At 51.1% G+C, this 60,948-nt stretch overlaps 2 protein-coding genes across 10 annotated transcripts; both read left to right on the forward strand.

Annotated features, from left to right (window-relative positions):
- Positions 1 to 6,931: 6,931 nt before the first annotated feature.
- On the forward strand, positions 6,932 to 12,018 carry Thy1 (Thy-1 cell surface antigen). 2 transcript variants are annotated; one of them, XM_015986374.3, is made up of 4 exons: positions 6,932 to 7,074; positions 9,608 to 9,669; positions 10,069 to 10,404; positions 10,779 to 12,018. In XM_015986374.3, exons 2-4 carry the CDS (start codon positions 9,633 to 9,635, stop codon positions 10,889 to 10,891), a joined length of 486 nt encoding a protein of 161 aa, XP_015841860.3. In that variant the 5' UTR covers positions 6,932 to 7,074; positions 9,608 to 9,632; the 3' UTR covers positions 10,892 to 12,018. The 2 variants fall into 2 exon arrangements, with proteins under 2 accessions (XP_015841860.3, XP_015841861.3); XM_015986375.3 differs by having other exon boundaries at positions 7,057 to 7,578.
- A 20,240-nt stretch (positions 12,019 to 32,258) lies between these two features.
- Positions 32,259 to 60,638, forward strand: Usp2 (ubiquitin specific peptidase 2). 8 transcript variants are annotated; one of them, XM_042280736.2, is made up of 14 exons: positions 32,269 to 32,516; positions 40,538 to 41,391; positions 45,663 to 45,851; positions 54,127 to 54,177; positions 55,014 to 55,137; positions 55,849 to 55,960; positions 56,061 to 56,171; positions 56,702 to 56,766; positions 56,948 to 57,051; positions 57,186 to 57,266; positions 57,382 to 57,460; positions 57,653 to 57,760; positions 58,116 to 58,236; positions 58,794 to 60,638. In XM_042280736.2, the coding sequence occupies exons 2-14, from the start codon at positions 40,579 to 40,581 to the stop codon at positions 58,879 to 58,881; spliced, it is 2,046 nt and encodes a 681-aa protein (XP_042136670.2). In that variant the 5' UTR covers positions 32,269 to 32,516; positions 40,538 to 40,578; the 3' UTR covers positions 58,882 to 60,638. The 8 variants fall into 8 exon arrangements, with proteins under 8 accessions (XP_006992817.2, XP_042136670.2, XP_076432191.1 ...); XM_076576076.1 differs by lacking the exon at positions 45,663 to 45,851 and adding an exon at positions 36,929 to 37,042 and having other exon boundaries at positions 32,280 to 32,512; XM_076576075.1 differs by lacking the exon at positions 32,269 to 32,516 and adding an exon at positions 36,917 to 37,042.
- The last annotated feature ends 310 nt before the right edge of the window (positions 60,639 to 60,948 follow it).

Here is a 60,948-nt window from a genome sequence, read left to right on the forward strand (position 1 = left end):
CCTCAAAGCCCATTCCCAGTGACACACTTTCTCCAACAAGGCCACACCTCCTAATCCTTCTCAAGTCACGCCACTCCCTGATGACTAAGCATTCAAATACATGAGCCTGTGGGGGCCATTCTTATCCAAAACACCACATACTTAAACACAAGGTTTTCTTGTTTCGTCTTGTGTTTTGTTTTAGCAAAAAGGAAGAACTAGAAGAGAGATACGTTTACCTCTCAGAGTTGGAATATGAAGCCCCAGGTTGTGGACCCATCTGGTCAGCATCTGGAAAGAGCCTTCCTTCCAGCTGCTTCTGGGGAGTTTGTGGAGGGATCACAGTAGAAGAGAGAGCACACAGAGGGAGAGAAAGCAAGAGTGAGATGCGGTTAGGGTGGAGCCCCTGTGGCCTGTTTACCTTCCACCAGGCTCCACCCCTTAAAGGAACCACCGGTTTCATACCGTTACACTGGGGACCATGCTCCCGGCGTGAGTGTGGGGGCTGACACATCTGAACCACAGCAGGTGTGTCTCCTGCCCTCGCAGTCACCACACCCCACGCTTTTGCCAGCTGTGCAACCACTGCGCGGCACAAGCACACTCTTGTCGCCGCTGCAATGTAAGCTCCTTAGAAACAAAGCCTGGGGTCGTGCAGGGCAGCTACAAGACAGGCCGATCTCCCCTGCGGGGCACCGGGAGAGAACGGAGAGAACGTTCCAGCCAGCCAGGGAGAAGCTACAAGGCTTCCTAATATTCATGTGCAGAGATCGCCCAGCATCGCTTCTGCACGTCCTGTTGACGGAAGCGTCGTCGTCGGAAGGCCGTGGAGAGTCCAGATGAGGAGGCAGAGGGCTGTGGTGGCGCACAGCTGCAACCCGGCACTTGGGAGGGAGGGGCGGGAGGGGCAGGATTTCAAGGTCGTCCTCAGCTATAGGGCAGGTTTGAGGCAAAGAGAGATCCGCCTGCCCTGAACACCCCCATTCTTTTTTTTTCTTTCTTTCTTTTTTTAAATGTTTTTTTGAGAGAGGGTTTCTTTGTGCAGCCCTGCCTATCCTAGAACTCACTCTGTAGACCAGGCTGGCCTTGAACTCAGAGATCTGCCTGCCTCTGCCTCCAGACTGCTGGGATTAAAGGCGTGCGCCACCACCGCCGCCTGGCTGTCTTTTTTAAACAGGGCCTCACTATGCACAGACTTCATTTCTTAATGAAAAAATACATAAGAATTTGTACCTAGGTTTTAGAATCAACATGGGCCTATCTGGGGTAATTTGTTGTTTTGAGAGATTCATTCATTCATTCCTTCGTTCATTCATTCATTCATATTTTGAAACAGGGTCTCATGTATTCCAGGCTGGCCTCAAACTCTCTATGTAGGCAAAGATGGCCTTGAACTTCTGATCCTCCTGCCTCCAACTGCTGAGTGCTGGGATTACAGACACGTACCTGGTTTATGGATGCTGGATATTAACCCCTGGGTTTCATGCACGTTGGGCAAATATTTCACCCACTAGGCTACATCCCCAGCCTCCATTATTGTATGTTGAATCACTTGAAGTCGCACATGCTTTTGTGGTCATACATGCACAAATGTCATCAGGGAGCTGTCTGAGCTAGGTGGTCCCAAGTGGTGACTCATGTTCAGTTCTCCACATGGCTAGCTCAAACTTCTTCACCCGGGAACTAATTTCCAAGAAAGCAAATACCAACACAAGAGCAGTGCCTAGGCATCCGTTTTCATCAAACCTGCTAATAGCCAATTGGCCAAAGCTTGTCACATGACCACTCCCAGAAATGGCATAGATGCTGGAGGCTTGATTCATTGGGGGCCACTAACGTGGCTATCTATCACCCATGAGCAACTCTGGTTCATCTTTGAAGACTCAGTGCGCATCTCCTGCTCTGACCTATCCAGGAGGAAGGGTATGGTTGACTCCAAGAAAACAGTGTTCTCCAAACACAGCAGGACTGAAGCACATTTAAATTCAGAGAGGCTATGGCAGGATGCGCAGGTTCAAGACAGACAGGGTCCTAGAGCTGGGATCAGGAAGTTGACATGGATGGGCTCCACCCCTAACCAAGAAGCTATCTGCAATTGACAGTGCTTAAAAAAGGAAACATTAGTCTTTTCCAATGGAGTCTCAGTAGGCATATTAACCACATCCAGGGTAGCCCATGCCCAGCAGTAGATGGTCAACACAAAAAACTTTCAATGGTATTTTTATAGATTCACATTGCTTTGGACATTTTTTGTCTTACTGGTCTTTTGCTTGTATATTTTGGTTTCTGTTTTTGTAGGGAGCTGTGGGTGGGTGGATGGGTGTATGAGATTCTTGATCCTTTTCTTTACATTTATTTGTTTTGTTTGCTTGATTTTTTTTAAGAGAGAGAGCATGGAGTTGGGTGGGTGGGGAGGTGAGGAAGATCTGGGAGGAGAAAAGCATGATTGGAATATATTTTTATGAAAAAAAAATTCAAAAGAAAAATTTGTTAGCTGGGTTCAATGGCACACAGCTCTAATCCCAGCACTCAAGAGACTAAGGAAAGAAGATCCTGAGTTCTAGGCCAGCCTAAGTACTTTCTCCCCTTAACTTCTGATTTGTCTCCTAAAAGATAATCTTTTTTTTGGGGGGGGGGGGTTGGTCATACTCTCTAAGCAAGCATGTGGTTCCTTAGGAAACCAACCCAACCTGAAATTAGGAAAGACAACAGAGTACACATTGATTCCAGGATTCTTTGAATTTCATAGATAATTATGTTTCTAAACAAATTTAAAAATAAGCAATGAACTGAGTGTGGAGGTGCACGTCTTTAATCCCAGCACTCGGGAGGCAGAGTCAGATGGATCTCTGTGAGTTCAAGGCCAGCCTGGTCTACAGCATGAGTTCCAGGACAGCCAGGGCTACACAGAGAAACCCTGTCTTGAAAACAAAACAAAATAAACAAAAACAGAATAGACCAGAACTCCCGCAAAGGTAGAAGGCAAGAAATGAACCACAGAGTTGTCAACTGACCTAAACATGCATGCCATGGCACATGCAATCGCTCCCATGTACACACACACACACACACACACACACACACACACACACACACACACACTAATAATAATAATAATAAATAAATAAATTTTTATTGAATGTTTAAAAATCAACAGAAAAGGGCTGTTTTTCTTTTACCATATAAGGACATTAAAAACACACAGGAAATCCACCATCAGCACTTAAACAAAAAAAATGGGAAGATAGACTCTGAAGACAGAAGAATAGAAAAGGCAGGTGTGTGGCCTCCACTGACCCAAACTTAGAGCTGGGTGTTACGTGCTGCCTTGGCATCTGATGAAATCTGCAGGGTTTCAAGTGTCTCCCATCTTGTTGAATCAGAAGGGTGCTCCTACTCCGGCTCCAGCTGACAATGTCCTCCGCCAGACAACCCTCCTTATGAGACCAGGTTCAGGTCTTGCTTCTCCCTGGGCAAATGCTTCTGTTCTCTGGAAACCTGCAAAGATGCCAGTCTGCCAGTCTGCCATCCTGCAGGAAACCCGCATCACACCCTTCTGACCCCGCCAAGGCCTGCCTCGCACAGATCCAGGCTGTTTAGTGTCTGGATGCAAGCCCCTTTTGGCAATTCTGTGGATACAGTGTGGTTCTCTGGAATGTGAGTATATGAGGTCCATAAACTGCTTTTGACCCTACCAACTCAACGCTAAGTGTTCAGCCATCCATCCCATTAGCCCTGGGATAGGAACCTTTCCCACATCAACTAAGTGAAAAGGAGAGAGTCCAAACATGGTAGTGATGGCCAAATACCCCCATACCATCTCCCATATGGGACAGTGAAATCGTTCTAGAAAAACCTTGACTGCCCAGGCTAGAAGCACCAGAGCACTGTGGAGTCAGTCTGGAGACCGAAGAACTCCTCCATCCCAGACCCCTCCAGAGTACCTGACAGACTTTTGATAAATCAGTTCCTTCCTTGGTCTTTGGGTTCAGGCTGTAAAGTGATGAGAAGTTCTGTGACCCCAACACTCTGATAACATCTAAAACATCATCCTATATGATTATATTTATATGACTATAAAGGCTGAATGCCCCTAGGGTAGTCTGATCTTGAGGATTTTCTCCCCACATGTCTCAAGCTGGAGCTAAAGGAGACAAAGAGAGGAGAGGGTCCAGGTGGCCAACAAAAGACCATCTTACCTTGACTCAGTTCTTCCAGCTTTCGGCTTCCGACTGGTCCACCAGTAAATGGGAGCTTTTCAGGCTCCTCCCCTTCCTCATCCATGATCCCTCCCCAGATCCTGGGTTGTCTTATTCCAGCCTTTGATTCTATCCAACTGGAGATGCTGCTCAGACAGACACCGAGCTGCAAGCTCTCAACAGGCCATGCTCCCCTCCCCCTTCCTGAAGGCCGAGTGCCTGGGGACCCAGAAGTAGGCCAGGCCCTGGAAACCTTGGCAAAGTGGCACAGATAGGCCTGGGGTGGGCTTGCAGAGAAGCCTCCAGGGCCTCAGCAGCCTGAGCCCTGACCCTTGCCGCTGTCAGCCCTCTGAGTAGCCCATGTCCTGTCCCAGAACCAAGCAGCTCCAGGCCCAAGCTCCGAGAGGAGGAAGTCCCAAACTAAAGCAATTGAACTCTGATGGGAAAGATCCCCGGGGGCTGACTCAAAACCCACTAAGCCAAAAGGAACACACTGCAGTCCAGGGACAGAATCGAGCCCGTGTGAAATGAGACAGGAAGGAAGCTGAAAGAATGAGAAAGAATGGCAATGGGTGAGTAGCTGAGGTCAGGGCATCCGGATCCTGAGAAATTCCCCTATGAGCAGTAAAGGTGGGTGGTTCATCCGTGAAGAGGGTTGGTCCTTGGGGACCACTGTTCCTTAGCCCCCAAGCCCTGGGGAGCTTTACCAAAAGCACCCCAGGAGTTCAGTGGCTTACTGAACAGCCCCCACTCCTGTCAGAATGTCCTGTCATCGGAGGGAGGAGACGGAAACTGTATCCGCAGGCCCAGGGATGGCTTCTAACAGTGCCATTACTGTATTGAAAACAGCAGCCAAGGTGCCAGGGCTGACTTCTATGAAGAAACAGGAGAATGAGCAGGCCAATGGCTGAGAGGGAGGGCTAGCCCACAAGACTTCCCTACCAACCTTCAGAGACCAGGAGGTTCGAATCAGACTAGCCTTCTAAAAATATACAGGGACCAGCAAGAAGGTTCGGTGGGTACCGGGGCTTGCCAAAAAGTCTGACAACCAGAGTTCAATCCCTATGAACTGTGTGGTAGAAGGAGGAACTGACTCTGGAAATCTGTCCTCTGGCCTCCAAATGTGTGCATACACACACACACACACACACACACACACACACACACACACACACATATATGCTGGGGCTGTCTTTCTGTATGCTGTGAATGTTTGTTGCTCTGATTTGGTTGATAAATAAAATGCTAATTGGCCAGTACCCAAGCAGGAAATATAGTATAGGCGAGATAAGCAGAGAGGAGAATTTCTGGGAAGAGGAAGGTTGAGTCAGGAGTCACCAGCCAGACACAGAGGAAGCAAGGTGTGAAGGCAGAACTGAGAAAAGGTACCAAGCCACGTGGCTGAACATAGATAAGAATTATGGGTTAATTTAAGTGTAAGAGCTAGTCAATAGTTAGCCTGAGCTAATGGCCAAGCAGTTTTAAATAATACAAGCCTCTGTGTGTTTACTTGGGTCCAAGCAGCCGCAGGGCCTCGGGAGCCAGGCAGGATCAAAAAAACTTCAACTACGTGTGTGTGTGTGTGTGTGTGTGTGTGTGTGTGTGTGTAAACAATTTTAAGTTTCATTTAAAATAATAATAAATATAAAGAAATAAATCCCCAGCACTCGGGAGGCAGAGCCAGGCGGATCTCTGTGAGTTCGAGGCCAGCCTGGGCTACCAAGTGAGCTCCAGGAAAGGCGCAAAGCTACGCAGAGAAACCCTGTCTCGAAAAACCAAAAAAAAAAAAAAAAAAGAAATAAATCATTAGCACTAGGTGTTTAAAAGGGTCTCTTGGTGACATCAAGTTGATGGGGGAAAAGGGGTATCCCTGAGGATGAAGAACCGGGGCTCAACCTTCAGGTAGTCATCTAGCCCCATTCTGAGAGTTCTCTCTTTCTCTTCCGCCAGCTGAAGGATGCAGAGTGGCTTGGCATGGAGGGCTTGGGATCCAAATCCTGCAGTTGGCCAGCTGGGCTACTTCCCAACCGTGAAGGAACCAGGAGTGGGACAGGAGGAGTCTGTTGTGATGGCTGTGGGGACCAATGTGACCATGGTGGTAATGAGCCCAGCACAACGCTTGTTAGAAGGCCGCACTCCTTCCCTGGTCTGAAGACCACATGGGACCATCTTGTGCTCATGGAAGTGAGAACCTTCTAGCTAGGAAGTGCCAGCTCAAGATCAGAGTCAGAAGCAGAAAGCACTGTTCCCCCCTCCCCCCCCCCCCCCCCCGCAGAGCCAAGTGCTCTGAGTAACTGGAGGTGGGCAGGCCTGGGCAGAAGAGAGGGGGCCAGGCTGGTGTATCCCTTGCCTTGCTTTCCAAAGGCTCCTCTAGCATGGGAAAAAAAAAAAAATCCAATTTCCTTGGCAGAAAGACTGGGCCCTAAAGCCGAAACTCATCACTGGAGGCTCCAGCCTAGAGGGAAAAGAGGGGGTAAGCTAGCAGGCAGGCCTCCCACAAGCACTCTTGACCCTTCCGGTGTCCAGACTTCTGAAGGCTCTAGCTGAGAAAGGGTTACACAGCCTTCAAAAGAGAGCCAGCGTCTCGGGGTGTGAGAAGGAGGCTGCAGCATCCTGATTCCAGAGCTCTCAAACTTTTCCTTGAGCAGGCCAGCCAGCCATAGCACAGAGGGTACCCCTTCAGCAGCAGCAAACCACCTTCCCACACCCAGGCGCGCCCTCGCCCGCCTCCCCACCCCCTCCATCCTTTTCGCTTAGCCTCTGATTGGCTGAACCCCGAGGCCCTCCCCGCTCCCCCTCTCCCCCCACCCCTGGTGAAAACTGCGGGCTTCAGCGCTGGGTGCTGCAACTGGAGGCGGTGGTGCATCGGGAGGAGGCTGCAGCTACCCGAGTCCAGGTGAGAGCCGGAGCCAGGAGGAACCGGCACACGCGGGGGGAGCCACAGGGTGAGGGTGCAAGCCCTCCCCAGCGGCAGCTTTGGGAAGGGATGTGAGGGCGCTCCTCGATGGGGGCGCGGGACCTGCATCTCAGGCTGAGCGGGAGTGAGAGGGAGAGCCACAGGGTGAGGGTGCAAGCCCTCCCCAGCGGCAGCTTTGGGAAAGGATGTGAGGGCGCTCCTCGATGGGGGCGCGGGACCTGCATCTCAGGCTGAGCCGGAGTGAGAGGCTGTGCAGGGTCTCAGGCTTTTGCTGGCGGGCGTTGTCAGAGACTGGGTGCCAGAGGGGAACCGTGAGGAAGGACACTGAGGACAACCTTTGGTTCTGCCCTCCACCCAGAGGTCCCCAAGCTCAGATCCCTAGGGTAGGGGGGTAGTGCAGATAAGAGGAGGCAGGTAGCAAGCTGGAGGGAGTCTCCGCTGGTGACCTCGCAGCTCGCTGGGTGCGGGTGCGGGGAATCTCAGGTAAGGAAACCGCAGTGCTGCGGAAGGGGACTGGGTGATGGGAGCGGGGGAGGGGAGAGCTAGGAAGGATGCCAACGGGGGAGAAGGGGAACCTCAACTGATAGAGGAGGGCTGAAATCCGGAAATGGCATCAGGGTGGGGTCAGCCAGGCAGGGCCTGGGGAGAGGCCGCAGAGTTTGGCTGGGTATGGGCTTCTGAGACTGGGACACCAGAACACAAACTGCCTCTGCCAGCGCACTCTACCCCTCCATCTAGTTCTGCCAGGCTTCTCCGGTCCCAGCCTCATCTCTGTCCGCTAGGGTTCCCTCTTCCTCCCCTGGATCCCAAGCCCACGCTCCCTCCTCCATAACAGTGTTCTCAGATCCAAGCCCTATGCGGGCTTGGGCGTGGTGGGCTAGCCTGTAATCTCAGCCCTCAGGAGATGGAAGCAGCCGGAGCGTGAGTTCAAGACCAATTTGGTCTTACATCTTAAGTTCCCAACTCACTAGGGCTACTTAAGGAAACCTTGTCTCTAAAACAAATAAATGCTCCCCGCCCCCGCGCCACTTCGCCACAGAGCCCTGGGATCCAGCTCCCCAAGCTGAGATGACATTCACTGTCGCCAGCCCATCCCCGAGACCCTAGTCTTTTCCCCCATGGACCTTGGACTTCGAAAGTGGCGGAGTGGTGCGCCCTGCGCAGGGGCTGTGTGGCCTAGGTGGAGCCCGAGAACACTCTCTTGGGCAAGGACCGCCTAGAATATCTGCTCAGTGTTGCCAATGTGTTGAGCAGGGAGCTCCTGGGTGCGGGGCGGCGGGGGTGGGGAGAAAACCTATGTCGGGGAGCTATGAGCACTGGACTAGAAAACTGCGGCCCCTTGAGAGCTGGCCATTTGCAAGCGCCTCTGGCTTATGTATAATCCGAGCACTATGGCTTCTCACTCACATCCTGTGCCCTGTACAGGCCTCTGTGGCACCTTAGCTAGATGCGTGCCTGACCTCATCCCTACCCATTAAGTTATCTGGATCACTTACTGTGGGGCATAGTACCTGATGCTTACATTTTCTCATTTTCTTAAACCCCATCACAAATCCTATTCTTTTTTTCTTTTTCTTTTTCTCCCTGAGACAAGGTTTCTCTGTGTAGCAGCCCTGGCTATCCTGGAACACGCTCTATAAATCAGGCTGGCCAACTCGAACTCAGATCCTCCTGCCTCTGCCTGGGATTAAAGGCGTGTGCCACCATGCCTGGCCACAATCCTATTCTTATATAAGGTTTGGAGAGCCTCATTTATTCGTAAATATCTTTTATCCAGCTTTCAGGGAGCTGAGGCAAGGCAGAGTTTGAGGACATCCTGAGCTACGTTGGGAGATATAGTCTCAATAAAATAATAATAGTAGGTCAGGTGCATACCTGTACTCCCAGCACTCAGGAAACTGGGGCAGTTTGGTGAGTTTGAGGCCAGCCCAAGCTACATAGTGAGACCGTATAAAATAATAATAAATAAATAAGTATTTGAGTATCCATTATATGCTAGGGCTGGCTGATCTGGACATTAGGGATCTTCTTCTGAACTGGTCCCCGAGGAGGGAGCATTTTTGTTTAATGGCTCCGAAAGCATTCATTTGGAAAGACTGAATGAGTTCTGGAGACCGGCTGCACAGCGACGTGACCGAGCCTAACCCTCCTGAAGCATGCACTCAGACTCTGATTAAGACAGCAAAAGTCATGTGCAGTTTACCAAATCAAAATTTTAAATGTAGGCAATCCTTGCCTCAGAGGTCTTAAATCCCAGAGAAAAAAGTGGCTGAAGTTGCCGAGCAGGGAAGTACTCCAGGGACGGCACAGACACACGGCACCCAGGACACGTGCTCGCTCCCTCTGCTTTCTCTGAGTGGCAAAGAGTCTCAGGCAATGTCACCTTCAAAGGGAAGGGGGTGAAGAGAGGGGCTTAGGTGTCCACCATGCCCTCCGTGGGCCGTACGCCCTGACAGTAAACGTGGACTACTTGTCTCACTTCTTGGCTGATACCCAGCTTTCCCTACCCCAGAATCCAGGACAGAACCCTTGGCACCATGAACCCAGTCGTCAGCATCGCTCTCCTGCTTTCAGGTACTGGGCAAGGGGCAGGGCTGGCATTCCAGGGCGTCTGGCTCCCTTCCCTTGGGGAAGTAGCCTCTTTGTCATAGACTCTGAGGCACAGGGGGCTGAGAGGGCTTCGCTTCACTGTGTCGGTCGGTGGTGGTCTTTGCCAAACTGGAAACTCCATACAGGAACTAAGAGCTCCCTTTAATCTCCAGTTCTTGGAACATAGATGGGCTCTAGAGGTTGAGTAGACTAGAGATGGAAGTTGGGGCCTGGGGGGAGGGGTTGTTATGATATCCCACCAGTACCCCGGGGGTGAGTGCAAACCCCACATCCTCCCCAGCCAGGCCCCAGTCTACTCTTCCTGCAGGTGGGAGGCCCCTGCTCTGTATCTCCCCCAATTCAGAGAAGACACTGCTGTGCCAGTCTTGCAGATGTCCCGAGGGCAGAAGGTGACCAGCCTGACCGCCTGCCTAGTGGACCAGAACCTTCGTCTGGACTGTCGCCATGAGAATAACACCAACTTGCCCATCCAGCACGAGTTCAGCCTGACCCGAGACAAAAAGAAGCACGTGCTCGCAGGCACTCTTGGAATACCCGAGCACACATACCGCTCCCGGACCACCTTCACCAGCCACAACAACATCAAGGTCCTCACCTTAGCCAACTTTACCAGCAAGGATGAGGGCGTCTACACATGTGAGCTGCGGCCCTCTGGCCAGCCTTCTAACGGCTTCTCTCAAACCGTGCATGTGCTTAGAGGTGAGACTGGTCCCCAGAAAGATGAAATGGCCAGGTTAGCCATGCTGGGGCTAACCAATCTGCCTATGGGGGGGGGGGGCGGGAGGAGGTGTGTGAGGGGGGACCAACCAGCAGCTCCATTAGCTGGGCTGGAGGGGAGAGGGGCCCTATAGCCTCCCCTAACTGCTGCCCTCTGTGTGTGTGGGGAAAGATCAGGGGCCAGATAGGCAGAGCTTGTAGTGGAGGCTGTATATTTCAAGAGCTGAGGAATCGACCAGTTACACCACCCTCAGCTTGAGCCCGTTAAGACATCAAGACGCCAGCCCCCTTAAAGGGGTAACACCTGGTGCTGTCGCGGCTGCCCCTCCCCCTCTGACCTCCTTCTCTCTCCACAGACAAGCTGGTGAAGTGTGATGGCATAAGCCTGCTGATTCAGAACACCTCATGGCTGCTGCTGCTGCTGCTTTCCCTCTCTCTCCTCCAAGCCACGGATTTCATTTCTCTGTGACTGGCTGGGTCCACAGAGAAACAGGAAACCTGCAGGGCCCAGTACAGAGGTCCTGCTTCTCTGGGTCAGCTGACTCCCTTCCCCAGTCCCTCAGATGCCTTGGGGAGAAATCAGGACCCCGTCCCTCATGAGGAACCCCAGTGCTGCATGCCATCGCCCACCCCCCTCTGACACCTCACCCTCTCCGCACACCACTGGCTGCCATTTTATACTCCGTTCCAGGGCTGCTTCTGTCTGTTTATTTTGAGTTTCTCCTTTCTTTTCTCTGGGAGTTTGTGAGCGAGGGAGGCCAGGATTGGGGACCTAATGGATGGATGACAGGATACCAGTCCCTGGGGGGAGTTCCTCCTTGCCAACCAGGCCAGATGCCTGAAAGAAACATGGATGAGGGAGTTGGAGTGTTGTCTGTGCCTGGTACAGTCATACTCTTGATGAAACTATCGCCCAGCGGGCCGGGAGGGGGGGCCTTAAGACCTCAAGATATCAGGGTGCTGCTCAGCCTTTGTGGCCCGTCCAATGGGGATGAGAACTGAGATTCCACAAGGTCATTCTCAGCCACCACATACAAGCCCCCTCACACCACTGAAGAAGCACCCCCGGAGCCCTTGAGCCAGGGCTCATTCAGTCAAGATGCAGGTTCAGGCAGAGAACGTCGTCGTCGTTGGGAAACTGGAGGGGCAGGCGGGGAGGTAACACTGCCCCTCCTGTCTCTGCCACTGCCTGTAGTGAGAAGTGTGGCAGAGGAAGGCAAGCCCCTCATCTGCTCGCAAGGAGCCAGAACTCTGACTTGCAGGATCTAAGTCGGTGCAGGAAGGAGGTCCTAGAGCCATCCAGGTGGCCCCAGCTTGCTGAGGGAGATTCTTTCTTCTTCTTTCCCTTGCCAGCCCCTCTAGCTGCCCCTGATCCCCCAGACCACCAGAGTCTTGCAACCTGCCTCCTCTGGGACCTCCTAGGGTGGGAAGCAAGTGGTGGAGTGAGACCCAGTGCGGCCACTTCTTGGAAAATAGCTTTCCCAACACTCACTTCCCTATGACAGCCTGTCCTATGTGTAAACGCCACCACAGCTTACCGCATCTCACTGAGGGGGAAAAAAAAACTGCACAATAAAACCAAGCCTCTGGAGTCTGCCCTGGTGTCTGTCTCCTTCGCTTCGCCATGGTCCCCGACCGGGATGGCTTGGCTGGGTGTTTCTATGTGCAGAAGGTCCAACAGGACTCTGGGATACCCCAGCCCTTCCTGTCCCCTCGCCTCCTCTCTCTCCCCCTTTCTGCAGCCCCCTCCCACAGGGACACGACACTGGGCTTCTCTTGAGAGCAACCCTTCTGTGAGATCTTCACTCAAATCGATACGTGTTCTCTCTGCTGACTCATCTGGCAGCGGCAATGAGTTCACCCGCCAACACATGGGCCCCACCAGGCAGCCCTGGCTCTGGAAGTGCCCGTGATTTTGTTCTGACGGGTGCACCCCGCCCTTTGGAAGCCAGCCCTAGTTCTACACAAATGCACCGTTAAGTCCAGTCTGCTGAGATGACATGCATGCCCTAGAGCCCTGCAGCAGGGTCAGTGGGAGGGCCAGGCATCAGGCCTTCGTAGGGAAGTGATCACCTGGGAAAGGGCTCAGGTAGGCTTCCCTCTGGAGTGGAAATGTGGGCCCCCATCTCTGCGTCCCTCCTCAAAAAGTGATAAGTAAAATGTGAACAGGCACCACAGACCGTGCTGGGTTTAGGGCCAGCTGGAGACCACAGGGGGGCAATGGGTTCCATTTGCAGGGATCTATGGAGACAGCCCACCCTGCTTTGACAGGCAATGTGGGGGAGGAGACTGAATCACTTGGTATTTAGCCTGGATAGAATAATTACCTGAACATTTTTCTTAAATGTCCCAAGCTAAATTGATACCACTCGTTCCCAGTCTGCCTGTCCTTGCTCTGGCCTCCCTTCTGACCACGCCGGAAGAAGGCAGGACAAACCACACATTGCAAGCCATAGGCCAGTTGGCAGGTGCAGCCAAGCCTGAGCCGTCCAGGGAAGGGATAGTCCCAAGACCCAGGCTCCCTGCTCAGCACTTCCATGGAGCTACAAGTGCCATGCCAGAGAAGTCTGTAAGAAAACCTTTGCCTGGTGAGTCAAACACCAGGCAAGTTTGGGAAGCTCTGCCCTCGGAGCAATGGGAGGTCAAGTTCAAAGTCTTTTTCTGGGAGGTCAGGCAGGTCAGGTAGGAAGCCCACATGAGAAGCCAGTGTGAGACCCTGGCACCTGGGTGATGCTCCTGGTGTGGCCTGTGTCATACTTGGCACTCTCTCCCTGGAGAGCTTTATGGCCACATCTGTTGTTAGGGAGGTGGAGCTGCCCTTTGAAGTTATCTCCAAGTTGCAGACTCCGAGGCCTGGAGTGGATAGACTCAGCCTAAGAAGCCACAGAGGACCATGGGGCAGGAGGGATGAAGAGGACAAGGGCCGAAAGACCGAAAGGGCCTTGCAATCTAAACCAACCCAAGACAATCCTAACACGGACAGGAATGCTAACGGTTCTCGGCAGCTGGCCATGATACCCATTGGTCCCTCTGATTGAGTCAGCACATCTTGTAGAGGCTGTAAGATGTCCTTAGTATCTGGGTACTTAGGAAAGCCTGAGGCTCCTGCCCATACACCCCAGGCCTCCTGTCCACATCCTCACTGCTCCGACTGCTCTCCACCTTCAGCTACTTAGTTCTCCACCTTAAGGCCTAGAATTCTAGCTCAAAGGTATCAAATGCCAGTGTCTTGGGTCTGGTGAGATGGCTCAGTGGATAAAACCACTTGCCATCAAGTTTTGATGGCCTGATTTCAATCCCTGGAACCTGTACTGGTAGAAAGAGAGAACCAACTGCTAAAAGCTGTCCTGACTTATACCGTGGCACACTTGTGCGCATGCCTATGTGTGCTTATATACACATACACGCACTAAATTGTTTTTCAAAAGGTTTATTTAGCCGGGCAGTGGTGGGGCACGCCTTTAATCCCAGCACTCGGGAGGCAGAGGCAGGCGGATCTCTGTGAGTTCAAGGCCAGCCTGGTCTCCAAAGTGAGTTCTAGGAAAGGCACAAAACTACACAGAAAAACCCTGTCTCAAAAAACCAAAAAAAAAAAAAAAAAAAAAGAAAAGAAAAAGAAAAAGAAAAGAAAAGGAAAAAGAAAAAAAGAAACAAAAGGTTTATTTAAAATGTTTTTTTTAATGCCTTTCTTTGTACCCTACATCTGCATGGAGTTACCCACGGAGACAAACTACAAAGTCATCATCGTAGCAGTCTCTCTGACTTCTAGAACTCCCTTGAAAAGGCCAAGGGGATTACCATGAGATGTGGGGATTTTCACTGGCCGACAGGAAAGTCATCACGGCCTCGGGGACCTGTGACATGCAACTTCCTGCCTTCTTGCACAAAGTCCAACTCCTGCCTGAGCTTGTAGCTTTGGTGTTGGGGGGCGCAGAGCAGGTACATCTTCCCATGTGCACTCATGATAGAACACTAGGCTGAGTTCCTTCTGAGCTCTAGCATGGGCTAGAGAGTCACCACCCCACCTTCTGCTCAAGCCAAGGGTGCTCGAGGTAAAGGTAGGACCCAGTGCTCTTGGTCTCCAGAGATTATGTGGCCCAGAATCTTCCCCCACCTTTGGAGAGAAAGCATCTCTTGCCTGGCCAATGGAAGACCCCAGGTCAGAGAAGATGGTTTAAGATCAAGAGCAGAAGCCTATGGAGGGCAAGTCTGGCTCACCACTCTGTAGGATGGTGATGATTGGAGGATCTTTCTATATAGCCCTGGCTAGCCTAACTGTACATAGGCCAGGCTGGCCTTGAAGTCACAGAGATCTGCCTGCTTCAGCCCCCCAAATTCTGGGATTTTGATTCTGGGATATGGAAGTTTATGATTTAGTATTGGGCCACATTCATAACTCTCATGGGATGCACAGGCCTCTGGTTGGATGCATCGGGATCCGATCTGAGCCTGTGCTTAGCTCTTTCTTGCTGCTCTGTGGAGAGAGATTAGAGAACAGTAATTGAAATACTAAGTAGGGAAACCCAAGTGTAGAAGCTCCTATCTACAGTCCTGGTACTTGGGGGGCTGAAGCAAGCGGGATGCCATGATCAGGGCCAGAATGGGCTACATGGTAAGCCTAGCCTGGGCTATGGAGTGGGACACTGTCTTGGGGAGGAGGGAATTACTGCCGTCATCCAAAGAGAGGATGACGGCTTGGACAGAAGTTATAGAGGTGAAAATAAAGAGAAGTGGTGTCTTGGAGAGACATTTAGAGTGTGAAATCTAAAGGAAGCCTGTGAACCTGGCCAATATCAACATCCCAGCTTTGCTATTGTCCTGGTTATACAAGCTGCTACCACTAGGGGAAACCAAATCACAGTATATGAGACCTCTAACCTCCCACCTCAAGAGTACAGCCAGCCTACAAGATTCGGATCCCCCTGGAACTGGAGTTCCAGATGGATGTTTGTGAGCTGCCATTGGTGCTGGGCATTGAACCCAGGTCCTCCAGCCGTGCTCTTAACCACTGAGCCATCTCTCCAGCCCCTCTTGTACTCTTTTTATCTTTTCAGGATTGGAATAATCTCTTCCTGTTTTAAGTTACTACACAGACTTAACGAAAGAACACACACACACTGCTGAGCACGGTGGCTGAAGCACGTGAAAAGTGCTCTTCTGTCACTTGCACGTCAGCCACGCTGTCTGTGGCGTTACAGCAGAGAGAATGGACTAAGACAGCACTGAGTATGGCCTTAGCCAAAAACCACAGCCCAGCTCTCAGGGAAAGATGAGAACGAGAGTACGGGCCAGGCGTAACGGGTACAGCCTGAATCCAGCACACCGGAGGCAGAGGCAGGCAGGTCTCTGTGAGTTCTAGGCCAGCCAGAGCTATTCAGTAAATCCTTGTCTCAAGAATAAGAAGGTGGAGGAGGAGGAAGCGGGAGAAGAAGGAAGGAGGAGAAGGAGAGGTGGCTCAGTGGGTAAGAGCACTTGCTGTGAAAGCAAGAGGACCCGAGTTCAAATCCCCAGCAGCCATGTAGAAACAAAGTATGCCCCCGTGCCTGTAACTCCGATGTTGGGGAGCAGAGACAGGCAGCTCCTGGGACCTTGTTAGTCAGCCAGCCTAGCCAAAATGGCTAGACACAGGTTTGGTAAGAAACCTTGTCTAAAAATAAATAAATTAGTAAGTAAATAAGTAAATTCATACAGAGAAGACCAATAGACAAAGACACTGAACGTCCTCCCCTGCCTTACACACACACACACACACACACATGCACACACACACACACACACACACACTTACTTATTGTTATAAATAAATATTTTTAAAAGAATAAGTAAATGGGCTAAGTATAATCTTAGTAGGAAAATCAGGAAGTCAACATCATCCTCAGCCATGTAGTGAGTTAAGGCTAGCCTGGCCTACATGACACTCCTTATTTAAAAAAAAAAAAAAAGGTAAATGTATTTGGTTGGGCAAGAAGTGAGTCTATGAAAGACCTTAAATTGAGACTAAAAGATGACTCAGCAGGAAAAGATGCTTGGCACACACCATGGCAACCAGAGTCCAATCTCCAGAAGCTCTCACTCTCACACACATATAATGAATAAATAAATAATGATAAATAAATAAGCTTAAAGCAATAGATAGCATAACATCAAAATTTTTAAATGTTTATACAATATGAGAAATTTTTAAATATACAACTATCATGGTTAGTTTTAATGTCAACTTGCCACAAATTAGTCATCTGAATAGGGAGCCTCACCCAAAGAACTGTCCTGATCCCCTCAATTGATGTGGGAAGACCCACTGGGATGGTGGGCGGCACCTTCTGTCAGCAGCCTGGATAAAAAGGGTATTGCAGAAGGAAGCCTCTTTCTGGCTTGATTTGCTATGATGATGATGATGATGATGATGATGATGATGATGATGATGATGGATGATGGTGATGGTGATAGTAATAATGATGGTGATGATGATGGATGATAATGATGTGGTGATGATGGTGATGGTGATGGTGGTGGTGGTGATGGTGATGATTTATTTCCAAGCTTTCATCAAGAACTAGAGAACAGCTGCTCTCAGGAAACTTTCAAGCTTCTGGTACCAGATAGGGACCACTGAAGCACCCTGCCTTGTGGACTGAGTAACTATTGGTTATCACCCTCCTGCAGTGAGAAACAGCTATTCTGGCACTACTCTGACTGCCAAGGCTTCAGCCTCAAGGAACAAGTAACCACCAGGGTCTCAGCTCTCAGGTCTGCCCCCTACTGTTGTTATCTAAAAGCTGGCTTATTAAATTCTGATATATAATTATTAAATTATATATTTTTATTAAATATATAATAATTGTATATTTATTTAATATATTTGTATATAGTTTATGTATTTATTAAATATATATATCAAGCAAATAGAAGAAAGAACTAAATAGTTAAGAGTGGTTAATTTGAGGAATGAGAATATAGGACAGAGTAATAGACTGCTTTTATATTATAAACCTAATAACTTTTGTCTCTCTAAAAAAAATACCATCCTTAAAGAATTCTATTAATGCCCTACCAGAAAACAGTTCTCTTTGCTCTTTGGGGGTTTGCCTCTTAGTGGTCATTTTCATGTTGGGGAGGGATTGACAGGAAATGAGAGTCTCAACCTTAAACAATGACATCACATTAGTTAAGATGGAAAAAGCCAAGGAAGTGTTGAGGTAAAGAACCAGACACAGGCCATTAGTCATGTCATTAGACATTCACATGGGAGTATGGAGAGGACAGTATGGAGAGGACTGGATATGGATGTGGTTTGACTGATAAGAGTGCTTGCCTAGCATGCATGACGTCCTGGGTTTGTCCCCAGTGCCACATAAATTGATCAGGCATGGTGGCACAGCTTATAATCCCAGCACTTGGGAGATGGAGCCAGTGGATCAGTCTAAAGTCATTTTCAACTACATGACAAGTTTAAAGAAAGGAAGGAAGGCAGAGAGGAAGGGAGGGAGGGAGGGAGGGAGGGAGGGAGGGAGGGAGGGAGGGAGGGAGGGAGGGAGGGAGGAAGGAAGGAAGGAAGGAAGGAAGGAAGGAAGGAAAGAAAAGGCCAGGCATAGTGATGCATGCCTTTAATTCTAATCCTAGGAAGGCAGAGGCAGGTGATCTCTGTTTCAGACCAGCCTGGGCTACATAGTAAGACCTTTACTCAAAATAATAATAATAATAATAATAATAATAATAATAATAATAGTAATTAAGTAATATGAGAAGCAGATTGTTGGTGACTAGGTAGCAATTCTTCAAAAATATCTCCTAAATCACCTTGGCCTGTGTGTAAACCCTTGAGCTGCATCTAGCATGGTCTGGTGTCTCACCTACAGTCTCTAGAGTCATGCTGCATACCTTCCAAAGCTGGATCACCAGATGCCTGCGACTTCTAGCTGGTTCTCCTGGAATGCTAGCTCCAGGGACACTCCCTCTTGGGACCCAGTTTCCATTCTGAGAAGCCCAATCACACAGACGTGTGGATACTCTGCTCATCAGCACCAGCTAATTTGAGTTCTAGCCAGGAGCCACCATCACCTGCCAGCCATTCCTGGGAGCCACCTGGACGGACATCTGGCTCATGAGCCATGAGATGCCTGAGGGCCCCGCTTCCAACAAACTTACAATTTGACAAGAGCCACCTTGGGAGCTATGGTAGTAGCATCCGGCTTGAAGTGGATGAGCAAAAGTGAATTGGAGACTGCCCACTCGTTTTTCAGGGAGTGTTGCCATGACCGGAGTCAGAGGTGGAGTCTGGAGGTTTGGCGTGTTTTAAAGAGAGGCAGCATGGGGCTGGAGAGATGGTTAAGTGGTTAGAGCAGTTGTTGCTATTGGAGAAAAAAAACACATGGTGGCTCATAACTATCTGTAACTCCAGTTCCAGGCAATCAAATGTCCTCTTCTGGCCTCTGCAAGCACCAAGTACACACATGGTACACTTACAGATAGGCAGCTAAAACACACATAAAATAAAATAAATCTAATCTTTAAAAAAAAAAAAAAAGGTAATACTGCCAGGTGATGGTCATATACGCCTTTAATCCCAGCTTGGGAGGCAAAGGCAGGTAGATCGCTATGAATTGGAGGCCAGCCTTGTCTACAGAGAGAGTTCTAGAACAGCCAGGGCTACACACAGAGAAACTCTGTCTCAAAAATACAAAAAAAAAAAAAAAAAGTCAATACTACATCATGGTTGTCTATTGATATTCTTGTTCCTGAAGACAAGAAAAGACTGAAGAAGAGAAAGTGGGGGTGGGGAATATTGAGCTTCAGGAAGGCAAGAGAGACCTAGAGGTACAACTAGAGACAGGGAAGACAGGTGTGGAATGGTGTGGGCTGCACACAATCCTGTAGATGTAACCAACCGTCTTATTAAATAAGAAACACAGAAACAATGTAAAAGAGAAAGCCGAGAAGTCAGAGCTCAGAGCTAAAATCTCACCCTTCCTCCTGCTGTCCCAGCTTCGCGAAAAGAGACCTACTTCCTGTCGGTTCGTTTTTTTAAAGTATGTTGTTCTGCCTTCTCATTGGTTGTAAACCCAAACACATGACTGCCTCGTCACTGTCTGAATGTACAGCCCCCTAGGTCTTAAAGGCATATGTCTCCAATGCTGGCTGTATCCCTGAACACACAGAGATCTTATGGGATTAAAGGCGTGTGCCACCACCGCCACACTCTTGCTATGGCTCTAATAGCTCTGACCCTGAACACACAGATATCTATGGGATTAAAGGCGTGTGCCACCACCGCCACACTCTTGCTATGGCTCTAATAGCTCTGACTCCCAGACAACTTTATTTATTAACATACAATCAAAATAATAATTCAGTACAATTAGATTATCACCACACAATCCCAACATTAGAAAGACCAAGAATTCAGGGGTCTCCTGGAGCCGTAGCTAGTTTGGGGACAGCCTGGGCTACATGAGCCCCCGTTACACACACACACACACACACACACACACACACACACACACACACGCATAGAAAAGAAGATGCATAGCATAAGTTTGTAAATTTAGATACCTGCCATAACTCAATGATTTGAAAGTGTCCTCTAAAAGTTCATATATTAGAAACGTAATCTCCTAATTCATAAAATAATGGTATTTGGAGGTGAAGCCTGTAATGATTAGTTTTAATTATCAGCTTGTCACAGTCTAGAATCACCTAGGAAGAGAGTCTCAGTGAGGGACTGTCTAGATTAGGCTGGTCTGTAAGCACGTCCATATGGGATTATCTTCATTACATTAATTGAGGTGGGAAGACATACCCATTATGGGCAACACCATTCCCTCGGCTTGGGGCCCTGGATAAAAAGCAGAAAGCCAGCTGAGCACTAAGCACGCATTCCTTCACTCTTCCTCTGCTGTGGGCTGTGGATGTGACCCCCTGATTCAAGTTCTTGCTGCCTTGATTTCCCCAAGTGATGGGCTATAATCTGGAATTGTGAGTTCAAATAAAGCTTTCCTCCCCTCAGCCACTTTTGTCAAGGTATTTTGTACCTAAAACTATAACAAAACTAAGACAGGGCTCTGTGAGTTACTTAAGGTTAGAGAAGGTCGTGGGGATGTAGCTCCCATGGCGGCACTGATGCCTTTATAAGAAGAGAAGAGATAGGGTATGGATCACCAGATCAGAAAGTTGGAGAAATACCAGAATTCTAAAGGCAGCTTTCAATACACCCCCAGTCCCTGAAACTCATGAATGAGTTCCAACCACCACAGGCCTGGACAATGTCATGTGGCATAATTGATCTTTTTTGTTGTTTTTTGTTTTTTTTTTTTTTTTTTTTTTTTTGGTTTTTTTTGAGACAGGTTTTCTCTTGTGTAGCTTTGCGCCTTTCCTGGAACTCACTTGGTAGCCCCGGCTGGCCTCGAACTCACAGAGATCCGCCTGGCTCTGCCTCCCGAGTGCTGGGATTAAAGGCGTTCGCCGCCACCACCACCCGGCTGTTGTTGTTTTTTTAAGACAGGGTCTTGTTGCTTATCCTAGGCCTGCCTTAAGCTCATCATGATCCTTCTTCCTCAGAGCTCCAAAGGCTGGGATTACAGCTGTGAACCACCATGCCTGGTTTGTGGCATGGTTGATCATTTTGTTTGGTTGGGGATTTGTGTTCATTTGTTTGTGGAGACAGGGTCTCTGATGATAGCTCAGGCTTGGCTCAAACCCCTGGGATCTCCCTGCCTTAGACTACTGAGTGCTAGAATTACAGGCCCTGCTCATAATTGATCTTAATGGGAGTAGGCTATCCAGGTAGACCTCACTGTATCACAAGAGCCCTTAAAGGCATAGAAATTTCTCTGGCCAGAGGTCTACAGGGAAGACAGAGAAATGGAAGAACCAAAGTATTACCGTGGCTATACCTGGTCATAGCAAGAAGAAGGACAGTCTCTAGGAGCAGAGGGCAGACCCAGAAGGGACTAGGGACCTCACATCAGCATCCTGAGAAGCTAAATTCTGCCAACAACCTGGCCAAGCATGAAGGTGAGTTCTGTCTCTGAACATCCTGGCTGGAGCCCTACCCAGCACTATTCCTGATTTTGGCCTGGTGAGACCCTGGCATTGTAAAAACCTGACCTATCCTTTAGACTGTGCAGTGATGAAGGGCGCTGCTCTAAGCCACTGTGTTTCTGGGTGTGTGTCGTGCAGCAGTAGAAAACTAACTCAATAGGAAAGGAATCAAAGCAAGAAACGTGGGGGATATGCCGGGCAGCACCAAGACGTGTGGTCATGAATTTGGAAGTGCACCTATTGGTTCTTCTTTCTCCCACCCCTTTTATTCTCAGGAAGCCGTGTTTGAGGAGGTGGGGGAGACAGCTCAGCAAGGGTCAGGTGTTTCCAGACAGGAGCGACAGAGGAGAGGACGGAAGAATCAAGGAAGTTGGCAAGAAGAGTCTAGCAAGACGTCAGAGACCAAACTGGGCATGGATGTGAAGAAGCCTGTGGGTGGGCAGATGACGCATAGTGAGACAGTGGGGGTCAAGAGGCCTGCAGGCTGACAGGGAGGCGGATATTAGCAAGAATGATGGAGAGTGTGGAGTGGAAGACCGTGGCCAGGAGCTAGCTGTGGATAAGACACCCAGCATCCTGGGGCCAACAGCTGAGACCAACAAAAATGGGTAGCAGAGCGTAACCACAGGTTCCACAGAGGGGGGGGGGGCTTAATGAAGGGGAGCAGCAGGACTTACCCTGCCTGGGTGGGTTAAATTGTATCCCCTGAAAAGATGCATTCCAGTCCTGATCCACACTCCCTGTCAATGTGGTCTTCCTTAAAAATATGCTCTTAGCAAATGCAGCCAAGTCAGGACAAGGTCATCTAGAGGAGGTTGGACCCCCAAGCCTCATAAAACCAGGGGAGTCGGGACAAAGGAAAACGGAAGACAGAGGGGAAAGCCAGCACGGGAAATGGGCAGAGACTGTGGAGCAATGGCAACTGGGGCCGCCAGAAGCTGGGACGAGTGAGGAAGGCCCCTCTCACGCTTCGGAAACAACACAAGGATGCTCACACTTCGCTTAGGACTTACACAATGTCTATCATGTTAAGCCCCTCCCCTCAGGCCTCAGAGGACAGCAAGTTTCACTTACGACAAGGAAAGCCAGAGAGGTTTGGGGAAAGCGCTGAGGCCATGGGGGGGGCGGCGGTTAGCTCAGATGAGGAGACGCACCTGGGAATGATGATGGCTCACCTGGACTCTTCAGACTTGAGACAGACAAAACAGACACAGCCATATCAGTTCAGACATCACTGAGGAGATGGGTAATGAATGGGTAATGAGGTTACAGTACAGGCCCAACATTGGCCACCCCGGTGATCTGGGGATCGCTGTGCCCTTCCATGCCACCCTCAGGCAGCTGATCTCTGTCACGTCGGGAAATTGTGCTTTCCTGCTGTGGGACCTCCTGGTGTGATTCTTAGAGCACCCATGTCCCCAGTGACAACAGCCAGTTCACAGCTCTGACTGGGTGTATCAGTTATCTCTGTGTGCTGTGATCAAATACTTGACATAAACAACTAAAAGAAGGACTTGTTTTAGTTCCCCATTTCAGAGAGTCCGGTTCATCCCTGCCTGGCCCCATGTGCTTGGGCAGAACAGCATGGCAATGGCCGTGTGTGTGGTGAGCGACATTCATGCACACAGTGGTAGACCAGGAAGCAAAGACCACGACGATGGGAACCAGGAGCTAGGTATAACCTTCAAAGGCACGCTTGCTTCCTCCAGCCCAGTCCTCTCCCCTAAAGGTTTAGGGTGTCCCAAAAATAGCACTCCCTCTGGAAAGCAAGAGTTCAAAATGAGCTGGTGGGGGGCATTTCAGACCTTAGCGTTCAACCCAGAACACCGAGCTCTGAAGCCTGGCTGTTTGCCGCTGTTCTACCAGCTGCACATCTGTAGACCCCAGCTACACAGGATGGCAGCTGCTGGCCACAGGCTGTTACTTAAATGTGCACTCAACTGAACTTAGAGAAGTCCAAAGCCAGCTGGCCAGATGACTTAGCAGTTAAGAGCATGGACCGCTCTTGCACAAGATTCCAGTTCAGTTACCATCATCCACATCAGATGCCTCACAACTAACCATAACTCCAATTCCAGGAGCTCCCACAGGCTCTTCTGGCTTGAGGGCACCCACATTCACATGACACACAAACACAGAGAGACAGACAGACAGAGTCACAGATACAAATAAAAAAAATTTAAAGAAGTTAAAGCCAGCTGGGTGGTAGTGGTGCATGCTTTTAATCCCAGCACTCAGGAAGCAGAGGCAGTCAGATCTCTGTAAGTTCAAGGTCAGCCTGGTCTACAGGACAGCTAAGGCTATACAGAGAAACTGTCTCAAAACACCAAAAAACAAGGAGGAGGAGGAGGAGGAGGAAGAGAAGTTAAAGCCAAGCCTGGCAGTTCACGTCTTTAATTCCAGCACTTGATGTGCAGACGCAGGCCTGTCTCTGGGAATTTGAGCCTGGTCTACATAGCTGGTTCTAGGCCGGACAGGCTCCACTGTGAGATCTTGTCAGAAGGAGAGAAGAGGAGGAAGAAAAGAAGTGGGGTTGTGGGGTGAGGGAGTTGTTAAAAGTTCAGTTGCGGGGCTGGAGAGATGGCTCGGCGGTTAAGAGCACTGGCTGCTCTTCCAGAGGACCAGGGTTCAATTCCCAGCACCCACATGGTAGCTCACAACTGTCCAACTGTCTGTAACTCCAGTTCTAGGAGCTCTGATGCCAATGTACAAAAAATAAAGTAAATAAATTATATTTTAAAAAACAGGCAGGGAAATTAAAAAAAAAAAAGTTCAGTTGCTCAGTCAGAATAAAAAGAGAGAGAGAAATGAACATAGGAGTAAACCCTGACTGTGAACTTTGTGGGACTGTGATATGCCAAAGCAGATTAGTGTAACAAATGTACCATGGTGGGATCACCAATAATGGGGGAGTTAAACATGCATGAGACAAGGGACAGATTTTACCTTCAACTTTTCTGTGAACCTAAAACTACTCTTTTAAAAGCTGGCATTTTTTTTTAATAGGGAAGAAAGAAAACAATTTGAATGAGACATTTCTCCAAAGGAGATACACAGTGAGCAAGCTCATGGCAGGGTACTCAGCATCCTTAGCCATTGTAGAACTGTCAATCAAAACCACAATGAGAGCCGGGCAGTGGTGGCACACCTTTAATCCCAGCACTCGGGAGGCAGAGCTGTAGCTAGAGCTTTCCTGTTTTGCCCACAGTCAGGACAAATCTCTATCTCCTGCCAGTCCCACAGCCACTCAGACCCAACCAAGTAAACACAGAGACTTATATTGCTTACAAAGTGTATGGCTGTGGCAGACTTCTTGTTAACTGTTCTTATAGCTTAAATTAATCCATTTCCATAAATCTATGCCTTGCCACGTGGCTCGTGGCTTACCGGCGTCTTCACATGCTGCTGGTCATGGCGGCAGCTGGCAGTGTCTCCTTCCACCTTCCTGTTCTTTCTTTTCTCCTCTCTGTTAGTCCCGCCTATAACTTCCTGCCTAGCCACTGGCCAATCAGTGTTTTATTTATTGACCAATCAGAGCAATTTGACATACAGACCATCCCACAGCACAGAGCCATGTAGATCTCTGTGAGTTCGAGGCCAGCCTGCACTACAGAGTGAGTTTCAGGAAAGGCTCCAAAGCTACACAGAAAAACCCTGTCTCCATAATGAGGTGAGACTTCACATCCTATAGGATGATTATAATCAAAAAGGTAATGTTGACTGGCAAGCAAAGAAGTTGGAGCCCTCAGAACTGTTGATGGGATTGAAAGTAGTTCAGCTACTTTGTAGAGTACTTTAGCAGCTATTTTTTTTTTTTTAAATGTATACAGTGTTCTTCCTGCATATATGTCTGCAGGCCAGAAGAGGGCTCCAGATCTCATTACAGGTGGTTGTGAGCCACCATGTGGTTGTTGGGAATTGAACTCAGGACCTCTGGAAGAACAGACAGTGCTCTTAACCACTGAGCCATCTCTCCAGCCCCTAGCAGTTCTTAAAACACAAGCTGGTCACGGTAGCTGTAGTACTAAATGGTAGAGACAAAGATCTCTGAAAATTCAAGGACAGACAGCCTCAGCAACACACCAGTGGGTGGGGGTCAGGCCAGCTAGGTTTACACGGGAAGATCCCACCTCAAAACACAAAAATCCAGAAAGGTTAAGCAGAATAGTCACACAACAAATTAATCATAGGATAGGTCCACCCTAAGCCGTATAATTAAGAGAAGCAGGGAAATTAGTATAGTTTGAATGTGAAAGATCCTTCACAGGTTCATGAACTGGGGGCTTGGTTCTAGGCTGATGGGTGTTAGGGAAATAAGAAAAAGAAAAAGAAAAAGAAAAGCATTCCTTTCATGTCAATGGTAGGTACCAGCCCTGTACTTAGTACAAGCTAAATAATAAAAAGCCCATGCAGAAACCTTCCAAAGCACAGAATCAGTATCCCCAAAGAGAATGGAAGTCTCCCTTTCTAGACACAGATCTTTGCAGCCTTTTTTTAATGGTTTTTATTTTTATTTTATTTTATGTGTGTGAGTGCTTTGCCTGCATGTTATGTATGTGTACCACACATGTACAGTGCCCACACAGTCCAGGAACTGGAGTTACAGATGGTTGTAAGTCACCATATGGGTTCTCAGAACTGAACTTGGGTCATCTGGAAGAGCAGTGAGTGTTCTTAACCTCTGAATCATCTCTCCAGCCCCTATTTGCTACTTTTTTTTTTTTTTTGGTTTTTCAAGACATGGTTTCTCTGTGTAGCTTTGAGCCTTTCCTGGAACTCACTCTGTAGACCAGGCTGGCCTCGAACTCACTGAGATCCGCCTGGCTCTGCCTCCTGAGTGCTGGGACTAAAGGCATGCACCACCACCACCTGGAGCTTTTTTGTTTTTGTTTGTTTGTTTGTTTGGTTTTGGTTTTTGGTTTTGGTTTTGGTTTGTTTTGTTTTGTTTTGTTTTGCCTATTTGCCACTTTCAAGTGATCGTTTTTTCTGCTTCCCTTACCAAAATGTCAAGATCTGCAGGATGAAGCCAGGTTCCTTAAAGCCCAGGTCAAGGGCCATGGTGGAGCTAGTTGCAAGTAATAGCAAATAGAAACTCTAAAGTCAGGAAGTCAGGCTGGGGATTTGACTTGGTGGTAGAACAGTTACCTAGAATACACAAGGCCCTGGATTCAATCCCCAGTACATCTACAGAATGGGGTAGGGGCCTAACCCCAAGGGAGCATGAAGCTATAATATACATCAAAACAAGCCAGATTCATTGGGCAGGAGAGATAGAGAAGTAGATGAGAATGGGCCAAGCAACCTAAAGACCTGAGTTCAATCCCCAGAACCTTCTGTGGAAGGAGAACTGACTTCTGTATGTTGTCCTTCAATTTCCACCTTGTAGAAGACATTCATCTCTGGGAAACTGCCCTCTAACATGCACCTCTGTCACACACACACACACACACACACACACACACACACACACACACACACACACATCATGCTCACACACAACAAAAATGTTTGCAAAGATGCAGGACTCCAAATCTGCATAGTAAGTGAGAACGTGAATCAGAGACACCTTGGAGTCATAACCCTGATGCCTTCTGCTGTTCACAATGTCTTTTCATACCCTACTCCCTGTCCCAGGACAGCCCCAAATTTCTCAGCCATCCCCAGGCCAGCAGGTGCTGCAGTTGCCACAAATTCATTGAAAATGCAAACGCTCAAGGCCATCTTAGACCTCCTGAGTCAGAGAGGGTTCTAGTTCAACATGGAGAACACTGAGACCTGAATTTTTCTTTCTTTCTTTCTTTCTTTCTTTTTTTTTTTTTTTCGGTTTTTCAAGACAGGGTTTCTCTGTGTAGTTTTGGTGCCTGTCCTGGATCTCTGTAGACCAGGATCTCTGTAGACCAGGCTGGCCTCGAACTCACAGAGATCTGCCTGGCTCTGCCTCCCAAGTGCTGGGATCAAAGGCGTCTGCCGCCACCACCTGGCCTGTTTTTTGTTTTTAAATGGGGTTTGAACCCAGGGCCTCAAACAAGCACTCTACCATGAGGTGTATAACTAGCACTGTTGATAGGCACTTTATATTCTTGAGACAGTGTCTCACTAGGTTGCCCAATCTGACCTTGATCTTACTCTGTAGCCCAGAGAAGACTTGAACTTGCAATCCTCTAGCCTTTGCAATGTTCTAGCCTCGGCCTCCTGAATAGCTGAAATTACAGGCCTACACCACCACTTCCAACTTAACTGTTTCCTTCTAACTTCTCGTAATCCAGCAAATGCCTGCCTTTCCTCAGCCAACCTCACTAGCTGGCCTCACTTTCTAATTCACGGAAAGATGAGGCAGTGCAGACTCCCCACCACATCCATCCACCTCCCATACCTGTCCCAGGGCTCTCTGCCTCTCCCCTCACTTTAGGTGATTCACACCCCTAATCAAAGCCGGTCCTTCCGCTACCAAATTCAACCTCATACCCTCATATCATTGGGACAGTGCTCTGGACACTCTACATAGTGAAGTCAAGGCTACATAGTAAGACCTTGTCTCAAAAAAACAAACAAACAAACAAACAAAACCAGGAAGAGCCAAAGAGATGCACCAGTGTGTAAACACACTTGCTGCAAAAACCTGACAACCAGAGTCCACATCCCTGGAACCAAGTCAGAAGGGAAGGCCATGGTGCACATTTGTGATCACAGTGTTTCAACAGCAAGATGGGAGTCAGAAACTGGGCCAGTTAGCCCTGAGCATTCAGTGAAGCAGCAGAAACAAGAGGTTCTGCCTCAAAACAAGGTGAAAAGGGATAATTAATTTTCAAAAATAGTCCTCTGACACCTGCATATGCACCATGGCACGTGTGGACTCATGTTCTTGTTCATATAACACACACACACACATCTTGAAAGGGAGCGATATTTCCATCCCTTGCCTCCCATTCTTTACTGAACTCATCCAAACTCAGATTTTCACCTGATTGCTCTACCAGACTCCACCAAATATGTTCTGGTCAAGGTCATCAACCTTCTAAATCAATTCTAAAACTCATCTCACTTAATCTATTGACATTTGACACTTTTGCTCTTTCCCTTCTTTTGGGAGCCCAACTGGGCTACCATATTTTACCTCAGGGTACTCTTGAGGAGAGGTGACATGAGAAATATTTAGATAGAAGGATAGAGGGGAGAGAAACAGAAACACAGGATAGTCTCGGGAGGGCCTGGGTCCTTATCCACCAGCCACTTCTATCTCTTCTAAAGGGCTATTTATAGGAATGCCAAGGGGTGGAGCAAAAGACCTCCCCCTAGCTCAACCAAGTGTAGACACTTCCAGTCACCTAGTAACCATGCACATGGTCAAGCCATCCACTAATGCAGCTCTGCTGGATAAAGCTAGCTCAAATCTTACTAGGAAATCTTTCAGGGCCTCCACACCTCCTCCCTTAGCATCCCACACACTGACCACTCCAGTCTCCGATGGCTTCAACCATCTCTGAAGCTACTTAATGTTGGAAAACCCCAGAATTCAGGCCTTACACTCTTCTCTGTCGACATTTGCCAATCTCTATATACCATGGTTTTAAACAACCTGAGGACCCTCAATGTTATAACTTCCCCAGCCCAGATCACAGCAGACTTCAACATCTGCTTTTTTTTTTTATATCATCAAATGCATGATATAATACCAGGCTAACATACCTGCTCCTCTCCACCAAAACCTGCTCCTTCTACAGCTTCCTTCTCTCGTGTTCAAAACACAATCCCTCCCTTTCTCTCTTGCTACCTAACCCATCACAAAACTCTGTTCACGCGGCAGTCAAAGCACATCCAGGTTACAACCACCATCAATTCCCTTGCTTCCCCCAAAACCAGTGAGAGTGACTATCATTTCTCCCCAGGTGAATTCACTAACCTCGTCCTGTTCTGGCTCTCTTCGGATCTGTTCTCCATTCAGAAATAAGATCCATGTTGCTCTGCCCAAAACCTTCCTGGACTTCCATCTCAGCGTACAAAAAACCAGCAGAAGGTGGTCCTGAGCAGCAGCAAGATCAGGTGGATCCCCACAATTTGAGCCAAAAAGAGGGGCATATTATTATTATTAGGACACAGGCTAGAATATTCCTGATTTACCTAAAGGTAATAGCATAGGGAGGCGCATCCCCAGCTAGAGCCAGGATCTGACTATAAAGCCCCATATATGACTCTAATGGTTTTACCTTTTCATGGATTTATGGGTGTCTTAGTTAAGATTAGCACAGCTGTGATGAAACACCATTACCTAAAGCAACTTGGGAAGGAAAGGGTTTATTTGGCTTGGACTTCCACATCATAGTTCATCACTGAAGGAAGTCAGGTCAGGAACTCAAGGGCAGGAACCTGGAGGCAGGAGCTGAAGCAGAGGCCATGGGGGCTTACTGACTTGCTCCTCGTGGTTTGATCAACCTGTTTCTTATAGAACCCAGGACCACTAGCCCTGGGGTGGTACCATCCACAGTGGCCTGGGCCCTCCCACATCAATCACTAATTAAGAAAATGCCCTTCAGACGAATCTTATAGAGGCATTGTCTCAACTGAGGTTCCCTCCTTTCAGGTAATTCCAGCTTGTGTCAAGTTGAGAAAATTAGCCAGCACACCAAGAGAGTATGTAGGAAAAAAAATCAGCGAGATAATTCAGGAAATCGTGGTGGTTATGACCCAAGACAGCTATGGGCATGGCAAGCTGTATCCACACACCACTCCAGCCACACCCACCTAGTTTTCCTCAAAAGTAGCATATGGCTCCCACCTCAGGACCTTTGCACTTACTGCTCCTGCTGCCTGGAACATTCTGTCCCTACGCATCCACACGGCTCACGTCTTGCCACTTGGAGGTCACTCATGTGTTACCTTCTCATTGGGTCACCTCAGATCACAACCTACACACTCCTTATCACCCCGGGGTCTAACTGGCTTCCACCGCTCCAGCGCCACCTCACATATTATATTTTGTACCTTTTGATTATTGTCCTTCCATTCCTCCTAAAATGTGAGCCCCTTAAAGAGAGATTGCACCTGTTTCATTCACTGCCCTACATAGCTCCAGTATCTAGAATAATGTCTGATATATCCCATGCCTACCTCTTAAATGGTGGGGTGAGGGTTGGTGGAAATGTAAGTATCCCCCTTCTGGTTGCATCTAAGTTCTTTGGGGAATTAAGGAAAGGAGGAACTTGAGAGTAGAGACCCATCATGATAACAGTGTGGAAAATGGGAGGAGAAGCTAAGGGCACCTGGAAGAATTAACAATCCAGGCAAAGCTGAAGTCTTGGATGTACCATGGCACCACCCTATTTGGTTGGGCGGTTTTCCTCATCAGTGTGGAAAAAGTGGACGAGGGTAATAAGAATCAAGAAGGGAAAAATTCAAGATTTGCGTCAGTCTTTTCTTTTTTCTTTAAGAGGAAGCCCAGCAGGGTTAGCATTTCGTTTTTATTTTGTTTTTACATTTGTTTGCTTGTTTGTTTGTGTGTTTTGTGTGCATGCACATGTAGAGGTCAGAGGACAAACCCACGTGAGTTGGTTTCCTCCTTCCAACTCTGGAATTCTGGGGATCAGACTGAGGCTGGCTGGTTAGGTGGCAAGGCCCTTTATCCACTAGCCACCCTTATAGCCAGCCTCTGCTTTTTCTTAAGAGTTCAGAGAATTCTTCCCACTGACTTGATTACCCACTCCAGCAGCCAGTCCTCATTTACCACTAGCCATAAGGAAGTCAAAGGGGCAGGGTGCCTTTAAGAGTGACTCTGATTTGTTAACAATAAACAAACAACTTTTAGAAGTCAAGTTTGCTTAAAATTAAAATACAAATTGCCTCTCTTCTTTTTAATTCTAATGCTAATAGCTTAGATAGAATACCTATCCTTTCTTGAGGTGAATCACCTAAATGAGCCACCATACTGTGTTGGCAGGAATGCGATGGGCCCTTGTCATTTACTACCTCGTGACACCCTGACACCGGACCTACCTACACACTGTCTTCTAGGCCTCAGCTACACCGTGCAATAAATGGCTAGAGTAGTGGTTCTCATTTTACAGAGCCATTAAAAAGATTAAATGAGAAGACTAATACATGCAAAGTACTTATCACAGTGTCTAATAAAGTAATGCACTTAGTAAGTAGCCCATAGGATGAGTCGTTTGAATAGTAATGTGATAGTATCATGTTGAAAAGACATAATCTTCTTTATCTGCTTGATTGATGGGGCTCTGTAAATATTGCTCTGAGATGTACTTGGTTGTCCGTTTAAAGGAATGCATTTTTAAAATATAAATAAATGAAATAAAAGGGTAGGCAGAAGCCGGGCAGTGGTGGCGCATGCCTTTAATCCCAGCACTCGGGAGGCAGAGCCAGGCGGATCTCTGTGAGTTCGAGGCCAGCCTAGGCTACCAAGTGAGTTCCAGGAAAGGCGCAAAGCTACACAGAGAAACCCTGTCTCAGAAAAAAAAAAAAAAAAAAAAGGGTAGGCAGAAAGAGAAGAGACTGGGGAATAGATCATTTCCAGCCTGGTAGGAAAGCGTGGAGGAACATTAAGCCTTCCCTAAAATCTGAAAGCTGGTATGACGCCTTCTCCCGTGACGTGGCCCCTCTGTCTCAGTCCTTCCAAGCTGCCAGGACCTGTCACATTCCAGTCCACTTCTTCCCTTGCGCCATCGGCTCCAAACAGGCGTGCTTTTGCTCCACGTGGTTCTCTGTATATACTGGTTGCCTGGGAGACCCGCGCTGGGCGGGGCTCTATTGACGCCATAATAAGAACAAGCCAATAGCCGTGACGTATACCAGTGACGCGAACGCGGGGTGTGGCTTTCCCAGCCGGGCGCGATGAGGCGGCTGCCCGCTGGGTGGCGCCGATTTCCCGGGGAGGTCCTTTCTGGGCCCCCGGCGGAGGTGGGGGAGAGGCGGGCAGGCACCGAGCGAGGCCAGGGAGCCCTCTGCGTCAGCCACTGCTCGCTGCACCGCGCCAGTACCAGCCAGGACTCATCCGCAGCTCCATGCTTGTGCCGGGTTCGACTCGTCCATCCTCCGAAAAGAGGCAGGTACGTGCCACCTGTCGCAGATCGGGGAAGGGGAAAGAGGGGGTCGGTGCCAGCTCGGAGGCTCGGAAAGTAGGGTGTCAACGACAGCCTGGGCAGTCCGGACATGAGAAATGTAGGGCGAGGGCCAGCTGTGCGGGGGAACTCCAGCTGTGGGTGCCAGTGTGTGAGAGGGGCTGCCAGCTGCCAGCTCAGGGTGCCAGGAAGAGCCATCTGTGTGCTGATCAATGTGTTCTGAGGAAAGACTGCTACCGCGGGTACAGGTCTCCGCGCCCCGTGTGGTGTGTGGCCTGAGGATGACGCCTGGACCCTGGCACCCCCTCTCCCCACGTGTGCATGCTGCTACCTCCCTCCCTCCCTGTTGTCAGACCTCCTGGAACTGTCTCTGGTCAGTTTTCCAAAGCGGGGGAAGGGGGTTTAGGGGAAAGCCAGCAGTTAAGCGGAAGGGAAAAATTTTCCACCAATCCCAAAGCAGAAAGAGGCAACTTTAAAATTCTCACCAATCCCAAAGCAAACGCAGCCATGCCGTGTTCCCTGACAAGCAGTGTGCCAAGCCGGAGTCGTGGCCAACCAACCCCGTCTGGCTCTTCTGAGGAAGGAGAACTCCTAGCTCTTGACCCCAGTGCTTTTGAGAATGAGGTTGAGTTGAAGATCCCCCCCAAGGGGCTGCTTGTCTCTGCAAACATAGGCATAAGCACACACACCCCAATCAACCCACAAAACCAGGGGCATGGAGAGCTGGTAGATGGGCTAGGGTGGGGGTGTCCCCGACTTTGATGCTGTAGATGCATGCCACTCTGGAATGAGGATTGGAATGAGGGCGTCCTCTGAAGTACATCATCAGGACCCAGTCTGAGTCAGTACCCTGTGCTGAGACAGGGTGGAGGCACCAGCCCCAGGGCCTTCCAGTCTTCTGGGAAGAGCCATCAAGAAACAGAAGAATCACCTTGGGAGCAGACAGGTGCACCAAGGCCAGAGAGGCCCTCCTCTAGTAATCCTGTCCAGCCTGCCTTTGCCGCCCGGGAACCCTGAGCTCTCCAACAGGTAGACTGGAACCGCCCCTCTGGGGCTAGGCAGTTTCCCGGCAGCCCGGGGAAGCCACACTTGCTATTATTATTTTATTTATTTAATTATTTATTTTCTGAACAAAGGGGAGAGGAGCCCAAGTGGGCTTGGCCTGTTGCCTTGGGAAGGTGGCAAGATTTGTCTGCTTTTTCCATTTTGGGGATGTAGACCAGTTCAGAAAACCACAGGGCTGGTCTCTGGTATCAGAGCAATCCCCTGAGGGGTGGCCTGAGGCCTTTTTCTTCTAGGAAAGGTCACCTTCTAGGAAAGGTTGCCTGCTACTACTAACATTAGTAGTAATTAGATAAGAAGTGGAAATAGTCAATAAGATTGCCATTTATTAAACTCTTGCTATGTTCAAGGAAGCTTAAAACTATTATTTTTTCCTCATCATTGTGAGGCATACCATAATCACTACTGTTGTTATTATTCATGGTTTGTTTGTTTGTTTGTTTGTTTGTTTGGGGTTTTTTTGGTTTTTCGAGACAGTGTTTTCTGGGTAGCCCTGGCTGTCTGCTTTGTAGACCAGGCTGGCCTTTAACTTGGAGATCCTCCTGCCTCTGCCTCCTGCTGGGATTAAAGGCATGTGTGCCACCACCCCGGGCTCAAGTATTCGTGTTTTACAAATTACATAGCTAAGATTCAGAGAGTTTAAGTGCTCTTGCAAGCGATCTTAGATCCATTAAGGGGAAGAATGGGAATTCAGGTCTAGACCAGAAGTCCACCATTAAAAAAAAAAAAAAAAAAAAAAAAGTAGTGGACTGACACCTGAGTACTGGCCCTGAGCACCTCTCTCTGCCCATGTGTCCTGGAGCTAGGTCCTCCCCATCTCAGAGTTCCCCAGGCTGGACCAGCAGTTTAGCCTGTTCCTGTTCGCTCTGTCCGTGACTGACAGCTCTAGAGAATCCGCCTTCCCCATGTCTGGGACTCCAGTTCAGCCCCAGCCCTCTGCTCTACTCCCCCTTGGTCCTTCCTGTGTTACTTCCAAATAGCCCCTCCCAGGATTCTAGCTAGCTCTCCTCGGCTATCACCCGGCCCCTGGGCATCCGGTGGAAGGTGGGCATGTCACTGCCCCTTTAATTCTCCTGGGGCTTGGAATGCAAGTGAGTTGCCATCTCTGCGAGGTCAGATAAGATACTATATATATCTAGCTAGCGTAACCTGAGCTCCGGATTACCCAGCTCCAGTTAGACTCCTGCTTCTGGACTCTACACTGCAGTCCCTTCCCTGCTGGGAAAGAAGGCCCCAGCTCTCCCATCCAGCACCCCTGGACACAGGTCAGTAGCTCTCCCTTTGGTCTCTGAGCTTCAAGGGCAGCCGAGTGACCCAAGTAAGCCCTGAGTGAGTTTGGAGGAGCATGATAGACGCCACCCACTGGCCTGGTGTGTGCTGTAACCAAGCCCAAATGCTCCTTAAGATATGGGAACGGAAGACAGCTGAAACCCTAATGGGAGCGAGATGGGATTCTCTCCAGAGAAGGGCGCACTGGGAAGGTACCTGGGCACAGGGGGGTGGGAAAGAGGATTGAAAGCTAACTCTGCTTCCAGGAAGCCTGTTTCTTTGCCTTTTCTGGACTTACAGAGATATCCACCCCAAATTATATATTATATATCCTATAGCAATGCCTCCTGGGCCTACCCACTTCCTCTCCACGAGTCAGGATGGTTCTTGTAATCTCTTCCATCTCTGATCTTTGTCTTACCTCCTCATCTCCCCTCCACTCCCCAAGTTTTAAGGCACCTTCTAAAGCCAAGAGAAATAGAGACACAAATTCCTTTGCATCACCCCCCCCCCTCCAAAGCCGAGAGGATCCCATGATAAGTGGGTGGGCTGCTGAGAACCAGCCTTGAATAGAGAGAGAGGTGCTAGCAACAGGTCAGAGGTCAGAGGTCAGGCTGGGGCTCCAGGGGCCTGAGAGGACAGAGGGTATGACACATAGCATATGCCACCCCTGTCCTCTTGTCCTTTTCTCCACACCTGCCAGGGTGGACACTTGTGGCCCGGAAGAGTAGCAAGGGATCCAAGCTGCCAGGAAGAAAGGTCACCGGCTATGACAGGGTCCCCTCTCACCTGTCTTACCCCTCCGGTCAGCACATTCTGATGCAGTTAGCAAGCAGCTTTGGGAAGCTCTGAGGTCACCACAGTGGAGGTTCCCAAGCACCTAGTGAGACTGACTGGGACTCCCCACTGACCTGAACATCTGGGTGGGAGGAAAGGAACTTAGTGCTGTTTGGGTGTGCCCATGAAGTTTGTCTTGGGGGGAACGGGAGGCCTCTGTCAGGTAGTCGCAAAGCCACAGATGTGGATATGCTTTCGCCTCAGGAAGGCGAGTCCATGTGAACAGAAAGGGGCATGGAGTCTGTTGAGATGTGGGGCACCATCACCCATCCCCTGCCTCCAGGGCCAGGAGTGCCTGGGATTCTTGAGGTTTAAGCCCCTCCCCTAGCTGGGCAGGTTAGGGAGCCATTCACGTGAGCGACAGGAAATGACAGTGACTGATGACAGTGACTTGATGCCAGGAGGTTGGCTGCCTCCAGGGAATAGGGTTCGTTTCAACCCCTGACTCACCTAATGTGGGTACCCAGGGAGTGGGCTAAGAGGCAGCCAGGGGAAAAGGCTCAGGGATCTGTCCACAGCCAGGTTGGGGCCCAGGAGCCTGTGCTGGGGTAGATGCCAGTGCCAGGGGACACACAGAGCTTGGCACGGCCGGTGAAATGGAGGCCTCTCTCACCATCTTGCGGCTGATCGGCATTGCGCTGTGGCTCAGGTTGCCACCAGGCTTCGCTTTCATTCACCTACAGTGGAAAATCCAGGGGCTGCTCCTGCAGGAAGGAGTCTCTCCTAGATGGATGGACGGCTGCATCCTGGAGGGGTCCTCTCTCGACTCCACGGGCCCACAGTCCTGCTCCAGGGACAGGGGATCGCTTCATAGCTACTGGAGAGGACAGAGAGCAGGTCCCATTCAGCTCTAGTACTACAGTAGCTCTGGGAGATGGTCCACATTCCTTGCAGAAAGAATTCTTTCCTTATCTGCAAGCAGACATATTGTTAGCATCCGCTGCTGAGAGCTGCCGGTGGACTGAGTTAATACACTACAGCCCAAGTCCGTGCAGTTTTAAATGTTAAAACCTTCAGAAAGACGAACGATAAAAACTTCATTTGAAAGTTTCACTATTAGGTAGGTGTGGTGGCTCGTACTGATAATCCCAGCACTTGGGACATGAGACAAGATAGAAAGTTTGAGGCCAGCCTAGACTACAAAGTAAGATCTGTCCCCCAAATCCACTATTTAAATTTTGTGCCCATTTAGAATGATGGCTATCCTTTCCATTTTAATTTAATGTTAACAGTGTAACCTTCGCAATTACGTTTATAAGCCGGAGTATCTATACATCTGAAAAAGGTCGAGCTTGCGTCTACACTAAGACTTCTAGGACTCTACATCCGAGCACACTGCCAAGAAGGTAGGGAGGGACCATATGCATATGGTATGAGGCTGCCCGGCAGATAAAACCGGAAGCTCCATACGAGCTCCTCAGTGAGCTTGGTGCCTGGGCTATAGGTGTGGGGGGACCAGCTGGCTGGGGAGCCACAGCTGCATGACTCCGGGGTCCCCACAGGAAGCTGAATGCACCTATGCCAGACAATGCCAGCATGCCAGTTTCTGGGGAAAACGTTGCAAAATGATGGGCAAATCTCTGAAGGGAGGCGACAACCCCTCTGTAAGGATGCCATGAACAAGGAGCATGGGTTGGGGCTCCCTGCTGTGGTCCAAGGTGGCAGGCACCTGGGGAGGCACAGCCAGGAGCCACATGCCTGAACTTGCTAGTTGTGGATAAACAATGAAAGGAGCCAGGCAGCAGAGGCCCCACACTGGACAGGGAGGAGTATGGGGGATCCCAGCCAATAGGCTGGCCTCCCACTGCCCTATGAAAGAGCCATTCAGTCCAGGCCGTTCCTGTGGCAACAGGGAGACTCGAAGCCATGTGAGTGCTGCCCTTCCTGTCCCTGTCTTGCTCGGCAAGGCCACAACCAGATCCCCAACTGAAGCTCCCGCCCGCCCGCCCGTGGTGCATTCTGTAGCCCCCAGGGAGAGCAGTACCAGGTAATGCCAAGAGATACCAACTTAAACGGTCTCTCACCTTTTCTCCATTAAGAGTAGGGTTTGGGGGTGGGGGGGAGATGTGCAAGGGAACCCTCTCCTGCCCCTGAGAACTGTGAGGCAGGCATCGGAGCTGAGTGGCAGTTTCCCTGAGGCTGTGACGGACGGGGTAACTGGTGGAACCGGCGGGGGAGGGGAGAGGAGAGGCTTGGCCATAGCCTGCCACACTGGAGCAGACAAGAGAGCTGGGATTAGGGAGCCCTCCCCAGGGTCCTGTGAGCTAGAAGATGTGGCTCCAGGTTCAGGCCTGAACAGTGCCAACGCTGTCTGTCCCTGTTGCTGTATCTTGTTTGGCCTGGGCACTTGTGCGTCATCCTCAGGGCTAGGAGAGGTCACAGGCTTGGGGCACTGCCCGCAGAATACCAATTTCCTAGGAGCCTGGGTCTGGGAGAAGGGAGGGAGAGCCGTGAGGAGGAGCCATGAGCTCATACCCTGGGGGTGGGGGCCAATCTGATTGGCTGCTGTAGGTCCCAGAGCCCAGCTCCCGAGACCTGGAGTCTCTTTGACTTTGCATTATTGATGGAGTTCTCCAAAGTGAAACAGAGCAGGACCGGGTGTCCTGCCCCCATCCCTAAGCCTCTTCCTGCACCCCCCCCCACACACACACACCCGTGGTTTCCCTCTATCCCTGCTTCAAATCCTCCCCAGTTACTATTTCCCAGAGCAAAGTGGAAGTTGTGTGGTAGAGACAGACAGACAGCCTTTCTGATGCCAGCCGGGCCTGGACATTGCTGGCCGTCTCTGGCACAGTTGAGGGACACTGCTCTGTGACCACCGGCTCACCTCCCACCTCTACCTTGAGTAGTTTGGGTTTCTGTCACCTTCTGCCAAGCGCTCAGCATTTGGGGCTTGGCACACACTCCTCCCTGCCCTCGTAAGCTGGGCTGCTGGCCTAGGCAAGCTGCGGGCTGCTTGCGCCCGTGTCTGCTGAGTGACTAGATGTCTGCCCACTGCCCGCTTAGCTCCCTGGGGGTGGCAGAGGGAAACCTGGCGCCCAAGCTGAGGTTGGAGCCAGCCAAGCCAGGAGATGGCCAGCCCTGCCATTATTATAGACTACAAAGGGAGGAGCCGGGCTGCCTGGCTGGGGCTCCGGGAGGAGGTAATAACCAGTGGTTGTTAAATGCTTTCACGTGTTATCATCTCGCTTGTTCCTCACGACAACGAGATAGGAATCCCGATAACGATTATACTCATTTACACGTGAGGAAATTGGGGCTCAAAGAGGTTAAAGAACGAGTGTAATTTTGCTCAGCTAGCCTGTCATGGGGGGGGGGGAGTCAAAGCCAACCCTGGGGGCCAGTGAGATGTCTCAGCAAGTAAAATAGCACTTGCCGCCAAACCTGACGACCCACATTTGAACCCCCAAACCTGCATAATGGAGAACTGACTCCCATAAGTTGTCCTCTGACCTTCATATATGTGACATGCACACACACACACACACACACACACACACACACACACACACACGGGGGGGGGGGGGAGGGATTTTTAAAAATCATATGCTCTGAGAGTCCTGGATAGGTCTCCACCCTAAGCCCCTGACTCAAGAGTCCCTGAAGAAAGGAGCCTAATTAATGCTCCTTGGCTCCTTGCTCCTTTTCTCCAAAGCGCCTTCTCCACTCCTGCCCCATGGTGGAGGGATTCTAGGCATCTCCGGACCAGCTTAACTCTGATGAGGAATGGTAACAGCAAGGCTGAGGGGAAAGGGTGCTGGGCCACGACCTGGGTTCCAATCCTGACTCTAGATAGCCTGTGAATTTGGGCGAACAAGCACCACTGTCCCTATCCGCACGATAGAGAAGTTAAAAAAATGCATGGCCTTCAGTGGTTCAGTGGTTAATCTTCCAAAAACCTTCCATCTGGGAACGTCTTCTGCAGTACAGGATCTGGACTCTAGGGGGCGCCTCTTGCACAAGTCAAGGAACTCCAGGAGCCGTTTGGCACCTGCATAGATAAGGAAACCTCCTAGGAGGCCATGGGTTCCTAAACTCCAGTTAGACTAGGCCAAATTCAGGGAAGAAAATAGTGTTCCCCTCACTGTGTGACCAACCAAGCAGCAGGTGCCTGTGTCCAAGAGAGAGTACTGAGGTAGGTCTGGAGACCAGGGTCCAGCCCCCTGCCAGACATCCCCTCACCACCTCCCTGGCTCACTTCCTCTCCTGAGACCCCTTTTTCCTCATGAGGAATCTGACTTGTGGTCGTTGGGACATTTCCAGGGGGCAGTCTACCCCTGAAGGAGCCCTGCTTGCCAACGGTAGGGAAGTAATTATAAATCAAAATGCTTGTCCTCAGTCCACGCAATGAGGGTAGGGTGGAGCCCTCCCAGGCCCCCACCAGCTCTGAAAGTCCCTGCCAAGACTTACAAGAAGACCCGGGTAGGATTTGGCTAGAGATTCCCTGTGATGTAGAGGGTTGGGGAACTGGAAAGGCGAGGCCTCTTGCATGCATGTTTGGGTCTTAGAAGACTCAAGTGACCTCAACAGGCTGATACTGATTTGTGTGTGTTCATGGAAACACACAAGCCCATGTACATACCTGTTTGCATGTGTGTTTCTCTGTTTGTTTGTTTTGTTGTTGTTGTTGTTGTTGTTTGAGATGGGGTTTCTCTGTGTAGCTTTGCGCCTTTCCTGGAACTCACTTTGTAGACCAGGCTGGCCTCGAACTCACAGAGATCCGCCTGAAGCTAGGCAGCCTCTTGTGGACAGGCCCTGTTGGGCCCACGTGGTACAGAGAGCGCGCATGGAGTGAACCTCACCTTGCAGGACCCTTTGACAACTCTTTCTTTGTCTTTCAGCCCATGAGGCTCCCAGTACCCAGTGAGTGCCACCCTGAAGGATGTCCCAGCTCTCCTCCACCCTGAAGCGCTATACAGAATCTTCCCGCTACACAGATGCCCCTTATGCCAAATCGGGCTATGGCACCTACACCCCCTCTTCCTATGGGGCCAACCTGGCCGCCTCCTTCCTGGAGAAGGAAAAACTTGGTTTCAAGCCGGTCTCCCCCACCACCTTCCTCCCACGGCCCCGAACCTACGGCCCCTCCTCCATCCTGGACTATGACAGGGGCCGCCCCCTGCTGAGACCTGACATCATCGGGGGTTGTAAGCGGTCTGAGAGCCAGACCCGGGGCAACGAAAGGGCTTCAGGCATCGGACTCAATGGAGGCAGTGGATTCCCGTATGGCGTGTCCAGCAACTCCCTCAGCTACCTGCCCATGAATGCCCGAGACCCGGGGGCGACCCTGAGCCAGAAGAAATCGAACAGCCAATCAGATCTGGCTCGGGATTTTTCCAGCCTCCGGACCTCAGATAGCTACCGGACTTCAGATAGCTACCGGTCCTCAGATGGCTACCGGATAGACCCCGGGAACCTGGGCCGCAGCCCCATGCTGGCCCGCACGCGGAAGGAGCTCTGCGCCCTGCAGGGCCTCTACCAAGCAGCCAGCCGCTCTGAGTACCTAACGGACTACCTGGAGAACTGTGGTCGCAAGGGCAGTGCACCCCAGGTGCTCACGCAAGCCCCTCCCTCCCGAGTCCCCGAAGTCCTCAGTCCCACCTACCGACCAAGTGGCCGCTACACACTGTGGGAGAAGGGCAAGGGCCAGGCCTCCGGGCCCAGCCGCTCCAGTTCCCCGGGGCGAGACACCATGGTGAGTTTACTCTTGGGGGTCCCGTGATGGGCTGGGGAGACAGCCAGCGTTATAAAGGGCCAGGCTAGGAACAGGACTCCCAACCTGACTGATGATTGTGGGCAGCACTAGTGGAGACGAGCAAGAGAGGTCCAGCCAGCGTGACCGGTGGCCCCATGGCCCGGAGCCGGGGAGAAGGGCTGACCCATGCTCCAAAGACCTTCTTCACACTTGGGAACGGTCCAAAGATGCTCTAGAACGTTCAGACACCCCTGCCTGCCCTGCCCTTCCCACCCTGTGCTTTCCCATCCAGAATGTCAGGGTCCCAGGTAGGTCCTGGTCCATCCGGGGCTGGATGCCAGAGCGGAGGTGACCGCAATGCTCTCTGTGTGAAGAGAGCCATCCTCCCACCCCATCCCTGCTCTGGATGTCTCTCCTGGTGTCCAGGCATGAGATATCAAGAGTAGGAGGACACTTCCTCTGCCGCCGGCATTCAGATCCAGGGTATCCAGATAGTCGGATCTGGGTCTTTGGAGAAAATGGTGCAGGGTTTTTTGTCTGGGGATAGGGATGATCTCATACCTCAGTACTCCAGCCCTGACTGGGCTGGAATGAGGGAGATTGACCACGGGCTGGCATGGTCTCCCTCACATCTAATCCCTGAACACACCTCCCCTGGGGCAGTGACTACATTCCACCTCTCCTGTAGTGAGTGCTGTGTCCATTAGGTGGCGAGTGCTCAGAGATCTAAAATGATCATATCTCTACCTCCCTCCCCGCGTGCCTCTGGCAACTCGGAGCTCAGCTGACCTGCTGATTGCATGGATGGATGGATGAGTGACTAGACTGGGGGGGGGGGGGGAGCTGGGGGAAGGGAGGGGTGTGTGGGTGGATGGATTAATGGGTAGAACACATACGTAGGCAAGCATGTGAGCAAGAGGGGGGGGGTGCTGTGTTCTCTGTTTTCCTTGTGTACCCCTCCTCATAGAACATACGTCCTCTGTAAAAGAAAGCTACCCCAGGAATGGCGCTTTGGAGGGTTTGTTCGGATAAACAGAGGAGACATTCAGGACTTGGGGCCATAGTTGGGTCACAAACTGTAAAATATGTCATGACGAAAGGTCTTGGGACAACTTTGGTAATAGTGTTTAAAGTGTTTCGGCCCTGCTAGGCCTTCTGGGGAGTATCATGGTAGATCCAAGAGCTGTGTCTCCCAGGACATTCCGACCCTAACAGTTAGGGTTGGCTACGAGATGAGTCGGGTGGATCCACTTGGAACACGTCCAGCATTGTTCACAGAGGTGAGGGGCAATGAAAGTGCTCCTCTCAGTGGAGGGAGCCTCTGCTGGCTCTTCCTCTGCTCAGAAGAAAGGAACTCTTCTCATATATGCGTGCTTCTCCATAGGGTCTGCAGGCATTAACAATTAGCAATCGGTTAACAATTCACCAGGCCCTCTGGAGTAAACGCTCTCAGGACAGTGCCTCAAAATCTGCCCTGTCACAAGCTTCTCAGTCATTTCTGTTCTCCAAAGATGGCTTCTTTCTAAAACAACACATTTTTTCTCGGCTCTCTGCTTTCTGGCTCTGCACTCTGCACCTAGCACTGGGTACTCTGTACCTGGAACACCAAGTACTCTGCACCTAGCAGCGGATACTCTGCACCTGGAACACTGAGTACTCTGCACCTAGCACCGGATACTCTGCACCTGGAACACCGAGTACTCTGTATCTAGCACTGAGTACTCTGTACCTAGCATGAGTACTCTGCACCTAGCACCTGGCTTTCTCAGGCAGCTTTCATAGCTTCAAAGCTTGTTTGCTCTTCTGCAAAACGAAAGTGCTCACAGTTGCCCTTACATAAATTACAGTCAGAGAGCCTGACACACGGCTGGTGCTCAGAAAAGGTCAGTCGCTTTGCACCTGGCCAGGTGTTTTAGGAGACAGTGAGAGCCAGTCCCCGCCTCCGGTTCCCTTCAGGAAGTCCAGTCTTACCTGATTCCAACAGGAGGCAGGCTAGAGTGTTGGTGTCATGGGCGGTAGAGAAAGAAGAGGTCATCTGAGGATAAGCCAGGCTGTCCGTGACCCCTGAAGGACACAGTCTGCCCCTTTCACCTTGGGTACCTACCTGTCTGCCCAGTTGTGTTCCCTCCTCTATGAAAGTGAATGACCACACCTACCTTGCCCACCTCCTAGGGATGCCACAAGGCTCAGAGCAAACAGTCTGAGTGTGGAGGCATCTCAAGCCACTAAAACAGCCTTAACTTGGGGCTTCACAGGTTCCACTGGGCGTGAGTAAAGAACCAGTGTGGAGGAATGGAGGCATCACTAACATGCCGGCGAGTTAGGGTGCAGCTCAGCCTGGGGCTGTGAGGCTCCATTTTCACTAAAAATGCAGAATGATGAGCCAGGAGCCACCAAGGTGTGAGGAATAAACCCACTCTCTCAGTCAGGACTGCGAGCCAACCCAGGTGCCTCAGCCCTGCAGAGTCTAGAGCCAGAGAGCACCAACCCAGTCAGCCCCCCCCCTCCGCCCCACCTCTTCTGTTCCCTTCCCGGGGCCTATGGAAGGACAGGCTGTTCCCACTGATCACTGCCAGGCCTGTGCTTTAACCCTACAATCCTTTCTAATCCTCCTATGATCCACCCCCCCAGCTGCTCCCTGGCCAGCCCTGGCACCCTGCCTGCTGGCCTCGGGCCTGGCACTTGCCCCGCCCAGGCCTCACCTCCTCTCCCCGAGAAGAGCCAGGGGTTGGCCCAGGGCCCTTCGAACCAAGCATAGTCAGCAGGCTGGGTACCTGCCTCCTCCACACAGAACCAGGGACCTAGGGGCCCAGGTCTGGCCTAGAATGTCCTCTGATACACACACAGTCTCTCTCTGCTGGGGGACCTGTTTCTAGAAGTGATGGAATTCGAGTCTCTTGGTCCTGTTTGCCACTGGGGCTGCTGACTCATCTTCTGAAGCCTTGGGTTCCAGCTGTTCAGTGACAGGGAGATTATATAAGCCAGGGTCATGTGATCCACCTCTCGGGTGGGACTCTGGACTTGAATGGTGCCCCGCAGCGAGATCAAGTGGAGGATGGCAGTGAGTGCCCAAGAACCCCAGGACAAAAAGTGGACCTTCCTCTCCTGTCTCTGCCTTCTCTCTCTGTTGACTCAGCCACACTGCACTGTGTACCTCTGCCCCCTTGGTTGTCCAGCGTGGCAGCCTGAGACCCTGAGGCCTGTCCTTACCTGGCCCACCCCAGCCAGGCTCAGCCACTCTGAGGAGGCCAGACTCCCTGAGGGTTTCAGTCTTGGGCCGAGAAGGTCATTCAGAGGAGACATTAAGCGAGAGTCCCCATTGGCTGGGGCAAGTCCTAGCTACTTAGGAGGGAAGGGCAGCAGGTTTGGGATTGACCACTAGAGTCAGTGCAGTGCTAATATCCCCATCCTGTGAAGAGTCGCCGTGGGCTGTGACCTGGTCCACTCTTGCTTTATCCAGCTCCATTTTTCCACTGGTGTCCAGAACCCTCCATCCATCCTGTCTCCCGTCAACACCTCCCCCTCCCCCACACACATACATCACACACACACACACACACACACACACTCCAGGATGTCGCCATAAGTTAATACAGAGCTAGGGTGGGGCAAAGCAACACAGATTAATCCAAGCCCAGCAAAATGTTCCCTGCCCCTGGGGGACCCGCTCCACTGACCATGGGCCTCAGAAACAAACATCGTGTTCAGAGCTCAGAGCTGCACACGTGCTCCCTCGGCCCCTCTTACCTCAGTGGAGACATAAAACTGGCACCGGAGACAGCTATAAGCAAGAGAAGGAAGTGTGTGGGCTTCTAGAATTTGGCTGGTTCAGTCCAGATTTCCTGGGGCTTGCAGGAGCACAGAACATTTGACCTGTGGGGGTCTAATTCGTACAAGGAAGTAGAGATGCCTGCAGCTGATGGGAAGGGTAAACTGACCCTGGCTCCTCAAGGTACACTCTGGGCTGGAAGCCCAACCCCTCCCCCAAACTCAGAGCCCCCGCTTTTCCTCAATCAAGCCAGCCGTCTGTTTCTGTGACAACGACACACACAGGATCAGGGCCACCAGCCTTGAAACATCTTCCCGAGCCTAAGCAGCGTCACCTGGACAGAGCTGCCCACTGGGATCTGAAAGCAGCAGCAGATTGTTTCAGTCCCTGTCCTTGTAGAGCTAGCCCTGGTCGAGGTAAAGACACTGGCCTGCCCTACACCAGAGGGATGGGGGCCGTGGGGCTGCAGGACCAGCCCACATCACTCTGTCTGTAATTTCAGCCTCAAGAGTCATGGAGCCTCAGCCCGATTCAGACCCCAAAGGACTATCTCCTTTTCACCCAGCCCACTTCAGAAAGTGGCTCTGACAGAAAGGGGTCTCGCAGAAAGTTGGCTCCTTGCGAAATAAGCTATAGATCTTTGTTGGCTGCATTTTGCAGCAGCCAGACCTGCCGGACAAGACTGGACACTGTGAGTCTGTTTCCCTCACCCTAGATTTCTCAAAATACTCCCATGCAACAGCTTTCCCATCTGTCCCTCCCTGCTCCCAGAAACGCCCACACCTCCCCTGCAACCTCCTGCATCCCAGGAAAGAGCAAGAGTGTGCTGGCCCAAGGCCAAGATGGGAGTGCACATGTAATTACGTCCCAGTCCTGGGGACAGAGGCCGAATGCTAGAGTGGGTGAGCATCTCTTGCCCGGCACCCCCACCCACAGCATACTGGCTTGGCATGCAAAGCCAGACACATCCCTTCCCCTTGAGGAAAACTGTAACTTGCAGGATTCCCAGCAGAGCTTGGTCTGGCCCTCTTCGTTAAGACTTCATTAAGGAACCTCCAACCCTGCCCTAGATGAGGTTTCCAGGATGCTGGAGCAACCAAAAGGGCCACACGCCATCTGAGACCGTTTGCAACTTTTACAGTTATAAAACAAAGATAAACATATTCAGATAAATTAACAGCATGCACATTGAGGGGATGAAGTAATGGGTATTTAGAACTGGGTGGAATTAATTAGGGAAGGCTTTATAGAAGGCCTTCAAGGTTGCTATTTTGTTTGTTGTAGTTCTGGAGATCAAGCTCAAGGCCTAACTCTACCACTGAACTGTATACCCCAAACCCAAGCAGTTGATTTGGTCTGGTTTTTATGGTCCAAGGGATCAAACCCCGATGCTTCCATCTGATCAGAGAACTGATTGGTTGGCTGGTTGGTTGGTTGGTTGGTTGGTTGGTTGGTTGGTTTTCTGAAGCTAAGGACCGAGCCTAGGGCCTTGCGCTTGCTAGGCAAGCGCTCTGCCACCGAGCTAAATCCCCAACCCCGGTTGGTTGTTTTTTTAAGACAGGGTCTTACTCTGTAACCCAGACTGGCTTCAAATTTACAATCCTCCTGCCTCTGCCTTCCAAGTGCTGGGATTACAGGTGTGCACCACCACACCTGACAAAACTCAAGTTTTGAGTAGAATTTACAAGTGGACAGAGAAAAGGAGGAACATCCTATAGTTTCTTAGTACTTGTTAAAAGTGTAAGTTTGGCTGTAAGACCATCTGGGTTCAAAACCCTACACAGTCACTTATTAGCTTTGCATCCCAGCAGAACACTGACCCCTCTGGGCAATAAGGTCCTTCACCTATAAACCAGAAGTAATAGTTACAGCTTTGTGGTGCGATTATGGAAATTAACTAGGATAATATATATAAAGCCCATAAACCAGTGCTTGGTCTCTCAAAGGACGTAATAGCAGCAGCTTTGTGTGTGTGTGTGTGTGTGTGTGTGTGTGTGTGTGTTAGGCCTTTTCCTGGGCCAGCTTTGAACTGGCTATATCGCTAAGGATGACCTTGAACTTCTCATCTCATGGTATTACACATATATAAGTTTATGTGGTTGAATCCAGGGCTTTGTGCATGCTAGGTAAACACTCCAACTGAACTGCACCCCAGCATGAGTGTTTTCATTACATTTGTTTATTTGTTGTGTGTGGTCACACCCTGGTCTCAGCACCTGGATGGAAGGCAGAGCATAAGTTGCCAAATTATTTCTCTCCTTACACCACATGGAACCTAGGGTTGGAACTCAGGTTGCCAGGCTCGGTGGCGATCACCTATACCAGATGAGCCCTCAAGTGTTGTTTCTGTAATGCTTTTTGTTAACATATATAATTATACACAGTAATGGATTAATTATGATATTCTCATCATGCATCTAACGTATTCTGATCACACTCCCCTAGTCCCCCCATCACCCTCTCTCATCACTTCTGCTGACCACCTTCTTCTTCCCCAGCAGCCCCTCTTCTACTCTTTACCCCCCTTTTGGTAACCCAATGAGTTTCCTTAGAGTGGCTAACAGGAACATGGATGAGAGGTCATTTACAGGAGTATAACTAACACCTTATCGGCAGCCACACTGCTGGATAAAATGTTAATAAGATAGGATCTTGCTATGCAGCCCAGGCTGGTCTCAAACGAGCAATCCTCCTGCCTCAACCTTCTGGGTGCTGGGATTATAGAGGCACTATGCTCAGCTAGTTCTGTTGTGGGTTTTGTTGTTGTTGTTGCTTCTTTTCTTTGTTTGTTGTTCATTTGGTTGGTTGGTTTCTTGAGACAGGGTTTTTCTGTGTAGTAGCCCTTGTTGTCCTGGAACTCCCTCTGTAGACCAGGCTAGCCTCAGAGGCACATGCCACCACCCGACCTAATTGTGTTTCTTAAAAAAAAAAAGAGAAAAAAAAAAAAAAACCAGCACTCCTGGCCAGTCAGGGCTACCTAGTTAGACCCTGTCTCAAATAAAGTTATTGCATTTATTTTGTAATCCTAGATGGGTCAGAGGACAACTTGGGGCGGGGGGGTCCTCTTCTTTGACCATGTGAGTCCTGGGGCTCAAACTCAGGTAGTCAGTCTTGGAAGCAAGCACGTTTATCCACTGGGCCATCTGTCCAGCCCTAGTCCTGTTTCTTAAGAGCAGAATAGGAGCAAGGTAGTTGGTGGGAGGGATCAGAGAAGCGCGAGGGTGGTGATCATGGAAAGAGGCTATAGACAGACAGCTTTACAGCCTCCTGGACCACGTGCAAGATGCTCTAGTTATCTCACAGCAGAGATGTGATCAAATGCGAGCATTGATGCACCCATGCACCCAAGTGTGGGACCTGCCCCGTGGAAAAGGGTGTAGCTGCAAAGGCGGAAGCTTCGGGGAAAAAGGCCGTTGCAGAGTGTCCAGGGTCCAGGTTGGGTCAAAGTCTGAAGATCATGCCTCCAACCGTGACCGCCCTCAATGCCAGTGGCTCCTGCTCCCGCCTCCTTCTGTCATCACTGCTGGGGACAGGACGGTGAGAGGCTTGTCCGTACTCGCCACCAATTGGCAACAAATTCCTATTTTGTGGGTGGCCTAGGGTACGACCCACACATGCATCTCGGACGCGATCCCCATGTGGCTGTGGTCGTGTGTGCGGTACGCGTGTCCATGTGGGGATGCGCATGCCAGGAGGCACAGAAGCAGCCCACAGATGAGTAACAGCGCACACTGCTGCCTCTCCGAGTATTTTTAAACGCTAAAAATACTGGCTAAAAATAGCCTGCAAGCTCCAAACAAGATACTTTCTCTCGGCAGATTCCTGCGCTTCCCTGTTAGGTGAGGGGGCGGAGCATCAGGGGAAAAAAAACCCTCTCCCTAGACCCCTTCTGCCTTGAAGCATTGCCCACGTGGAGGCCAGAGACCACCCCCACACAAGACCACCCCCCAACACACAAGAAGAGCATCTTCCTCTCGTCCTCTTATAAAAGTTAAATTTGAGATTCTAGAAGAGATGGAGTTGGGTAATAGGTTAGGAAGGTCCAGAAATGGTTCTTTCCTGGAGCCAAAAGGGCCAGTGACCTATTGTACCTTATAAAATGAGCACCGCCTCTCTTGATAATGGGCTAGGCTGGGTCTAGAGGAGGAGCGGAGCTCAGCCCCGGAGGCGTTTGGAAACCTTTCCTAGCCCCGGCTCCTCGACCCCCTGCAGACTGCGAGGAGGCTGGGCGTCACGAAGACCCAGGTTCCCCACATGGTGGGCGAAAGTGTGCGCCTATGCATTTTGCCCTTTAAAAATAGTGAGCTGTCGCTAGGGTCTCAAAAGGGTCTGCAACCCCCAAGTTCACCGCTGTCTGCTGCCTGGGCGGAGGCGCTCCAAGCTGACTGACACTTGATCTTAAGGGGGCGTCCCCCAAAGACCCCAAAGATTGTCTGTGGCGTCCAACCCCTAAGCCGGCCGGGGAGAGCGCGCCCCCGCTTTGCCTCGGGAGGGTTCCCGTGTCTCCGTGGTCCGGAGGTCAGCGGCTTTGGGCAGGCCGGGGCGACCTCGCCGGAGTCCGCGTGCCGGCTCGCGGGGCGGGGCGGAGGCGGGGTGGGGCGTGGTCCCGGGCCCGGCCCCGCCCCGCCCCGGCGCTGACGTCGCGCGGCTGGAGGCTCGGCGGGTCAGCCAGTCCGCCGGAGCGCGAGCGCTGGGCCCGGTCGGTTGGCTGCGCGCGGTGGGGAGGTTGAGGCGGAGGAGCGCGCGCTGGGCCCTGCAGTAGCGGTTACTGCCCCCCGCGTCACCGACGGGGTCCTGTGGGATCTCCGCTGGCTTCGGTGTCCGGCTTGTGGCACGGCGCGGGGACTCCCCCGTAACCCTTTGGTCAGCCGCGTCGGTGTCGGGGCATAGCCCGCCGCCCGCTCCGCAACATGCGTACCTCCTACACCGTGACCCTGCCCGAGGAGCCCCCCGCCGCCCCCTTTCCCGCCCTCGCCAAGGAGCTGCGGCCGCGCTCCCCTCTGTCCCCGTCCCTGCTGCTCTCCACCTTCGTGGGGCTTCTGCTCAACAAAGCCAAGGTACGCGGGCCCCTTTCTGGGACCTCCCACGCTGAAGGTCTGGGGGTCCTGCTTGCTCCCGGGATCGACCCCAGCCCGCCACGAGTCTCTGAACCCCAGGACGTTCTTTCCCAGCTCTTTCCCCCCTTTTTTTCCCGAGGGTCTCCTGGCAAGGGATGCCCCCTTCCCTGGAAATCACAAGCTTGCTCCAGACTCCTCCCCTCTTGATATCCAAGCCCCTAAGGTCCCCTAACCCCCCTCCCTGGGTGACCCGGGCACCTGGTGGCTCTTGGCCTCTTAATTCCAGTCACCTATCAAGACAGGTGCAGGCGAGAGTAACCTTGACTAGGGCTGGTGTGTGACTAGAGGGAACAGACATCACGCTGGACTCGGGGGTGACTCCTCCAAGGCCAAACTCCAACAAGGAAGGTGTCTCAAAGGGGTGCCTCCCCTTCTCTGTTCCCAAATAGGCTCTCTCCCGGGGGGGGGGGGGAGGGGTCAGTTGCCAGGGTGCTTTGACCCTGTGAAGGGCAGAGGTTGTAGACAGGTGAGAAAATGAACCCTTCTCTTCCGGGTCCTCTTCAGCGGCGCGGAGTGGGCAGTGCATTCCTTGATTGAAGCAGCTCGTGGAGTGATGCCCGGGGCTAAGGCTGGGCACTGTCCCTTTGGGAAGGAGGGAAGGGGCCCGAGCTTGACAGGTCTTATGTAACAGGCACCAGCTCCCGTGTTGGCAGTACGTGCCCTGCCCCGTGCCAGGGCTACCCCGGGCTCCTTGGCTGCAGCCAGGCCACATGGCTGACCCTCACCATGCAGATAAAGCCAGGCTGCCCCTCAGCTGGGGCATCTAGTGTGAAGTCACAATCTCAGTCCACCTCTCTTACAGGCCGGTCCCCAGATGCCAGCCCGCATTGCCCAGTGACAGGCTGTTTGAGCCCCTGCCCCTGGCCTGGCCGAGGAGTGCTGTTTACTATGGAAGCGGCATCTGCTCTCTAGAACAGGGCTTGCTACTGAGTCAAAGCTAGGGTTGCCGACGACTGAGTGTCAGGAAGCTCCGGGGCCAAACTTTCTCAACTCTGCACCTGAGTGCCAGCTGGAACCACTTCCTTGTGCGGCCGCAGGCCGCCGTGAGAGGCTGGCCGTGCAGGGTGTCTGTCCCCCTTTTCAGTCGTAGCCTCTTTCCCTGCCAGCCCTGAGGTAGGATTGTTTGCCCTGTGAGAAAGGTCACTCCTGGGACATTTTGTTCCTCTCTGGAATGGGAAGTGCTGACTTTCCCTGGAGCTCCTGATTTCCTATTCATGGTAGAAGAATATCGGGGCCTGGCTTAGAGCAGCCCTGCTCCCCCATCCACTCCCACCCCCAAGCCCTGAAAGCCCCCCACCTTCTACCCAGAGCACTCAGAAGCTGGCCAGTGGAGTCAGGCATGGTGGTGAAGGCCTGTGACCTCATCACTTGGGAGGCGGAGGCTGGAGGATGGCTTTGAATTTAAGACCCACCTGGTCTACGTAGTGAATTTCAGACCTGCCAGCACTCTATCATGAGACCCTGTGTCTAAGAAAGGAAAAAAGAACTTGCCAAGTGTTTGGGAGGGTTCAGGAAATTTTAGATAAAAACATGAGTTCCCGCACTAAAAAAAAAAAAAAAAATCGGAGGGTCCTAATGGTGATTTGGGGGAGTCTCTCTCCTCTTCCCACCCCCAAGCCAGTAGAAGCATTGGGGCCCCAAACACTAACTATGGGGGATGAAATGCGCTTCCCACCTTCCAGCTGCCCAGTGAGCCTGACAGCGGGAGTGACCGGGGACTGGGGACCCCAGTCTCCCTTTCCCTACCCTCACTAGTGCAGGGATAAGTGCCTCAGCTGAGAGCCCGCCTTGGTGGATGTGGACATGGTCACCAGCGGTAGGATGCTTTGCGTCTCTACAGCCTGTTTAGACCGATGTCGTCTCAGGCCCAGGGGGTAAGGACTAGCCAAGAGCTACCAAAAACAGGTGTGAGTGGGCATCGTGTGTGGGCACTCCTGGGGGGTGCCTCCAGGCGGGCATCGTGGAGACTGCAGCAGTGCTTTCTTGTTGGGCTGGGGAAGAGGGGGTCTTTTACCACTTCATCCAAAGCTCCGATGGGATCTTTGTCCACAGAGACTGTCGCTGTGGCAGCCCCCTTACAGGGCCCACCACGGTCGTCAGCCAGGCAGGATTCCCATTTTGCCACTACCAAGGCTTGAACCCAGGGGACCCTACGAGTGCTAGCCAAGCCCGGTCAACCACGACCCCCTGTGGTGGGATTCACGTTTCCATTTGGGGTCCCGTATGCTTAGCACTCCAGGCCAGGGCAGTGGAGCATGCTCCACCCTACCTGCTGCCAGCTGACGGTTTAGACCAGGTCTCTGCTGAGTGTGCTCCCTTTCTACCTGCTAGAGTTGGACCTGACCACTGACCAGGGCAGGGATCCTCTTACTCGTGGGATGGGCCTGGCACTTCTTGAGAAAAGCCCTCCCTCGGCCTGCTCTTCCCTCCCCCCCCCCTTCAAGCTGACAGTCTCATGGGCTTTGAGCCGCTGACAGCCTCCGAGGCAGTCAGCACACAGCAGGAGTAATTTTAGCTGAGTTATTTCAGGCTCCTGTTCTGATCAGGGTTGAGCTGGCCCCACGCATGCCCCAGCCAGGGTTGCTCCAGAGTTGCCTGCTCCGAGGCCTCTTCCTAAGAGAGGGGGTGGCAGACTCATCCATCGACTCATCCCCTGACTCTTTAACCCTTTGAGCCTGAAGGTTTCCCGACGCCCAGGGGGTGTGCCCAGGGTTAGCTAAGAGACCTTGACAAATGACGCCCAGAGTCTGCAATCTCGCACCTGTCCTCCTCCGGCCCTCTCACCAGCCTCCACAGCAGAGACCAGAGTGGCACCTTCACCAGGTGCTTCCTCGGCCTGGTGGCACATGCTGTGTGTGGCAAGTGTTTCCAGCCAGTGGCCAGTTGGGATGTTGAAACCTGAGGCGGGTGGGGAGGATCCTCCCGCCTTGGCTCAGCCCTTAGAAGCTGAGTTCAGCTGGAAGGAATTCCACCTGTCTCTGGCAGCCCAGAATGGCAGGCAGCTTGAGTTTTTCCCTGCGGAGATCGAAACTCAATTAGAGTGGCTTGTCATTTAACCTTTCTCAACTGCCTTAAAGTGCCGATTATGACAGTCCCTTTATATATTGAACGTCTAGTGCAAATATAGGTCACATGAAATCGTACCTGGATTCGGGAAATGAAACCTCTTTTTGTTGTTTCATATAGATCAGACTAGCCTTTGGGTTCACCTATGTGTGGAGCCGAGGTTGACCTTGAGTTTCTAATCCTCCTGCCTCCACTTACCAAGGGCTGAGATTGCAGCCATTCCTCACCATGCCTGACCTGGACTTTCAATTTCTTACAGCAAGAAATTTATATTCCTGGATTTATGAATCCCTACCCTCTAGTTCGAATACCTAGTCTCCACTGTAGCAGAGAAAGAATAAAGATAGAGAAGTCTGATGTAGTAGCTCATACCTGTAATCCCAGCACTCATGAGGCTGAGGCAGGATTGCCACAAGATCACTAGGCTACCCAGTGAGACCATAAAAAAGCAAAGCCCTAAAGAATAGTTTGTGTGTTGAAAATAGGCATTCCTCTATCCTCTTTTCTCCAAGACTCATAGACAAAGGTTGGAAAGAGACACTCTGCCGGGCTGTGGTGGCACACGCCTTTAGTCCCAGCACTCGGGAGGCAGAGGCAGGAGGATCTCTGTGAGTTCGAGGCCAGCCTGGTCTACAGAGGGAGATCCAGGACAGCCAGGGCTCCCCAGAGAAACCTGTCTCCGTGAAGACGAAGGGCGCTGCAGTGAGGGGTGGGTGTTGACTGACAGGCGAGCACAGACCAGGCTCTGTGCCTCCTCGTAAGTCACGTGTTCTTTGCTTACAGAATTCAAAGAGTGCCCAGGGTCTGGCTGGTCTTCGAAACCTTGGGAACACGGTAAGTTCCTCCCAACTCATGTCTTTCCACGAGAGTAGAGGCTCTCCTGACCTGGATAATCCAATAGAGTCCCCTCCTGGCTCCAGCTAACTTCCTGTCCTAGAGGGCGATCAGTACCTGCCCTTCCTGGCTGGTGTTTCAGTGAATTGCTGGGCTCTGTCTCACCCGCCCCCAGCAGGAAGCGCTGCTAAAAGGAAGCTGCCCTTGTCACAGCCTGCTGCTCTCCTGGACCTTCCTCGGGGTTCCCATCATTTCCCAGCCTCCTCTGACCACTGTGCCCACACCCTTTTGTACACCTCACTAGGAAATAACCAATTATACGGCCTTTCCCCAGGGTGGGGACGTGCCTCACTCCTCCTGCCCTTAGGAAAGGGGGACCTGGCCCCGTGAGGGAGTTCATTTCTGGGGGGATGAAACAGAGAGCCTCTGGTTGCAAGCAGTAGAGGTACCAGGTCAGGGTCTTACCTCCATCACTGCGATAGATAGGCAGCTTTCTGTCCCTAGGACAGATCCATGAGCTAAATCGACTTCAAGTGACAGTACGTTTATTGGGCTGTTTTCGTCATGGCTGACTTACTGGCTCTGTCACTTTGGGCTTGTGACAAGACATGACATGTGCAGCGAACAAAACCGTTCACCTCCAGGCCAGGGTGCAAAAGACAGAGAGGGAAGAGACTGGGGTCCTTCAGGCCTCTTCAGGGGGACACCCCAGTACCTGAAGGCCCCCCACTGGGCCCTGTCCCTTCAAGTTGCCACCACCTCTCAATACAGTGCCGTTAGCTGGGACCCCATGGCTTGTGCGCACATCCGCTAACTGCCCAGACTGTCTCTTTCAGTGCTTCATGAACTCAATTCTTCAGTGCCTGAGCAACACCCGCGAGCTGAGAGATTACTGCCTTCAACGGCTGTACATGCGGGACCTCGGTCACACCAGCAGCTCGCACACAGCCCTCATGGAAGGTGAGGAGCCCCGGGTGGGCGTGGCCCTGCTCCGTTCCCTGCTCTGTTCGGATCTGCCAGGCCCGGCTGATAGTTGTGTTTTGGGTACACTCCACCCCTCTATTGTTCTTTCTTTGCCTGTCGTTCACTGGGATTCGTTCCAGAATCTGTTGTTTTAGACACAGCCTTGCTATGTAACCCTGGTTGGACCCAAGCTCGTGATTCTCCTGCCTCAGCCTTCCGAGTGTTGGGATCACAGGTGTACAGCACCATGCCCGACTCCAGTTTTGGGGTTCCATCTTGTTTGTTCATTTGTCGGTTGATCTGTGGGTTGGTTGGATGGTTGTCTTGTTTTTGAGACAGAGTCTCAGATAGCCCAAGCTGGCCGTGAACTCCTGATCTTCCTACCTGAACTTGGGATCACAGGTGTACACTACCACACCTCGCTCGAGGTTTCGTAGATATAATCACACCTGAGGCTGGAGAGCTGCTCACGGTTAAGAGTCCTTACTGCTCTTGCGAAGGACCAGAGTTTGGTTCCTAGAACCCATGTCAGCCAACTTACAACCTATAACTCTGGTTCAGAGGATCCAGCCCCCTCTTCTGGGCTCCTTGGGCACTCACAAGCATGCATGCATACTCACACAATTTAAAATAAAATTGCTTTTTTAAAGAGAAAATAGCTCACCTGTCCTCCACCCTCTCTCTCTCTCTGATTGTTCCTTCCAACAGAGTTTGCAAAACTAATCCAGACCATATGGACGTCATCCCCCAATGATGTGGTGAGCCCATCTGAGTTCAAGACCCAGATTCAGAGATACGCACCACGCTTCGTTGGCTACAAGTAAGGGCCTCGAACGCATGTCTGCCTGTCCTCCCCAAGGGGGCGGTGGCACAAGCAGGGTAGCTGGTAGATGCCGCTCCCTCACTTTCTCTGGGTTCAGTCAGCAGGATGCTCAGGAGTTCCTTCGCTTCCTCCTGGATGGGCTCCACAATGAGGTGAACCGGGTGACAGTGAGACCCAAGCCCAGCCCTGAGAACCTGGATCACCTCCCGTAAGTAAGAGGAAAGCTGCTGTGAAGTGAGGTCTGGGGACGTGAGATTTGTACCTACTTTGAGAGTAGTGCCCTGGGGAGAGTTAGCTGTGCTTTGCTGTGGTTTTTAAAACACGACCTTTTTATTTCAGTGATGGTGGTGTGGGTGTCTGTGTTAGTGAGGATTGTACCTAGGGCCTTGTCCATGAGGGCAAGCACTCTGCCACTAAGTTACATCCTCTAGATGGCTTTTGAAGATTAAAAGATTGAAGCCAGGCATGGTGGTACACACCTGTAATCCTAGATTTCAAAAGGCTGAGGTAGGAAGGATTATGAATTTGAGAGCAGCCTGGGCTAATCCTGTCTCAAGAAAAACATCATAGCTTGGGAGGTACAGCTCAGTGGGTCGTGTGAAGAACTGAGCAGGGCCTGAGATTGCATGCCCAGCACCACAGCAAAGATACAGATACATAAAGATTGTAGTTGATAGCCCCTGACGCCGACTGGGGTTTGAGCTCTGACCCAGCCGTCTTCCTGTCTCTGGTTCCCAGTGATGATGAGAAGGGGCGACAGATGTGGAGGAAGTATCTAGAGAGGGAAGACAGTCGGATTGGGGGTAAGTACACAACAAGAAATACCTGCCTCTGCTCTTCCCTGCTTTTGCTTGAGAAGCCCTGAGCATCGGTCATTTCCCCAGGGAACCCCACGTCTGCCTGGGGCTCTCAAAACTAAGGCAAGGGGGAGGGGGAAGACAAGCAGTCAGTGTGGTCAGCACGCCCTGGCTTTCTCTTCCCCAGATCTCTTCGTCGGGCAGCTGAAGAGTTCCCTGACCTGCACCGACTGTGGCTATTGCTCTACGGTCTTCGATCCCTTCTGGGACCTCTCGCTGCCCATTGCAAAGGTATGCCCCGCCACAGCCCCAGCCCGCCACAGCCCCAGCCCGCCACAGCCCCAGCCCGCCACAGCCCCAGCGGCAGCTTCCCTCTCGGGCTCGGCAAGGCTGTGGACAGCTGACCTGGACTTTTTTTTCTCCAGAGAGGTTATCCTGAGGTGACATTAATGGATTGCATGAGGCTCTTCACCAAAGAGGATGTGCTGGATGGGGATGAAAAGCCAGTAAGTGCCCGTCAGTGACAGAGACGCCATCCACAGTGCCCGGCTGGGGAAGGGCCCCTCGGCTCTCCACTGCCAAGGGCCACAGATCTCTCTAACCCCTTTTGTCTCTCTTCAGACATGCTGTCGCTGCCGAGCCAGAAAACGATGTATAAAGAAGTTCTCTGTGCAGAGATTCCCAAAGATCTTGGTGCTCCGTATCCTTGACCTCCACGGTTGGGACCTGACTTTTTGGGGTGACTAATGACAAGAGACCCTTGTCATTAGGGGAGGGGAGCCGAGTGGGGGGAAAGTGTAGACTTCTTTGTTAGCCTTCCTGCTTCCCGAGAAGAACCACTTCTCCAAGGACTCTGCTCCAGTGTTTTGTTCTTGACTCACGGCAATCACAGACCTGAAGCGGTTCTCAGAATCCAGGATACGAACCAGCAAGCTCACAACATTTGTGAATTTTCCACTAAGAGACCTGGACTTGAGAGAATTTGCTTCAGAAAACACCAGTGAGTATACTTGAGCAGGAGGGAAGACCGAAGATGAGAGGCAGCAGAGAGGCAGCAGGAAGCTAGTGAATTAGGAAGAGGTAGGAAGTCAGAGCCGGTGAAATAGATCGGCAGGTAAAGGCGCTGACGGCCCGAGATCGATCCCCAAAGCCCACACAGAAGGAGAATTGACTACTGGCTCCTTCGAGTTTCTCTCTGACCTACACACACCCACAATGAGTACTAAAATTAAATTTTAACTTCTTTTTAAGTAGAAACTATGGTTTCTTTAAGGGGGAAAAAAGGATAGGGAAATAAAAGGGAGGAACATGGGGCCAGGAATGCCTCCAGGGCTTAACACCTGTCTCCTCCCCAGACCATGCTGTTTACAACCTTTATGCTGTGTCCAATCACTCCGGAACCACCATGGGAGGCCATTATACAGCCTACTGCCGAAGTCCGGTGACAGGCGAATGGCACACTTTCAATGACTCCAGGTGAGAGACGGCGTTCGTTAAGACAGGGCTCCTAGTAGCAACCCCTCATAAGGCTTCCGTCTTGAATGGACAGAAAGTCGAGATCAACAGCTACACCATACACACAAGTCTGTGCTGCCCTTTCTGGGGCTGTCAAAAATGGGCACAGTGGCTTACAGCTGTAACCAAACATCTGAGAGGTGAAGGCAAGAGGTCAGGAGTTCAAGGTCATCCTCAGCTACATAGCAAGTTTGAAGTCATTTTAGGCTATGTGAGATCCTGTCTCAAAAAAAGAGGAGGAGCTGAAGACAGCTGAGTGGTTCAGAGCTCTTCCGGCTATTGTTGCGGAGAAGAGTCCATTGCCATTGGCCACCATGGGCACCTGCACTCTGTGCAAGTACCCACACATGTACCACGTACGCCTAATTTAAAAAAAAAAAAAAACCCTCAAAGGACAGAGGCAGAGCTTAGGTTGGCATAGAAAAGTCCCAAGGCACTTGCTCAACCCCAGCCACTCGGCTCTGTGTCGCCGTGGCCTTCCTGGACAGACTCTGACTTTTCCCTGATCTCTTCCACAGTGTCACACCTATGTCCTCCAGCCAAGTGCGCACCAGCGACGCCTATTTGCTCTTCTATGAACTGGCCAGTCCACCCTCCCGAATGTAGCATTGAGGAGCTACAGCCCTTCCCTCTTCCCTGTGGCGGCCCCACGTCCTAAGTTTTTTAAAAATTCAGAAAAAAAAAAAAAACACCACAAAAAAAACATCAACAAAATCCTGACAAGTAAGAGAAAAATAAAGTGAAATAAAGCTGTCGAGCGGAAGTTGATACGGCCTGGTCGGGGTCTGGAGCAAGGAGCCGTGCCGAGCCACGGCCAGTCAGGGAAGACCACTGACGGATGCAGAGACGGAGTCAGCCCTGTTCCTCAGCTCCTCGGCTTCTCTTGTTTGCATTTTTAAGCTTGTGGTTTTTTTCCTGTGTGTAATAAAAAACAGCGGTCTGTGGGGAGAAGATCCTCAGTCCACCTGCTGCCCTCTCCTGCCCCACACCTTCTGGGAGGACAGCGCCCTCTGGAGCCTGCTGGGAGCATCGCAGCTGGATGGAGCGAGGGAGGACCGTGCACGGAGCCCCCCCCTGGACCTGCTCACCAGCCCAGAAAGGAAACACCCATGAGCCAAGAGCCCTCTTAACGCTGCTAAGTCCAGGGGTACGGATGAGGGGACATCTTTGAAAAGAGCTGGTTTGGGTTTTCAAAAGCCCAACTTTTTTTAAAAAAAAAAAAAAAATTAACTGTGACGAACATGTTCCGACTGGAGATGCCGTCCATCCGTCCTTCACATCTCTTCCACAGCTGGGACATTGGGCTAGCCCTCTGTTTTTGTTGGGGTTTGTTTATTTTTTCTTTTTCTTTTCTTTTCTTTTTTTTTTAACTTCTCCAAATATAACTTCCCTAACGCTAGCCCCCTGTGGTAGGTCGGCCAGGCCCAAGCGTAGTCACAGTAGACCTGGGATCTAAATAAGTTTTCTGTTTCGAAGTTGTTTTTCTTTTCTTTCTTTCTTTCTTTCTTTTTTTTTTTTTTATGTTTTGGATGGAATCTAGTTGCCTCCAAGAATTGTGCCTTATAGCATTTGGGGACCAGGGGGTGACTTCCCCTTCCTGAGATACCCCTCCGCTGTTTCTCTTTATCCCAGGGCCATGTTCAAAGCCTCTTGGGGAAATGGGGCGCTGCCCTTAGCTCCTGGCTTGTTGCACGTGGCCGTGAGGTGAAGAGGGAGTGGGTAAAGGGTTTCTTCAGCGAGTGTATCAAGTTCTTCCTGCGGTCCTCTCCCCCCCCCCCCCCCCCGCAGGGTCCCCAGCTGTCTGAAGGACAGCACCGGCCCCTCATCCCCAGAGCCTCACCTTTAATTTATTCTCTTCTTAATGCCCCATCCCCCAAGCTTCCCACCATCTGTCCCTTTCTCAGAGTCTCCTGGACAAAGGCCCTCTGGACTGAGCTTCTCAGGGACACCCATGCCACCCCTACCTACCCCACCTGGCAGTCGCCTTTGGTCCCACCCTGGGAGCTTGAGCCTGGATGTCTGGTGATGTCTTGTATGGTTCTTTCCCATGGATTTGATTTGGCCCTCATTAGGCAAAAACTCCATGCTGTCCCAAGAGCCAAGCTATTCAGCACTAAGGCATTTTGCACACCCCCACAGGTGGGCCTGGCTTACGCCCTCAGAACCTGGAGTGCTTGAGTGTTCCCAGGATGAGGCATCCTAGAAAGACACCCTGAGTTTACCTGGCCTGATACCCTTCTCTAGGGAAGACCTGTGAAGCTGAGCCCCAGGGCGGGTGTACACTTGCTTACCATGTAAGCAAGAGGAGGATGTCTAATGTACAGTGGAGCCTTGTACAGAATAAATAGTAGCTTTGAGAAAGACGCTGCTGGTGTGACAGTCTTGATTTGGGAGGGGCTTAAATCTGGGGAGTGCTCCCATCATTGCGAGGGCCTCAGTTCCTTGCTTCCGCCAGTCTGCGAGCACTGCCTTCTAGAAACTCACCACCTGCTACTTCAACTTTTCAATATTTTTTTCTTGGTTTTTTTGAGACAGGGTTTCTCTGTATAACCCTGGCCATCCTGGAACTCGCTCTGTAGACCAGGCTGGCCTCCAACTCAGAGATTCGCCTGCTTCTGCCTCCTGAGTACTGGGATCAAAGGCATGCAACCCCCTTGCCTGGCATTCAATTCT

The sequence above is a fragment of the Peromyscus maniculatus genome, chromosome 7, assembly GCF_049852395.1.
Source record: "Peromyscus maniculatus bairdii isolate BWxNUB_F1_BW_parent chromosome 7, HU_Pman_BW_mat_3.1, whole genome shotgun sequence".
NCBI classification, from domain to species: domain Eukaryota; kingdom Metazoa; phylum Chordata; class Mammalia; order Rodentia; family Cricetidae; genus Peromyscus; species Peromyscus maniculatus.

Bases quoted from the DNA above. Each gene is read 5' to 3' on its own strand.
- Thy1 (XM_015986374.3), top strand. From the start codon at position 9,633: ATGAACCCAGTCGTCAGCATCGCTCTCCTGCTTTCAG. The intron at 9,670-10,068 runs GTACTGGGCAAG...CTGCTGTGCCAG, and splicing joins CATCGCTCTCCTGCTTTCAG to TCTTGCAGATGTCCCGAGGG. The intron at 10,405-10,778 runs GTGAGACTGGTC...CTCTCTCCACAG, and splicing joins AACCGTGCATGTGCTTAGAG to ACAAGCTGGTGAAGTGTGAT.
- Usp2 (XM_042280736.2), top strand. From the start codon at position 40,579: ATGTCCCAGCTCTCCTCCACCCTGAAGCGCTATACAGAATCTTCCCGC. The intron at 45,852-54,126 runs GTGAGTCTGTTT...CTTTGCTTACAG, and splicing joins GCCGGACAAGACTGGACACT to AATTCAAAGAGTGCCCAGGG. The intron at 54,178-55,013 runs GTAAGTTCCTCC...TGTCTCTTTCAG, and splicing joins TTCGAAACCTTGGGAACACG to TGCTTCATGAACTCAATTCT.